Raw genomic sequence first — 72089 nt, 5'->3', positions numbered from 1 at the left:
CCTGAATCTTCTGTGCCTGATCAATGCCATGTGAGATTACATTAAGAGCTCTGGATTGTTTCTGCTCCCATTTATAGATAATATGATTCCTTTTAATAAGGAAGAATTACAGACAGGTAGGCAAATCAAATAAAGACTACAATTTATGTAAATATGTCAAAATGAAGAGGGTTTGTTTGTGGGAAAGTAGGGACATTTATATGAATGGGTATAATCATATTTGCTCCCAAATTGCTCTGTAAAGTTTCTACCCTATTTATATATCTCAATCCCAGTTTTCATAAGGAATTGCAGATACCTCGTCATAGAATTAAGTATTTCTAAAAAAGCTTGCAAATATTCTATTTGATGTTACTATGTTCAACAATTATAGAAAGGGATTTGGCTGGATGACAAGGCTGTCTTCTGAAATCTTGGGTATTTAAACATGAAATCACATGCATATGAAGTTTCTCAACAGAGCCAGTTTGTCTGTAATAGCTCTCTCTTCAAAGTGTAAAAATCCAGGCTCTATTCCCAGCTCTGCCGCCCAGCTGCCATATGATTTAGGCAGCTCTCTAACCACTCTGAGCTTTCTACATAAAATGAAGTTTTCTACTTCAGAGAATTCCAATTTGTATGCCAGTGCACTAAAGGCTTTCTTCTACAAATGTTGTCATAAACTATTTCATCATATCTAGTGCTGTTACTAGAACCTATACCAAATTGTTGTGTTTAATTCTTCAATCAACTAGATACCAGCCTACCTTCAAATATAATTAGAATATTTTTATTCTTAGGTTTCTGATAATTGACTTGCAGCATTTAATACTTAAGGGGTTATCTTATACAACTGGAAAGAGAATATAATGTACATAAAAATATTTATTTCTGAGTCTTAAGAAGTTATTTGAAAGTGTTAAAGGCAATGAGTTATTTGTATCTCTACAATATTACTCAACCAGTTTGATTTTTTTTTTTGAGGGTCACTGAAATGATGGTTTTTAAAAATTGATTGTCAGAATTGACCTGTTGTTTTGGTGTTAAAAAAGTACAATCTGTGTTACTCTGAGGGGGACTGTTTCCTATAAAGAACCATTGATCCACAGACAATAAATCAACTGAAAGCTGCACAAGTATAAAACATAGCTTATAATCAATCTTTCTTCTTCTAAATTAAAAAAAGCAAACAAAATGGTTATTTATAAACAAAACATATATAATTTCTAAAATATGATAGTTAAGAAAATGAAAGGAAAGAAAGAATACTAGAGACAGAAAAAGAAAAGTAAATTGACTTTTGGCAAAGAACCCCACACAGAATGCAGAAGAGAGAATCATGTATCTATACACAGATGTAAATGTGAAAAGAGAATTGGAGATATCAAAAAAGACATGCAGTTTGGGGAGGGTGTGTGTGTGTACCCGCATACTTAGAGCATAGAACAAGGAGAAATAGATTTCTATATAGCAACATTATTTCATAGAATAGTACCTCTTTATTACAGTTCTTATTTAAAGGCATATTTTGTTCTCATACTTATAGGAATAAAAAGAAGACTATCTCTTTACCCATGTATTGTGGACTTTATGAAATTAGGTTCCAGGCTAACATCCTCCAACCACCACCCACACTTGACAAGTAAACCAAATTTCAGTTCTCTTATCAGTGTGAATCTTCAGACCTTTCAAAGCAGTTTCTGGAGCAAACATAATACAAACAAGTAACATTTCCAAGCAGGAACGCTTTCACAGATATTTTCTTTTAGATAATTGGCTTGTCCCAATTACCAAGTTTAAGAAAGTACCAGGGTACATAATCATTAAATATTGACATTCTCTGTGGATAGGTGTCTGAAGTTAGAAGTTTACAAGCCAAATTTACTTAGAGAGACAGGAAAGAAGCTGGAGTTTGGATTTAGGTACATGTAGTTTAAAATTCAAGGTCTGTCACTTACTAAACATCTAAGTTTAAGTAGATTTCTTAAGTATTCTGATTTGTTTTCTTGTCTTTAAAATGGAGATAATATAATTTCAAATGGGTCATTGTGAGGATTAGGGCTTGTATATGCATAATACCTGCAACATAAAGTTGCTCTATAAAAGGTAGTAGTAACACCTGTCATTGTTATATTTTACATATAACTGAGCAAAAGATTTTTTTCATTTTCTTATTTTGAAAATATTAATATAAGATATTTACTGTTTATATCTAGTTTACATTTAATTGTATGTGAATATATGTACAGTCACGTCTTGCTTAACGACAGGGATACATTCTGAGAAATGCATCGTTAGTTGATTTCGTCACTGTGCGAACATCATAGAGTATACTTACACAAACCTAGGTGGTATAGCCTACCACACACTTGGGCTCTATGGTACTAATCTTATGGGACCCACTGTTGTATATGCAGTCCATCATTGATGGAAATGTTATGTAGCATATGACTGTATATTTATATACAGTACATATATATACACACACACATATTCTAACTATATGCAACTAGAATAGGTAATATACTCAGTATATTACTCAGTAACTCCTGAGAAGAGACATTTTTAAGATATTACAATGATTAGTTCACTATTGCTTTCTAAGCATTATGTGAAATTAAATTCTGGGTATTAGATGACACTTTATGAATTTATTATCAGTCTTTGACTGGAAAGTATCATCAGAATCTCTAGCAAGACAAAGCCACATATATTTTCTTTTTAATTCTTTTAAAATTTTCTTAGTGGGGGCCGGCCTGGTGGCGCAAGCGGTTAAGTGCGCGCCCTCTGGTGCGGCGGCCCGGGGTTCGCCGGTTCGGATCCCAGGTGCGCACTGACGCACTGCTTGTCAAGCCATGCTGTGGCGGCGTCCCATATAAAGTGGAGGAAGATGGGCACGGATGTTAGCCCAGGGCCAATCTTCCTGAGCAAAAAAAGAGGAGGATTGGCAGATGTTAGCAAAGGGCTAATCTTCCTCATACACACACAAAAATAAAACAAAATAAAATTTTCTTACTGATTTTTGCTAACTCTTTTTAAATCTCCAAACTATATATTAAATAAGTTTTCCTTTTCGTAAGTTAAACAAAAATATAATTTCATGCTTCATTCAGATGGATTTTATTTCATTTATTTTTATTTCTTATTTTTAGAGAAATTTTATTGTAAAATATGAATATCTAAATATCTTACCAGGTTTTTTATTATCGCTTTTCTTTCACCTGTATTATAAGAGGAGAATTGCTTGCAACTAAATGCTATTTACATTCTTTTTCAGGTTTACCTTTCTCCTGTTTCAAGAGAAGAAACATCACTCTATTAGACCTTGATGTAAGGATAATGTCATTGTGGTGTTTGCACTACCATGACATCCAATTCAACCATGTATGTCTAAAAACCAAGTATGAATATTCAGGCATATTTGCATATATACACAAATTTGCAAATAGTCAACTGTTCAGTCTTGGTACCAAGAGCAGTGGGCAGAAGCAAGGATTTACAAAATCTGAAATACTCTTATTATTATTATTATAATTCAATAATGTTTATTTTTCAGTGGACAAGCTTTTCTGAAATTCCCACTTAAGTTGGTGTTAAAATGTGCTTATTCTCCAAAGACATACCTGCTGATGGAAGAATTAACAATTTTCTATATGTAATTGGGAATGTACTGTGTTTGTATATGGCTAATTCTATACATAAAGAATATCCACAGAGAAAATGCCTCTTCTCCATTTATCTTAAATATTTGGGCAGTTTTGGTACCACGTATTTTATAATAACAGGGATTTACAAATTTCATTACAATAACATTGTGAAACCATTGTAATATCCATTTTCCCAGCCCCCAGCACCAAATTTTTATCCAATCTGTTTGTTCAAATAAAATAAACTATAGATCTTTTGAAACAGATGGTGCAGTTTCTTATTCTCAAACAAGAAAGCAAAATTGCTGCATTTCAGAAATAATGCAATGTTTTACATTAGGAAAAACAAAGATACAAATGTTTCTTAATGGGATGTACTATTCAATAAAAAGCTAATTCAGATACCAAGTATTGTACACTCTTTGTGCTGTACAGGGAAACTTCCCATCAGCTCCAGAAATATCAAAATGTCGGTTCTCAATTTTGAATATTAAATTCATAATTATTGTTGTTTTGGTTCACTAATTAATATAGTATTTATAGTATTTATTATTTCCCTATTATATGTCAGGAACTATGCTACTTGTAATATATCATCTCAGTCTGCTCAGATTCCCATAAGAATATACCACAGACTGAGTGGCTTAAGCAACAGAAATTTACTTTCTCACAGTTCTGGAGGCTGGAAAGTTCAAGATCAAGGTCCAGCAGAGTTTGGTTTCTGGTGAGAGCACTCCTCCTTGTTTGTAGACAGCCACCTACTACTGTGTATTCACATGGGCTTTCCTCAGTGCATGGGCATGGAGAGAGACAGAGAGAGAGAGACAAGAGGTGGGGAGAGGGAGTGCACTAGCTCTCAGGTGTCTCTTATTATAAGGACACTAATCCTATCTGATTAAAGCCCCACTCTTACAACTTCATTTAACCTTACTTACCTCCTGAAGTCCCCGACTCCCCATACAGTAATATTAAAGGCTAGGGCTTCAACACGTGGATTTTAGAGGGCACAAGCATTCAGTCCATAACACAAACCAGGGTGATATAGAACCACATAGTGTGGCTAAGAGCAAAAGCTTTCGAGTCAGAAAGACTGAGTGCAAATCCTGGCTCCACCACCTGTCTATGGCTATGGCAAAGTTACCATCCTTAGCTTCTATGTCATTATGTTACCTGAATCACAAAATTGTTCTGGATGATTAACAGAATCCATGTAAAGAGAACTCCACAGGACTTCCATTTCTGGTTCCACACATAAGGAGCTTGGCCGTCTCCACTCTTTCCTAACAACAAGTAAATGGCTGAACAGACTGAAAAATCCACAACTCTTCTTGGATCTGTAAGAGAGGAGAGGACACAGAGCAAACCACTTCCTTCAAGATTGGAGAGACAGACAGGCAACTACAGAGAGTCATGGCTTACAGGTGCAGAGACTCACAAGCAAAAACCATCCTGAGAACCGGTGACAGGGCACGAAAACCTGATCTTATCTGTAATAGATGAATTGCTAGAGACTTGTGTGGACAAGACTGAGAGTTAAAAACTCCAGGGTACCCAGTTAAGGGGAGTCCCCACAGTTTTGTGAGTTTTACCTCCAGGAGCCTGAACAGGTTCTCATAGTAAATATTGGAGAAAGATCTCCTCCTGCTTTCAATAGGGGGAGGAGAAAAAGAACCACTGTGAAATACACCAGAGGACTCTATTTTTAATAAGGCCTGCCCTCAGGGGAAACTACTGAATCGGAGCTTAACCCACTGGAGTATAATGAGAGCCTAACTGACCCTGGGGAAGGGCAATACCCAGCTCCAGTCAGCTCTAGCCTTTCACATGGGAGAAGGAAAAAACCCAACTCCAGCCCACTGTACTATCCTGTCCCAGAAAAGAACTGAGAAACACCTGTGAAGTTCACAGTCCAGAGGCATAGGCTCCCTAAAATACTGAGATATAACCATAGGACTATAGAATGCTTCCCCACCCTCAACACTTCACCACCATATTACTAAAGGCCTATTTATAGCAGTTCCTTGTATCCAGTACATCATGTCTGGCTATCAACGAAAAAACACAGGGCATGCCAAAAGGCAAAAAGCACAATTTAAAGATACAGAGCAAACATCAGACACAGACATGACAGAGATGTTGGAATTATCAGACTGGGAATTTAAAACAAGTATGATTAATATGCTAAAGACTCTAAGGGATAAAGTAGACAGCATGCAAAAGCAGATGGGCAAAATAAGGAGAGAGATGGAAATCCAAAGATACAACCAAAAAGAAGTGGTAGAGATAAAAAACTCTGTAAAATAAACAAAGAATGCTTTTTATAGGCTTTTTAGTAGACTAGACACAGCCAAGGAAAGAATTTCTGAGCTAGAGGATGTATCAGCAGAAACTATGAAAAGCAAAGAGAACAAAGACTGAAAACAAAACAAAACAAAACAAAAACCCAGAGGAGAATATCCAAGGGCTGTGGGAAAACTACAAAAAGTATAACATATGTATAATGGGAATACCAGAAGTGGGAGAAAGAAAGAAAGCAACAGAAGAAATATTTGAAACAATAGTGATTGAGAATTCCCCCAATTGATGTCAGACACCAAAGCACAGATCTGAGAAGCTCAGAGAACATCAAGTAGGTAAATACCCAAACAAAACAAAACAAAACACAACACACAGGCATATATCATTTTCAAAGTACAAAGAACCAAAGATAAAGCAAAAATCCTGAAAGGAGCCAGAAGAAAAAACACTTTACCTATAGAGGAACAAATATAAGAATTACATCAACTTCCCCTCAGAAACCATGCAAACAAGAAGAGAGTGGAGTGAATTATTTAAAGCATTAACAGAAAAAATGCACAAACTTAGAATTCTGACCAGTACATCTGCCTTGTAAGAAATGTTAAAAGAAGTTCTTTAGAGAGAAGGAAAAAAAATATAGGTCAGAAACTCAGATCAAGAGAGGAAGAACATCAAAGAAGGAATAAGTGAAGGTAAAATAAAAACTTTTACTTGTTTTATTCTTAATTGAACTAACAGATAACAGTTTGTCCAAAATAATAATACCAACAATATATAAGTGAAATGAATGATAACAATGATACAAGGGACAGGAGGGAGGAATTAGGATGGTTTTGTTATTACAAAGTACTCACACTGTCTGTGAAGTGGTACAGTATTATTTGAAGATGAATTTGGATTAGCTGTAAATGTATATTGCAAACTCTAGAGCAACAAATAAAAAAAGTTTTAAAAGAAGTATAACTAATATACTAAGAAAGGAGAGAAAATTGAATCATATGAAATGTTTAATCAAAATCACAAAAGACGGGACCGGCCCCGTGGCTTAGCAGTTAAGTGCGCGTGCTCCGCTACTGGAGGCCCAGGTTCGGATCCCGAGTGCGCACTGATGCACCGCTTCTCTGGCCATGCTGAGGCCGCGTCCCACATACAACAACTAGAAGGATGTGTAACTATGACATACAACTATCTATTGGGGCTCTGGGGAAAAAAAAGGAGGAGGATTGGCAATAGATGTTAGCTCAGAGCCGGTCTTCCTCAGCAAAAAAGAAGAGGATTAGCATGGATGTTATCTCAGGGCTGATCTTCCTCACACACAAAAAAAAAAATCACAAAAGACAAAAAAGAGTGGTAGACAAAAAAACCAAGAAAGAACAAAGATAAGAAATAAAAAATGTTAACAAATGTGGTAGATAGTAATTCAACTATATCAATAATCACTTTGAATGACAATGGTCTAAATGCACCAATTAAAAGACAGATTATCAGAGTGAATCAAAAACACAACCCAACTGCTGTCTACAAGAAACCCACCTTAAGTATAAAGACAGATAGAGATTAAAAGTTAACGGATGGAGGGCCGGCTCCATGGCTTAGCAGTTAAGTGTGCGCGCTCTGATGCTGGCGGCTCGGGTTCGGATCCCGGGAGCGCCCCGAGGCACCACTTCTCCGTCCAACGTGAGGCCGAGTCCCACGTACAGCAACTAGAAGGATGTGAACCTATGACATACAACTATCTACTGGGGCTTTGGGGGGAAAAAACTGAATAAATAAAATCTTTAAAAAAAAAAAAAAAAAGTTAACGGATGGAGAAGAATATACCACACTAACACTAATCAAAAGAAAGTAGGAGTAGCTATATTAATTTTAGACAGAGCAGACTTCAAAGCAATGAAAATTATCAGGGATAAAGAAGACATTACATGATGATAAAGGAGTCAATTCTCCAAGAAGACATACCAGTCCTTAACATAGATACACCTAACAACAGACCATCAAATTACATGAGGCAAAAATTGATAGAACTGTAAGGAGAAATAGCAGAATCCACCATCATACTTGGGGATTTAAAAACCCCTTTATCAAAAATGGACTTATCCAGCAGGTAGAAAATCGGTAAAGACGTAGTTGAACTCAATAACACACTCAATCAACTGAATATAATTGACATCTATACACTACTTCATCCAAGAACAGCAAAATACTCATTCTTCTTAAGCTCACATGGAACAATAACCAAGGTAGGCCACATACTGGACCAAAAACATACCTTAACAAGCTTAAAAGAATAGAAATTATGCAGTGTCTTCTCTCAGACCACAATGGAATTACACTAAATATCAATAATAGAAAGGTAACTAGAAAATTCCAAAATACATGGAGATTAAACAACATACTTCTAAATAACATATGGGCCAAAGAAGAAATCTCAGGAGAAATTTAAAATTATTTTTAATAAAATGAAAATACAACTTATCAAGTTTTGTGGGATGCAGTGAAAGCAGTGCGTAGAGGCAAATTGATAGCATTGAATGCACGTATTAGAAAAGAGGAAAGAGCTAAAATGAATAATTTTTTTCTACCTTCAGAATCTAGAAAAAGAAGAGTAAATTAAATCCAAAGTAAGCAGCAGAAAAGAAATAATAATTAGATATTTTTAATGAATAATTGAATAATTTTCAATGAAATCAAAAAGAGGAAATCAATAGAGAAAATCAATTAAACCAAAATCTGATTCTTTGAGAAGATCAATAAAATCACTAAGTCTTTAGCCAGGCTAAGAAAAAGAAAGAATGGGTACAGATTACTAATATCAGAAATGCAAGAGGGGACATCACTATAGATCCTATGGACATTAAAATAATAATAAAGGAATACTATAAACAACTGCTTGCCCACAAATTTGATAACCTAGATGAAATGGACCAACTCCTTGAAAGGTACAATTTACCAAAACTCACACCAGAAGAAGTAGACAATCTGAATAGTCCTATATCTATTACAGAAATTGAATCAATAATCAATAGCCTTCCAAAACAAAAGCACCAGCCCAGATGGGTTCACTGATGAATTCTACCAAACAATTAATGAAGAAATTATACCAATTTCCTACAATCTCTTTCAGAGGATAGAAGCAGAGTGAATAATTCCTAACTCATTCTATGAGGCCAGCATTACCCTAATAGCAAAAACAGACAAAGGCATCACAAGAAAAGAAAACAGCAGACCAATATCTCTCATGAACATAGGTGCAAAAATCCTCAACATAATAGTAGCTACTGAATCCAACAATGGATAAAAAGAATTATACACCAGGACCTATTGGGATTTATCCCAGGTATGCAAGGCTAGTTCAACATTTGAAAATCAATTAAAGTAATCCATCACATCAACAGGTTAAAAAAGAAAAATCACATGATCATATCAATAGATGCAGATAAAGAATTTGGCAAAATCTAACACTCATTCCTGATAAAAACTCTCAGTAAGCTAGGAATAGAGGAAAACTTCCTCAACTTGACAAAGAATATTTACAAAAAAATCTAAAGCTAACTTCAGAGTTAATGGTGAAAAACTTGAAGCCTTCCCATTAAGATCAGGTATAAGGCAAGGATGTCCCCTCTCACCACTCCTTTTCAACATCATACTGGAAGTTCTAGTTAATGCAATAAGGCAAGAAAAGAAAATAAAAGGAATACATATTGGGAAGGAAGAAATAAAACTGTCTTTGTTCATAGATGACATCATCATCTATATAGGAAAATCAAAAAGAGTTGACGAACAAAAAAACAAAACAAATAACACCCTGGAACTAATAGGCAGTGATAGCAAGGTTGTAGGATATAAGTTTAATCCACAAAAGTTAATTGCTTTCTTATATGCCAGCAATGAACAAGTGGAGTTTGTTACTAAAAGACAATACCATTTACATTAGCACTCAAAAAAATTAAATACCTAGGTATAAATCTAAAAAAATGAATACAATGTCTATATGTGGAAAGCTATAAACTGATAAAATCAAAGAACCAAATAAATGGAGCAATGTCAAGATGTCAGTTCTTCCCAACTTGAACTATAGATTGTGTAAAACCAATCAAAATCCCAGCAAGTTATTTTGTGGATACCAACAAACTGATTCTAAAGTTTGTATGGAGAGGTGAAAGACCCAGAATAGGCAACACAATATTAGAGAAGAACAAAGCTGGAGGACTGACACTAGCTGACATCAAGACTCAGTATAAAGCTTACAGTAATCAAGACAGTACGGTGTTGGCCAAAGAATAGACAAATACATCAATGGAGCAGGATAAAGAATAGACCCACATCAATATAGTCAACTGATCTTTGACCAGCAGGCAAAGGCACTGCAATCAATCAAAGAAAGTCTTGTCAACGAATGGTGCTGAAACAACTGGACGTCCACGTAAAAAAAAAATGTTTGGACATAGAACCTAAACCCTTTGTAAAAATTAACTCAAAATGGATCACAGACCTAAATGTAAAGCACAACTATAAAACTCCTAGAAGATAGCATAGGAAAAAACCTAGATGACTTTGAGTATGACGTTGAATTTTTTAGATACAACACCAAAGGCATGATCTGTGAAAGAAATAATTGATAAGCTGGACTTGATTAAAATTAAAAACTTCTCTCTGTCAAATACAATGTCAAGATACTTAGAAGACAAACAACGGACTGGGAGAAAATATTTGTAAACACATCTGATAAAGGCTGTTTTCTAAAATATAGAAAGAACTGTTAAAACTCAACAATAAGAAAACAAACAACCCGATTAAAAAATAGGTCAAAAGCCTTAACAGACACCTCACCAAAGAAGATATATAGATGGCAATAAGCATATGAAAAGATGCTTCACATAATAGTCATAGGGAATGCAAATTAAAACAACACTGAGATACTAGTATACACCTGTTAGAATGACCAAAATCCAGAACATGGACAACACCAAATGCTGGGGAGGATGTGGGGCAATAGGAAATCTCATTCATTGCTGATGGGAATGCAAAATGGTACAACAAATTTGGAAGCACTTGGTGGAGTTTTACAAAACTGAACATACTCTTCCCCTGTGATCTAGTAATCACACTCCTTGATATTCACCCAAAGGAGCTGAAAACTTCTATCCACACAAAATGTTGCACTTGGATGTTTATGGCAGCTTCACTCATAACTGCCAAAACTTTGAGTCAATGAAGATGGACTTCAGTAGGTGAATGGATAAATAAACTGTGGTACATCCAGACAACAGAATCTCATCCAGTACTAAAAAGAAATGAGCTATCAAACCATGAAAAGACATGGAATAAACATAAATGTGTATTACTAAATGAAAGAATAAAATCTGAAAAGGCTATATACTCGATTATTCCAAACCTTATGTCATTCTCGAAAAGGCAAAAATATGGAGATAATAAAAAGATCAGTGGTTCCCAGGGGTTGAGGAAGGTGAGTAAGGGATAAATAGGCAGAGCACAGAGGATTTTTAGGGCAGTCTAAATACTCTATATGATACCTTAATAATGCGTACATCTAATTACACATTTGTCAAACCTATAGAATGTATAACACCAAGAGTGAACCATAATGAAAACTATGGACTTTGAGTGATTATGCTGTGTCAGTGCAGGTTCATCAGTTGTAACAAATATTCCACTCTGGTGGGGGTCATTGATAATCGGGGAGGCTATGCATGGGTGGGAGCAAGGGATATATGGGAAATCTCTGTACCTTCCCCTCAATTTTGCTGTGAACCTCAAACTGCTCTAAAAAAGTAATGTCTTAATAAAAAAAAGTAAAACCTGTCCAATGCCTGGAACATAGTGATGCTCAATAAATAAAGATGATGAGGGTTTCATTAATATAATCATTACTAGTTTTGCAGATGTCTTAAAAGACAAGTCAGTAGACTCTCTCATGTCTTTGGGTAGAAGTTAAAGGATGATCTTCTATAATAAACAGAAAAAAAGAATATAGAAAAAGGGAACTAAAAGACATTAAGAGACAAGTATGTGATCAGAGTAGTACTTTATATTTTAAGTATTATCCTTATAGTAAATGTAAATGCATGTTCCCACCTGTAAGGAACAGACTTTGTTACATTCCCTTAATACTTGAAATCAAATCGCTCTGCCTCAATTCCCGACTCATTGTGTTGGTAAGAAATAAAATCCTAATAGTGTTTAAGTACACCTTATGCCCCATATGCTCAAATAAGATCTCAAGCTTACATGGGTAAGCTTGCAGATGCCTCTGGTGCTCCATGTCACTTTTCCCCAGCTCACCTCTGATTTTAGCCACAGGTGTGGTGGAAAGTTACGTGCAATTTCAGACTCATGTCATGCTGACGGCATCTCACATGATGCGCATGCTGTGTCTCTGTCCTGTTCCCCACCCAGGACCCCACACTTTCTCTCAGATCTCAGGAGTCCATTTATAATGAGATATCAAATAGCGGAAGCAACAAGTTACTGACTGAATATTTCACCATTCATACACACACATACACACACACACACACACACGCTCACATGCTCACACACATATATACATATACACACAGTCTATTCTTGTTTTTTGGGTTAGTTATTGTTATAGATTGAATGTTTGTGTCCCCCTAAAATTTATATGTTGAAATCCTAACCCCTAATGTATTAGGAGGTGGGGTGTTTGGGAGGTGATTAGATCATGAGAGTAGAGGCCTTGTGAATGGGATTAGTGCCATTAAAAGAGATCCAGAGATCTCTTATAAAAGAGACTTAAGATCTCTCTCTACACTTCCACCATGTGAGGACACAGAGAGAACGCCACTGTCTGCAACCCAAAGATGGCCCTCACCAGAACCAGATCATGCCGGTACCCTGATGTTGGACTTCCAGCCTCCAGAACTATGAGAAATAAATTTCTGTTGTTTATAAGCTGCCCAATACATGGTATTTGGTTATAGCAGCCCAAATTGACTAAGACAGTTATCTTCTATAAAGTTGACACTAACACTGAAGTGGGAATGCTGAACCCACTGCTCCTAGAAAAAATACAGGGTTAGGTAGCTGTGAGCCTTTGGTCACATTTTCGTTAACTGATCAGTACATAACCTTGCTTTTTGTGTGTATCTGTTTAAAAACACTTTATTTAATATATAGTGTTAATTCATTAACATTGAACTTATAGCCAATAGCACTATAACTCATGCCTGAACAAAGCTTATCTAACAGAAAAACTTGCTCCACAAGGCACATCACAGCTTCGTGTGCTGAGGAACACTAGACAACACTTCAGCACTACATACTAAACACTCTCTTTATATTATAGGGATAAATTGACAATACTTTTCTTTGTTCCTTGGGAAATAAAGGATTACACTATACGGGGAAATTGTTTTTCAACTGCCAGGTACTATATATCCAGCTAACCAGAGTCACATTAAAAACCCTAGACAGAGTTTTATAATGGTTCACAGTAAAATGTCTTGCCTTTTATAAAAAGTAAGAATGAATAGATTTTGTTGCTATCCTAGTCTCTCTTTTAATAGAATATGATTTTAAGATACATGAACCTTTTTTATTTTAACTTAATTTAGCCACTATTTGACATCAAAGTTTGTGTGGCAAGATCCTACTGTCTTGCTGAGACATCTTTAAAGACTTTTTAAATGGATGTATCTCCTTCTTCTTATTCACCCCCACTGTTAAATTCATTCCTTTGACATTTTACTGGCCACTGAGATTAAAGTCTCTAGACTAGTTTACTTAGAAGAACAAAGCTTGGATAGAAACAGTAACTTCATATAGAGATGGTTGCAGGCTCACTAACTCCATTTCTTCTGCTATTTTCTCATGCAGGAAATGTATTTGGATTGTTAGAATGCAAAGGGCCTGATTTTTTTTTTTTAAACCTTAATATGGAAATGAATTTCTGATTCAGGGAAATGCTGTCAACTTTTTAATTTATTTGGCTTCTTCCATATACATTCCTGTGAATCCTTCATATTCCTGCTTAGTCTCTTGTGGAAATGTATTATTTATATTGTACGAGGAGCTGACACTTCTTGTACACTGCAACTCTTCCTCCAAATCACTTAATTTAAAAAGATAGGGTAGGGGAAAAAGACATGTTTACGTGAAAGATCAGCTTTTTGAGCTAAGCATTTACTTTTCTCTGGTGTATTTTTTCTTTGCTCCTGTCCCTGAAGTAAAATGAGAAAAAAAAAATACTACTGAAAAGATTTATTGATCTATCTGGTATCTTTTCTGCTACTTAGACATATCAGGAAACCCCAGATTAAAATTAGAAAGATCAAAATATCTAAGTCCCTGTCTGAAGAGGCCTCATGAACCATTTAGTGTAATGGGCTTGGAAAAAAGGAAGAATTGCTTAATATTCCATCATGTGTTAAAGCATGCCATGGTCCTGTAGAGAAAATTGCTCTATAGACTGAGATTTTCTTTCAATATTTATTATCAATATTTTCCTGGAAAAAAAATTCTAATCAACTATAAAAATAAAGGTAGATGATTGGTGAAGTTGGATAATTTAAGGTTATAGAACAGCCAAGAAATTTTGCACAAATCTCCAAAATGAAAAATCTCCCTGCCAAAAAGTCACCATATGTATAATTTACAAAGGAAATTCATCAAAACTGGTGCCATGACTTTTGGACCATAAGACAAATCAAAGCTATAAAAATGGTTCAAAGCTGAAGATATCCTTCTGGAAAGAGTGATTGGTCAGCTGTACATCCTCATCTCACTTCCGTGGGGAGGAATGGAGAAGGCTGACTCTTTTGCTTCTGTCCTAGTAATGGAAGTTTTCATGTACTTCCTGTTTCCTCTGGCTGAGAATAATAGAGGACTGCTACCTGACCCATTCTGACAAAACACGGTAGTCTACAGAAAAGAGGGAGTTGTGATGGGATGAGCTTGCACTTCTAGAGTTTGTTGAAGAAAAGAATGTATTAGTGTATAACCATACTGAAAAAAAGGCAGCTTAGAGATGTTTTTCTCCCTCTAAACACAAAGCTGCCTAGAGAGGAAACCCAGAATCAAGAAGCTGGAAATGAATGTTGAATTCTTTGGGGCTAAAAGAATAGCAATTGACCTTGTAGAGTAGATATTATTCTGCACTGGAAAGAGGACCCAGTAATCATACCCAGTGAGAGAGAATCATAGTTAAATATTAGCCATTTCCAGAGTACAACCAAAACTTGGGATGAAAATGTTTAAGGAAACCTTTCCTATGCTCTTATGACTCTTCCCTCCTTAGCTACTATATTTGATCCAGAATTGGTTCAGAATTGGCTAGTAAGCCAGAACAGAGGAGAGGAGGAGGAAAAAAGTCAGAAGGATAAAGAAGAATCCAACTTTCCAACTACATGTCATTTTCCCACTGTGAGTTTTCATTTGGTATCAGATTTAAGCCGTGGGAAGGAAGAGTTACTGTCAAATAAACTTACATGTTATGATTCATATCTTTTATAGCACATTATATATACTGAATAGAGACTGTGTCTGTGACAAAGTGACTATTAGACTGCCATTTTCTTGCACAAGTTTTCCTCCGATTTCAGGGGAAAACCTGCCCCCACTGAATGAAGTTTAACGGGCACAGCGGAAGCCATGTGAGTGAAGCTGCATTTGACCGTGCCATGAGCCCTGCTTGCGCAACATTTCTGTTATAATGACGTAGAAAGTGACAAAAGCAAGTGCGTCCTTTATTCCCTCTCTTAAGTGGGATTCAATTTGGAAGCTCCACAATATTCTCAATCTCTTTTCTCTTTTCCCAGTCACTTTCATCTTTTTCCATTCTTCTCACTATCCGTATTTTCTAGAACCTCTTAATCACTAATCTCCTACCCTTCAAAACTCATCTCTCTGCTCCAGCACACAGTGTTTTATTTGTCTTTTCGTGTCATTTTTCTTTTATTTCTTTATTGTTTATGTTAGCCTAAATTCCCTCACAGACGCGTCTTTGAGCAGTGTCTGAGTAGGGACAGGTGGAGATGTATGCTTGCAGTTACAACATTATCTTTGATTCTGGGGTGAGATCGTTCATGTCCCAACATATTTCATAGTAATTTTATTGATTGTATCTTATCATTTTTCCAACAGTCAGTCTTTATCATGCTCCGTGTACACACACACCCTCCAACCACTGTTATCGGGATAATATCCAGTGAGAATCGTTCTCTCTTCTCCTCTTTCTCCTCCTTCTTTATTGTCTTTTTCTTCATCTTTTTTTCTTCTTCTTCCTCCTCCTCCTCCTTCTCCTGTCTGCTGACGCTATCAGGTGAAACTGGCTGATTCCATTATAGTCCCCTCTATTAAATCCTGCAACAGAAGAATAAACAACTTTCCTTTGAGTAAAAGCATTAGTCTGAGGATTTAATATTCACCAATATCTTTCTTATGGAAAGGAAATGAGGAATAAGCAGATCCTAAATTTTATCTTCACCCTAGTCAAAGCAGGTCTGGTACTGGCTTTCAAAATTTCAAGGTTTTTACCTACCCATAGGTCAGAAAAGCATCAGAAGATAAGTAGCTGAATGACTACAGAGGACATTATGACCCAATGTTCTGATGATATTAACTCAATCTTCTGATGGTTAAAGTTTGAACTTTTTTTTTTTTTTTGGTGAGGAAGATTGGCCTTGAGTTAACATCTGTTGCCAATCTTCCTCTTTTTGCTTGAGGAAGATTATCCCTGAGCCAACATCTGTGACAATCTTCCTCCATTTTGTATGTGGGACACCACCACAACATGGCTTGATGAGCAGTGTGTAGGTTTGCAGCCAGGATCTGAACCCGCGCATCCCAGGCTGCTGAAGCAGAGCGAGTGAACTTAAGCACATGCCAGACCCTCAGTTTGAACTTTAAAAGTTGCCTCTGGAAGGTTCTTGTGATTACACATTTGAGTTTAGAGAATCTGTATACTGGCTTCTGTTGTCATTTTTTCCCCTCTCTTGAGGAAATAGGCATATCTTACATATGGAACTGTGTCTAGAAACTTCCAATCTCTTTTTTTCCCAGATTTATTGGGGTGTAATTGACAAATTGAAACTTCCAGCTTCTTAGCAGATATCTATGGTTTGCATTATATTATTTGGTTCTGCTCCTTTGTTGACCGACGCATTTGCCTACTATTTTCCCCTCCCCAAGGTCAGATTTACTGCCAGCGAGAATTTGGTCGCCCTTCAGAGCAGAAATTTTTATTTATTACAATACTATTTGTTATTTCTAACTGTATATCATCCCCATGTAATTTTAGCTTAAGTGCTTCCAAGCTTTGAAGCTTCACTCCGTGGCTTGCTGACAGACAGCCCTCTAGTGGAGCTCTTCCGTTTGCGGTCACTGTCCACCCAGTCAAATACTTGTTCTGTTCCTATACATAACTGTCAGACTTGATGGATGTTCGTCAAAACTGACACTTATGGCAGTCGTCATAAACTCTCACAAGCTGGCAGTGTCTTTCGTCTCTCCTCCTGTGATTTCTGAGGCATAGTATAACCATAATTCAAAATCACTTTATTTGGATCCTAGATCATTAGGTACATCCAACTGCTTGAGTGTTTCTATTGCTGGTTCCTATGCTGGCAGTTCCAAAGCTTGCTTTCTCATAGGTCTATTAATACTGCATTTGTCCCCCAGATGACTGTATTTGCAATAACAGAACCCAGCATTGGCCTTGAATTAGCTTTAGTAAATCTGACATCACACTTCTAGAATTATACAAAGAGATTTTAATTTGTTAATAAACTGGGAGTCAAAATTATTTTCCAGTGTACCTCTTCTCAATTTTCTCCCTAAATTTAGTGAGCTTATGCATCACTGAATAAATTATCTGCTTGGAACGTTAAGTTTCAAATAACACATATCTCATGGTTTGCAATTTTGAATTTTTAATTCTTTCAAAATACTGCTAAGATGTTGAATTATTCTGATAATCACAATGCCTCCTACTTCAAGACCCACTTCCATGTCCCATAGTTCAATAATTTGGTTCAGGGTTAGTGTAGTAGGTGAGGGTATTAACCTGGGGTGTACCTGACCATTATTTATCTCAGAGAAGCCTCCTGGCCTCCTCAATTAGGAATTTGTTGAAGCTGGTCCAATATGGCTTAATCTTAAATATTATCATATTCACAAAACACTTTTCAAAAGCAAAAAGCTAATTCTAAAAATACTTCTATTATTTATGTATATCCCTTAAACAACACTTCATGGAGAATCCTAGAGATAATCCCAACAATACTTTCCTTTTTCTCAGCTTTCTCAAACAAACCTTTAATTTTCTAGAGATGCTCATTTACTAGCCCTACCACCTTCCTTACCCTAGCCTCCTCTACATTCCATGTGAAATGTAGCTCCTTCTTAGGGTTCCTATTTTTCCAATTATCCCATCCCTTTATTATATAGATTAATTTAGTATCTCTTGCTAACATGTTCTAGTTCTCTGCCTCCTCTCAGATTCTGCAATTTTCTGATTTTTTCTTTGATTCTGCATCACAAAAAGCAGGAACGAAAATAATTACCTATTACAGTCCCTTCTTTGTGGAGCACTGTGAATATTTCTGCCTTTGTTTTTTTCTGGTTACAAAAACTATATCCCTCAAGGGATATAGATTATGTGAGGGTATGACAAGGCATTTTAATAGCATCAATTAAAATCTATATGAAAATGGTCATATTATCTGCATATTGGAAAGTCTAAATATCATGGAATTAAAATGATTTCACATCAAGTTAAATTTGAATGGCAGTGTCATGGTGAAAGCCAGTGACTTTCCAATACCTTTCCATTCTGATAACATTTCCACAATGAAATATTTATCTTTATTTCCTGGGTTACTCTATGAGTATACAAATTAAATTCCATTAACATTTAGGAAAATATTATGTCTACAAGCTCTCTTTTGGTCCACTGAAGGACATTCAATGTTTTCTCAAGTGTCCCTTCTGCATGTATGTCTGGAATTACCCAGGGGGGCTTATATATTTTCATATTTTCTGTCTTAGTTAAACTATTTTCCCCCTGTAGGTGTAGTGAGGACACAGATGTGCCCCTTGAGCCTCAACTTTCCAACTTCTGGTCTCAAAGATAGCTGGGCGATAGATGTGAAACTGCCATATCCTTCTCAGTCTATCTTACAATCGCCACTGCTGTATTTTTAGAAGTGAGAGATGTAAATTGTTGTTGTTGTGTTATTTGAGAACACTTGAATCTGCTATGGAGAACAAGAAAATCAAATAAATAGAACAATAGGAAAAACTCATAAATGTGTTCAGTAAGGATAGTAATTAAGTATTTTCTGAGAAAAACAAAATTCATAAGATGTGTTACATACAGACAGTAAGTTGGTAATGCTGGTGAAATATGATTAAAAACAAAATCATCTCCTAACCCAGGAATCATCTCCAAAAGGTAGTAGAGAAAGAAAACAATTATATTATTGAATAAGCATTAAGTCAGAATGTGATACACATCACAGGCAGTCCATTAAGAGATTACAGATAGAAAGAAATCTCATCCTTTTATATAGCCAAGCAGATACAACTCATTACATACATGTTTTCAAGACAAATAATAACTAGTCCTCAAGAAAGAAGATTTGACAGCACCATCTTAAATTTACCAGGTAATAGGAGTGACTATCTGTGTTAGCTAATTGACTTTATCCGGAGGAGAAATAAACTTCTCATATCTTTATGATAGTAAGTAGTTTTGCAACTGGGAGCAAGATATCCACTGAATTTAGGCTCCTGCCCTCCCACAGACAGTGGGACACCTGGGGTACTATCTCCCTTGATGTTTACATTTCAAAGAGATGGTTCCCAGGTTCTTGAGAAAGACATTCTTGGGTCATCAGGTGACAAAGACCTATCTAGTTTTCCAAAGGATTTATATACATTTCAAAGAGAGGAGAAAGTACTTAGAAATTTTCTAAGGTGCATGCTCTAAGAAAAAAAGAGGGAAGGGGAATCTTTTCCCTTATGTTCAACAGGGAGAATTAAACCTCTTATTTTTAATTTTTATTTGTCCTTTCACTAACCTGTGAAATGTGTTGGATGCACATGGAATAAATGATCACAAGTATATTGAACATATTCCAAAGGATGGAACAAATATTATTGATAAAAGAACCAAAGAAGCACAAAGCATTCCTGAGTCACGAATATTCCTGAAAGTCACAGCAATTTAAGTCACCTACACTTTTGTGACACACTTGTGGTCCCATGTGTCAGCCAAAGTCACGCAGATAATAGCCGTATTTCTCAGCAGCTTATCCCTACTATCTTGAGTCAGCCATGCTTCTTTGTCTGTCTTGAGATCTGAGTTTTGAAAACACACTGTTAGGGAGGAAGCCTGATAGAGCAGCAAAAAAGAGATTAAACACAGAATACTGCATCACCCAAGATTTAGGTAGTGTGCTACTTCTGTCTTACCAGTAAATGTTCCTAAATGTACCAACCTACTCCATTTCTCCTCCTTTGATTTTAGCTGTACATTTTAGCTGAGGACGAACTCAAGATCTGAACATCTTGGTTTGATGAACCTTTCTAGTCCATGACCTCTAAGATTGTCTGCCTCAGTGGTGTGCTAGTAAATATTTGATAACTGGTTCTCTCTCTTGGACCCCTTCATTCTACTGTTGAGCTAATTATTGAGTTGTTTTATTTTGGTTTGTTTTATTGTGGTTATTTTATTTTTCTGTTCTTAAACGTCATTTGCTTCTTTTCTATATCTTCTATTTCTTTCTGAGAATTTCCATTTATTTACTGAGGCTTTATTTTTTTAATTTGTTTCAAGCATGTTTGTTATTGCTTTTTGAAGCACTTTCATGATGGCTCCTTTAAAATTCTTGGCAGATAATTCTAAAATTATTTTTTTAATTAGTATATATTTTTGTGAGGAAGATCAGCATTGAGCTAACATTCGATGCCAATCCTCTTTTTGCTGAGGAAGATTGGCCCTGGGCTAACATCCGTGCCCATCTTCCTCTACTTTATATGGGACGCTGTCACAGCATGGCTTGGCAAGTGGTGCGTTGGTGTGCGTCCAGGCTCCGAACCTGTGAACCCTGGGACACTAAAGAGGAGCGTGTGCACTTAACCGCTATGCCTCTGGGCAAGCCCCAATTCGAAAATTATCAGTTCAGTGTTGGTAACTATTGAATTGTTTTTTTTTTTTTTTCAGTTTGAGATCTTCCTGGTTCTTGGTATGATGAGTGATTTTCGTTTGAAATATGGACATTGAGGTATTATGTTATGAAACTCTGGATCTTATTTATGTATTTATTTTTTTAATTTTTTGTTTATTGCAGTAACATTGGTTTATAACATTGTAAAATTTTCAGGTGTACATCATTGTACTTCTATTTCTGCATAGATTACATCATGTTCACCACCAAAATACTAATTACAACCCATCACCACACATATGTACCGAATTATCCCTTTCACCCTCCTCCCTCCCCCCTTCCCCTCTGGTAACCACCAATCCAATCTCTGTCCCTATGTGTTTGTTTATTGTTGTTATTATCTACTACTTAATGAAGGAAATCATACGGTATTTGACCTTCTTCCTCTGACTTATTTCACTTTGCATTATACCCTCAATGTCCATCCATGTTGTCACAAATGGCTGGATTTCATCGTTTCTTATGGCTGAGTAGTATTCCATTGTGTATATATACCACATCTTCTTTATCCATTCATCCCCTGATGGGCACTTAGGTTGCTTCCAAGTCTTGGCTATCGTGAATAAGGCTGCAATGAACACAGGGGTGCACGTACCTTTGCAAATTGGTGTTTTCAAGTTCTTTGGATAAATACCCAACAGTGGAATAGCTGGATCATATGGTAGTTCTATCCTTGCTTTTTTGAGGAATCTCCATACTGTTTTCCATAGTGGCTGCACCAGTTTGCACTCCCACCAGCAGTGTATGAGAGTTCACTTCTCTCCACATCCTCTCCAACACATGTTGTTTCCTGTCTTGTTAATTATAGCCATTCTGACAGGCGTGAGGTGATATCTCATTGTAGTTTTGATTTGCATTTCCCTGATAGTTAGTGATTTTGAACATCTTTTCATGTGTCTGTTGGCCATCTGTATATCTTCTTTAGAGAAATGTCTGTTCAGGTCTTTTGCCCATTTTTTAATTGGGTTGGTAGTTTCTTTGTTGTTGAGATGCATGAGTTCTTTATATATTTTGGAGATTAAGCCCTTATCAGATGTATGGTTTGCAAATATCTTCTCCCAATTGTTAGGTTGTCTTTTCGTTTTGTTGATGGTTTCCTTTGCTGTGCAGAAGCTTTTTAGTTTGATGTAGTCCCATTTGTTTATTTTTTCTATTGTTTCTCTTGCCCGGTCAGATGTGATGTTTGAAAAGCTGTTGCTAAGACCGATGTCGAAGAGCGTACTGCCTATGTTTTCTTCTAGAAGTTTCATAGTTTCAGGTCTTACCTTCAAGTCTTTAATCCATTTGGAGTTAATTTTTGTGTATGGTGTAAGGTAAGGGTCTACTTTCATGTTTTTGCATGTGGCTGTCCAGTTTTCCCAACACCATTTGTTGAAGAGACTTTCTTTTCTCCATTGTATGTTCTTGGCTCCTTTGTCAAAGATTAGCTGTCCATAGATGTGTGGGTTTATTTCTGGGCTTTCGATTCTATTCCATTGATCTGTGTGTCTGTTTTTGTGCCAGTACCATGCTGTTTTGGTTACTATAGCTTTGTAGTATATTTTGAAATCAGGGAGTGTGATACCTCCAGCTTTGTTCTTTTTTCTCAGGATTCCTTTAGCTATTTGGGGTCTTTTGTTGTTCCATATAAATTTTAGGATTCTTTGTTCTATTTCTGTGAAAAATGTTGTTGGAACTTTGATAGGGATTGCATTGAATCTATAGATGGCTTTAGGAAGTATGGACATCTTAACTATGTTAATTCTTCCAATCCAAGATCACAGAATATCTTTCCATTTCTTTGTGTCTTCCTTAATTTCTTTCAGAAATGTTTTATAGTTTTTGCTGTACAGATCTTTCACCTCTTTGGTTAAGTTTATTCCTAGGTATTTTATTCTTTTTGTCGCAATTGTAAATGGGATTGTATTCTTAATTTCTCTTTCTGCTACTTCGTTGTTAGTGTACAGAAATGCAACTGATTTTTGTATGTTGATTTTGTATCCTGCAACTTTACCATATTCGTTTATTACTTCTAAAAGTTTTCTGGTGGATTCTTTAGGGTTTTCTATACATAAAATCATGTCATCTGCAAATAGTGACAGTTTCACTTCTTCCTTTCCAATTTGGATCCCTTTTATTTCTTTCTCATGCCTGATTGCTCTGGCTAGGACTTCCAATACTATGTTAAATAGGAGTGGTGACAGTGGGCATCCTTGCCTGGTTCCTGTTCTTAGAGGGATAGCTTTCAGTTTTTCACCATTGAGGATGATATTAGCTGTGGGTTTCTCATATACGGTCTTTATTATGTTGAGGTACTTTCCTTCTATCCCCATTTCATTCAGAGTTTTTATCATAAATGGATGCTGTATCTTGTCAAATGCTTTCTCTGCATCTATTGAGATGATCATGTGATTTTTATTCTTCACTTTATTAATGTGGTGTGTTACGTTGATTGATTTGCGAATGTTGAACCATCCCTGCATACCTGGAATAAATCCCACTTGATCATGGTGTATAATCTTTTTAACGTATTGTTGTATGCGATTTGCTAGTATTTTGTTGAGGATTTTCGCATCGATGTTCATCAGTGATATTGGCCTGTAATTTTCTTTTTTTGTGTTGTCCTTGTCTGGTTTTGGTATCAGGGTAATGTCAGCTTCGTAGAATGAGTTAGGGAGCTTCCCCCCCTCCTCAATTTTTTGGAAGAGTTTGAGAAGGGTAGGTATTAAGTCTTCTTTGAATGTTTGGTAGAATTCACCAGGGAAGATGTCTGGTCCTGGACTTTTATTTTTGGGGAGGTTTTTGATTACTGTTTCGATCTCCTTACTGGTGATTGGTCTATTCAAATTCTCTACTTCTTCTTGATCCAGTTTTGGAAAGTTGTATGATTCTAAGAATTTATCCATTCCTTCCAGATTGTCAAATTTGTTGGCATATAGCTTTTCATAGTATTGTCTTATAATCTTTTGTATTTCTGAGGTGTCTGTTGTAACCTCTCCTCTTTCGTTTCTGATTTTACTTATTTGTGCCTTCTCTCTTTTTTTCTTGGTGAGTCTAGCTAAAGGTTTGTCAATTTTGTTGATCTTTTCAAAGAACCAGCTCTTGGTTTTATTAATTTTTTCTATTTTTTTTTGGTCTCTATTTCATTAATTTCTGCTCTGATTTTTATTATTTCCCTTTTTCTACTGATTTTGGGCTTTGTTTGTTCTTCTTTTTCCAGTTCCTTCAGGTGCATTGTTAGACTGTTTATTTGAGATTTTTCTTTTTTGTTGAGATAGGCCTGTATTGCTATAAACTTCCCTCTTAGAACCGCTTTTGCTGTATCCCATAAATTCTGACATGTCGTATTTTCATTTTCATTTGTCTCCAGGTATTTTTTTATTTCTTCTTTGATTTCTTCATTAACCCAGTCGTTGTTCAGTAGCATTTTGTTTAATCTCCATGTATTTGTGGCTTTTCTGATTTTCTTCCTATAGTTGATTTCTAGTTTCATACCGTTGTGGTCAGAAAAGATGCTTGGTATTATTTCAATCTTCTTAAATTTATGTGGACTTGTTTTGTGGCCTAATATGTGATCAATCCTGGAGAATGTTCCATGTGCATTTGAAAAGAACGTGTATTCTTCGGTTTTTGGATGGAATGCTCTGTATATATCTACTAGGTCCATCTGTTCTAGTGTGTCGTTTAAGGCCAATATTTCCTTATTGATCTTCTGTTTGGATGATCTATCTGTTGGTGTAATTGGAGTGTTAAAGTCCCCTACTATTATTGTGTTACTGTCTATTTCTCTCTTTATGTCTGTTAATAATTGCTTTATATATTTAGTTGCTCCTACATTGGGTGCATAGATACTTACAAGTGTTATATCCTCTTGTTGGATCGTTCCCTTGATCATTATGTAATGCCCTTCTTTGTCTCTTTTTACAGTTTTTGTTCTCAAGTCTATTTTGTCTGATATGAGTACTGCTACCCCAGCTTTCTTTTCATTGCCATTTGTGTGGAGTATCTTTTCCATCCCTTCACTTTCAGTTTGTGAGTGTCCTTAGGTCTGAAGTGTGTCTCTTGTACGCAGCATATATATGGGTCTTGTGTTTTTATCCAATCAGCCACCCTATGCCTTTTAATTGGAGCATTTAGTCCATTGATGTTTAAAGTAGCTATTGATAAGTATGTACTTACTGCCATTTTTTAACTTTTTTTTTTCTCAGTGTTGTAGTAGTCCTTCTCTGTTCCTTTCTGCTTCTATACAGAATTGATGGTCACTTTAGTTTGACCTCTGTCTGAAAGCTCTACTCTTTAACTCCCCTCCTCCCTCCGTTTATGTTTTTGATATCATATCTAACCTCTTTTTTGTGCATTTGTATCCATTACCCTCTTATCATGGAAATAGATAATTTTTCCTATTTGTGGGCTTCTCTTTTCCCCTTAAATCAGTCACTTTAACATTTCTTGTAGAACTGGTTTCTTGGTGACAAGCTCCTTTAATTTTTGCTTGTCTGGGAAATTTTTGATCTCTCCTTCCATTTTGACTGATAACTTGCTGGGTAGAGTATTCTTGGCTGTAAGTTTTTTCCTTTTAGCACTTTAAATATATCGTGCCATTCTCTTCTAGCCTGTAAGGTTTCTGCTGAGAAGTCAGCTGATAGACTTATGGGGTTTCCTTTGTATGTAACTTGACATTCTCTTGCGGCTTTTAGGATTCTCTCTTTATCTTTAATTCTGGACATTTTGATTATGATGTGTCTTGGTGTGGGCCTCTTTGTGTTTATCTTGTTTGGGGCTCTCTGTGCATCCTGTACCTGGATGTCTGTTTCCTTCCTTAGGTTAGGGAAGTTTTCATCTATTATTTCTTGAAATAGATTCTCTGCCCCCTTGTCTCGCTCTTCTCCTTCCGGGACACCTATAACACGGATGTTAGTGCGCTTGATGTTGTCCCAGAGGTCCCTTAGACTGTCCTCAGTCTTTTTAATTCTTTTCTCTTTTACCTGTTCACCTTGGGTAATTTCTTCTAGTCTGTCTTCCAGCTCACTGATCCGTTCTTCTGTATCCTCTACTCTGCTTTTGAGTCCCTCTAATGAGTTTTTCATTTCCAGTATTGTATTCTTCATTTCTGATTGGTTCTTTTTTATATCTTCCATTTCTTTGTTGACATTCTCACTGAGTTCATCTATTCTTCTCCCCAGATCAGTGAGCATCCTTAACACTCTTAGTTTGAACTCTCTGTCAGGTAGGTTGCTCATTTCTGTTTCACTTAGTTCCTTTTCTGGGGTTTTGTCCTGTTCCCTTACTTGGAATGTATTCTTTTGCCTCCTCATTTTGCCTCTTTCCCTGCGCTTGTGTCTACGTATTAGGTAGGTCAGCTACGTCTGCTGCTCTTGGATAGGTGACCTTATGTAAGTGATGCCTTAGGAGGCTTCCAGTGCGCTTCCCTCAGTTCTCAATGTTCCAGGGGTGGCCCCTATGTGGGCTACGTGTGTCCTTCTATTGTGGCCTGTTAGCTCTCCCTATAGGCGCCCAGGGAGGCTGAGTTATGCTCCTGGCCAGCTGTTGTAATGCTCAGCTGCTTGTAGTTGTTGTGGGCCCTTCAGTCTCTTTATCAGGTGTGGGGAGCCCCAGCACAGTTGGCTGTAAGTTCTAATACCACATTTGTGTTTCAGTATTTCTTTTAAGTGAGTAGGCCCCCAGTGTGGCATGTTGTTAGGCTCAGGGCCTTAGAATTGCTGTAAACCTCTAGCCTATTAGGTCTCTTGTCAGCTCTCTGAGGATTGCAGCTGGGTGGGACTGCCCTCAGGCACAGGAGCACCCAATTGTTTCAGGCTTTGGAAGGTGGGGCAAACCTCCTATGTGGGTCTTTGAGAAGCACAAGTCTTCTGCAGCTGACAAGCCCTGTTGCCCACAGGTCCACACACACAGTCAACACAGTCCTGCCCCGTGTGAGCGCCTCGACCTCCCCAAGCAGACCCAGTCTCTCCATGGCGGGAGCCGCACACACTCCACCACCACCCCACACTCTCCACCCACTCCTTGTGCACACCCTGCCCCGCTAAAGGCGGCTCAGTTGCCAGGCTGCAGAGAATCCAGTCACCAATCTATGCAGGCCCACACATTGCCTGAGGGCTTGTTGTTGGGTGGGGCCAGTCTCTAGGGTGGGCTGCCTGCCCTGGCTGAGCTGGATTAAATCGGTGCTCTACATCAAACTAAAAAGTTTCTGCACAGCAAAGGAAACCATCAACAAAACGAAAAGACAACCTAACAATTGGGAGAAGATATTTGCAAACCATACATCTGATAAGGGCTTAGTCTCCAAAATATATAAAGAACTCATGCATCTCAACAACAAAAAAACTACCAACCCAATTAAAAAATGGGCAAAAGACCTGAACAGACATTTCTCTAAAGAAGATATACAGATGGCCAATAGACACATGAAAAGTTGTTCAAAATCACTATCAGGGAAATGCAAATCAAAACTACAATGAGATATCACCTCACGCCTGTCAGAATGGCTATAATTAACAAGACAGGAAACAACATGTGTTGGAGAGGATGTGGAGAGAAGGGAACTCTCATACACTGCTGGTGGGAGTGCAAACTGGTGCAGCCACTATGGAAAACAGTATGGAGATTCCTCAAAAAAGCAAGGATAGAACTACCATATGATCCAGCTATTCCACTGTTGGGTATTTATCCAAAGAACTTGAAAACACCAATTTGCAAAGGTACATGCACCCCTGTGTTCATTGCAGCGTTATTCACAATAGCCAAGACTTGGAAGCAACCTAAGTGCCCATCAAGGGACGAATGGATAAAGAAGGTGTGGTATATATACACAATGGAATACTACTCAGCCATAAGAAACGACAAAATCCAGCCATTTGTGACAACATGGATCGACATTGAGGGCATGATGCAAAGTGAAATAAGTCAGAGGGAGAAGGTCAAATACCGTATGATTTCCTTCATTAAGTAGTAGATAATAACAACAATAAACAAACACATAGGGACAGAGATTGGATTGGTGGTTACCAGAGGGGAAGGGGGGAGGGAGGAGGGTGAAAGGGATAATTCGGTACATATGTGTGGTGATGGGTTGTAATTAGTATTTTGGTGGTGAACATGATATAGTCCACGCAGAAATAGAAGTACAATGATGTACACCTGAAATTTTTACAATGTTATAAACCAATGTTACTGCAATAAACAAAAAATTAAAAAAAATAAATAAATAAATAAATAAATCGGTGCTCTAGCGGGTGGAGCAGACCCTGGGCTAGCAGGCCTCAGGGAGAACTCCAATTGCCTCTGTGTCAGCACGCTCACACCAGGCCGCAACATTGGCCGCCGCCAATGTCCCAGTCCCTGGAGTGGTCTCACCCCTCACCGAGATGCACTAAGGGCCTATTAGGTGAGTCTCTTTTCACCCCAGCACTGTGCACCTTTCTTTCTGGTGATTTTAGGATGCTTTCTGGAACGGGTGAGTTTGTGCATGGGCCCTTTAAGAGCCAGTTTTAGTTTCTTTGTGAACCGGGTTTTCTGGGGGTGCTACCCAATGCTTTAGTAGCAGCAAAGTCAGATATTGTGCCACTGGTGTCGATTGTGCTGGGTCCACAAAATGCCCACAGCGGGGGCTCCCCGGCTCAGGGCCCCGCGCCTCCAGGGAGGCTGCGGACCTGTGAGCTGCTCCCGGCGGCCGTGACGCTGGCGGCTTGTGAAGGCGGCGTTTTTCCTCTCCGGAAGGGAGTCTCTGCCTCTTCTACCCCAGTTAGGATTGTCCGTTGTTGCAGGAGTTCCTCTCATCCAGTTTTCAGTTCTGTCTCAGGGGTAATTTTTCCACGAGTAGTTGTAAATTGGCTGTGTCCAGGGAGGAGGTGAGTTCAGAGTCTGCCTACGCCGCCATCTTGACTCCAATCCTCTGGATCTTATTTAAATCTACTGTTTTAGCTAATTTTATCTGATATGACTATGGCAGGGAATCAGAGGTGCTGCCTCATTATTGCCCGGTATAGGTAGAAGTCCCAGTTCCACACTTGGCCACAGTTGATTGACACTTGGAGGGGAGGTGCTTCCCATTACTTCTGGGTGGTGGTGAGATTTCTGGCTTCCCACTAGGCCTCTCCCACCTGGATGGGAAAAGTAGGAGTTCCTGGTTGTTGCCCTCTGTGTGGCCTCCACTGACACCAGGTGGGTGGCATCATTAGTGCTGGGTGATGCTGAAAGTCTTGACTCTACCAGGCACCTTTAACATTACTTCCACAGGAAGGATGGAAGGAGGCCTAATTATTGCTTAGTGGAGTGGAAGTTAAGGCTCCCTATGTGGTCCCCACAGACACGTGGGTGGAAGGGAACTTGTAACTGCCCAGTGGGCATGAAAGTTCTGACTCTCTCCTTGGCCTTCTATGCACGGCTCTGGCATGATGTTGGGGTGCGTCTTGATATTTACAGCCTGGCAAGAGGGAAGTTCAGGATCTCCACTCAGCCTTTGCTAGTGTGGGTGGGGTGGAGCTACAGTTTTTTTTCCATGGTGTTTGGATGGAATTGAACAATTACTGTCTAAAGTTTTCTGTTTTGCTAAAGTGTCCCTCTCCTGGTCGTTTTACTTGAGAGAGCAGGCTTTTGTTGGGGCTTTTTTTCATCTGCACCCATTGATCTTTCTGGGTTGTCAGTTTCTTCCAAGTCTGGCATATATGAGGCAAAAAGAAAACCCAGAGAATTCACCAGTATGTCCTTTCTAGGTGCTTAGGTCGCTATGCAGTCTGCCTTCCTCTCTCTTCCTTTCAGAGACTTCTTACGTTAGTTTTATACATAAACCTAGGGCACTTACTTGTGCTCAGTGGAAGGAAGATGGAAAAATATTGTACTCCATTTTCCTGAATGTAGAAGTCTATTATTATATTTTTTAAAAAAACTTCTCGGTTCTCACTTTATTAGATAGTTATACAGAATTTCTCTATAAAAATCTGATAAAGAAATGTGAATTACTATTTTAACTGGTCAAAACTCACACCTGCAGGCTATGCAGTCATTTAACATTTTGAGAGAAAAGCACTCTGTTTCAATCATAATATTTTTTTACGAGCCATATTCCATTTTAGTTTAATTTCTTCCATGTGGATTATAAATTCGTCTCATTGCCCCTTTTATTAAGCGTAGGTAAAATGTTTCAGATGAAATATCAGTAATAATAAAAACAACAAAAATACATAGCCATCCACTTCACCATAGAGGATGGATGAAGAAAGTCTTTCATTTATATCTACAGAACAGCCTACACAAGGACAGGGAGACAGAGATCACTCCAGGTAATGGCCATCATTGTTTTACTATAGTTTTTTTATATAGTATACAATTTTAGTTATGTATATGTCTCTGTAAATGAATCTACCAGATTCTTTTAAAAAAAGAATATAAGAAAAAGAAAACAAAGAAGAAAAAACCCAATCCTGTAAGTTTGGCTGGGGAGAGAATCCCTCAATGGGGAGTTTGGTCAAACTTTAGAACTATGTTCATTTTTCTGAGAATCCCATAAGTATTTTTACCAAATTCTAACAGCCACTACCACACTGGCCTCAGTGGATGCTGCTTTTCATACTTAGCTTAAGTATGAACTTACCTATATTCCCTTAATATCCTAAAGTCTGGATAACATCAGGCTGAAATGTTTAAACAAGACTTTACTAAAATATTGATGAATGAATTGCATAACAAAAATCAGTTGAAAATGTGCTTTATTTTTCTCTAGATAAACTTCTCTCTTTTTTTTAAAATAAGCATTGATATTATTCCACTAAGTGGAAGATCATTTTGAAAGTGAATTAAAAATTAATAGTCCTGTGGAACCCTCTTTACCACTGAATAGCATTCTGTGCTGAGGATGGTAAACTCTAATGAATACATAAAGGCAGAAGACTAACATGTAGCTTGGTGCCTATAGTGATGTAATGAGGAGAACTACAAACACAGCTACAAAGCTGTGTTACGTGCATACTCATACAAAATTCTGCTAGACAACTCTCTCTCATATCTGAGGTAAGAAAAGAATCAATATATTTTATTTATATATTTATTTTTTGTTTCATTTTACCAAGAATCTTTTATTTCATAATAAAATTGTCCTTCCTTATCAACATCATATCTTATTAAAATGCGTTTTCATTTTATACTCAAATTATCATTTACAATTGATTTAATTTCCTGTTAAGGAATAAGTTTTTAATTACTTATTAACATTAATATAAAATAATAACATTTTTAATAAAATAAGAACTATAATCAAAATTACTACTTACATCCACTTACTTCAATGGGTGCATCATCCAGACAGATGATCAATAAGGAAACATTGGCCTTAAATGATGTATTAGACCAGATGGACTTAATAGATATACACAGAACATTCCATCCAAAAACTACAGAATATATGTTCTTTTTCAATGCACATGGAACATTCTCCAAGATAGATCACACATTAGACTAAAACAAAGGTCTCAATAAATTTAAGAAGATTGAAATAATATCAAGCATCTTTTCTGACCACAACAGTATGAAACTAGAAATCAAGTATAAGAAGAAAATTGGAAAAGCAACAAATATGTGGAGATTAAACAAAATGCTACTGAACAACTACTGGGTCAATGAAGAAATCAAAGGAGGAAACAAAAAATACCTGCAGGCAAATGAAAATGAAAATATAACATGCCAAAATTTGTGGGATACAACAAAAGCGGTACTAAGAGAGAAGTTTATAGCAATACAGGCTTACATTAAGAAACAAGGAACATCTCAATTAAGCAATATAACATTACATCTAAAAGAAGCAGAAAAAGAAGAATGAACAAAGCCCAAGTCAGTAGAAGGAAGGAACTAATAAAAACCAGAGCAGAAATAAATAAAATAGACTAAAACGATAATATAAAAGCTCAATGAAACTAAGAGCTTGTTCTTCGAAATGATAAACAAAATTGACAAACCTTTAGAATTACCAAGAAAAAAAGAGAGAAAGCTCAAATAAATAAAGTAAGAAACAAAAGAGGAGAAATTACAATGGATATCACAGAAATACAAAGGATTATAAGAGAATACTATGAAAAGCTATATGCCAACAAATTAGATAATCTAGAAGAAATGGAAAAATTCTTAGAATTATACAACCTTTCAAAACTGAATCAAGAAGAAATAGAGAATCTTAATAGACTGATCAGTAGTAAGGAGATTGAAACAGTAATGAAAAACCTCCAAAAAACAAAAGTGAAGGACCAGATAGCTTTCCTGAGGAATTCTACCAAACATTCCAAGAAGATTTAATACCTGTCCTTCTCAAACTCTTTGAAAAGGGCAAAAAAAGAAAATTACAGGGCAATATCACTGATGAACAAAGATGCAAAAATCCTCGGCTAAATATTAGCAAATTGAATACAATACATTAAAAAGATCATACACCACAATCAAGTGGGATCTATTCCAGGGATGCAGGGATGGTTCAACAAATCAATCAACGTGATACACCACATAAACAAAATGAAGAATAAGAATCACATGATCATCTCAATAGATGCAGAGAAGGATTTGACAAGATAACATCAATTTCTGATTAAAAATACTCTGAATAAAATGGGTATGGAAGGAGAGTACCTCAACATAATAAAGGCCAAATATGAGAAACCCACAGCTAACATGATAAATCAATGGTGGAAAACTGAAAGCTATCCCTCTAAGAACAGCAACAAGACAAGGATGCCCACTTTTGCCACTCTTGTTTAACATAGTATTGGAAGTCCTAATCAGGGTAGCTAGGCAAGAAAAAGAAACAGAAGGGATCCAAATTGGAAAGGAAGAAGTAAAACTGTCACTATATGCAGATGACATGATTTTATATGTAGGAAACCCTAAATCCACCAAAAAACTATCAGAAATAATTAACAAACACAGTAATGCTGCAGGGTACAAAATCAACATATAAAAATCCGTTGAATTTCTATACACTAACAATAAAGTAGTAGAAAGATAAATCAAAAATACAATCCCATTTACAATCACAGAAAAATGAATAAAATACCTAGGAATAAATTTAACCAAGGATCTGAAAGACCTATACACTGAAATGTATAAAAACACTGTTGAAAGAAATCAAAGAATAAATCAAAGAAATCACAAAGCAATAGAAAGATATTTCGTGCTCATAGATTGGAAGAATTAACACAGTTAAAATGTCCACACTTCCTAAAGCAACCTAAAAATTCAATGCAATCCCTGTCAAAGTCCCAATGACATTTTTCATGGAAACAGAATAAAGAATCCTAAAATTTACATGGAACAACAAAAGACCCCAAATAGCCAAAGCAATCCTGAGATAAAAGAACAAAACTGGAGGCATCACACTTCTTATTTCAAAGTATACTGCAAAGCTATAGTTATCAAAACAGCATGGTACTGGAAGAAAAACAGACACACCATTCAACAGAACAGAATTGAAAGGCCAGAAATAAACCCACACATCTATGGACAGCTAATTTTCGACAATGGAGCAAGAACATACAATGGAGAAAGGAAAGTCTCTTCAATAAATTATGTTGGGAAAACTGGACAGCCACATGCAAAAGAATGGAAGTAGGCCATTATCTTACAACCTTACGACAAAAAATTAGCTCAAAATGGATTAAAGACTTGAATGTAAGACCTGAAACCATGAAACTTCCAGAAGAAAACATAGGCAGTGCACTCTTTGATGTTGGTCTTAGCAGTATCCTTTTGAAAACCATGTCAACTCAGGCAAAGGAAACAAAAGAAAAAATGAACAAATGGAGTTACATCAGACTGAAAAGCTTCTGCACAGCAAAGGAAACAATTAACAAAACAAAAAAGATAACCTAACAATTGGGAGGATATTTGCAAATCACATATCCGATAAGGGGTTAATATCCAAAATATATAAAGAACGTATACAATTCAACAACAAAAAAACAAACAACCCAATTAAAAAATGCGCAGACGATCTGAACATTTTTCCAAAGAAGATATATAGATGGCCAACAAGCACATGAAAAGATGTGCAAAATCACTAATTATCAGGGAAATGCAAATCAAACCCACAATGAGATATCACCTTATGCACATCAGAAGGGCTATTATTAAAAAGACAAAAAATAAGTGTTGGAGAGGATGGAGAGAAAAGGGATTCCTCATACACTGTTGGGAATATAAACTGGTGCAGCCATTGTGGAAAACAGTATGGAGATTGCTAAAAAAATTAAAAGTAGAACTACTACATGATCCAGCTATTCTACTTCTGGGCATTTATCCAAAGGATACAAAAACAGTAATTTGAAAAGATATATGCACCCTTATGTTCATTGCAGCATTATTCACAATAGCCAAGACTTGGAAACAATCTAAATGCCCATCAATGGATGAATGGACTACTGCTCAGCCACAAAAAAGGTGAAATCTTGCCACTTGGGACAACATGGATGGACCTTGAGGGTATTACGCTAAGTGAAATAAGTCAGGCAAAGAAAGCCAAATACTGTGTGATGTCACTCATATGTGTAAGATAAAAAAACGACAAGGACAAACAAACACATAGACACAGATAATAGATTGGTGGTCACCAGAGGGGAAAGTGGAGGGGGAAGGGCAAAAGGGCGCATGTGTACCGTGACAGACAGCAAGTAGACCTGGGGTGGTGAACATGATGTAGTCTTCACAGAAGTCGAAGTATAATGATGCACACCTGAAAATTATATAATGTTGTATACCAATGTTGTATACCAGGTAACCAATGTTACCTCAATAAAGTTGAATTAAATAAAAAAATTTACTACTTACAGATGGCACATCTGTATATCCCAAATATCTCAAAACTTTTTAGCCTGGGAATAAAAGATAACTGCACATTTAATTTTAATTGATAATAAAATAGGGTGATCTTGATAAACCAGTTTCTCAAAGTGTTTTGAACCTTTGATTGGGAGAGATTAAAGACACTTACGTTATCTCAATGCAATCTAATTCTGAAATGGGTCATTAATATTTTGTGTAGTGATTTTTAAGATTGAATGTTACAGACACTGTGAATGTACTGGAGTTAAACTACTGGTTGATCACCTTGTGATGCACTACGGCCAACTTACGATACTATGAATTGGGATGGAATTTCTTTAGAATAGATTGAAAGATGTCTATTGTCAATTATTATGGGACAAAGTCAATTCTAGAGCAGGAAAAGAAGTTTCGAAAAAGTGCAGCAGGGGCAGGACTGGTGGTATAGTGATTAAGTTCACGTGCTCCGCTTTGGTGGCCAGGGGTTCGCAGGTTTGGATCCTGGGCACAGACCTATGCACTGCTTATTGAGCCATGCTGTGGCAGGCATCCTACACATAAAGTAGAGGAAGATGGGCACAGGTGTTAGCCCAGGGTCAATCTTCCTCAGCAAAAAGAGGAGAATTGGCATCGGATGTTAGCTCAGAGCTAATCTTCCTCACCAAAAAAAAAAAAAGTGCAACAGTTTGTCCTCATTGGAATAGTTAATTTTTCCACATTTGAATTTGTTTCCCCTGGTCATTATGCTTTAACCAACTACACTATGTAATTACCCGTTGACTTTGATAATTCTGACCGATAAACTTCCTTTTCTTGTACATTGAGTTTAAGAACGAATTCAAATATATAGGCAGAAATTGGAAAGATTCAAACCAAAATATTGAATCTAGACTTTCTGGTGACTACATTTACATGAATAAGTTCAGCATAACCTGAAAATTATACTCTTTTCATTTTGATTGGACTATCTCAATATCCATTTCCATAAGTACTCTTCAGATTTTTGCCATTATGAAGTGACAAACTTGCTCTTCTTGGTGTTTAGGGTCTCCCAATGATGTGATATAAAATACCCCAATTCCTACTTGTGAACATCAAGGGCTTTAATTTTTATATTAGAGATCTGGTGATAGTAAATTCAGCTGATGTAATTTGGCAATTTTCAGAATTAAATGGCAATTTTCCCTCTGTGTCCTTCAACCCTGTGTCTACAAGTGATACAAGTGTTTTGACATGTTCCTGGACTCTCCCAGGGCTTCTGTGTGTGATCTGATCTGAACATTTGGGATTTGAGATTGCAGTACTCTTTTCTTAAGCTGTTGAGTGCTGTTAGAAGTAGTTATTACATATAATAATTGTTGAATTTCTCATGTCCTTCATGCTATTTTCTGTCATAAGTAGCTCAGTTTCTCAAACATTGCCTTTCTTCTAGGTGACATGGTGATAATTTAACTAGCAGTTTCATCTCTGCATGTCATTGGCTTCCAGGTTGCTATCGCTAAATGTGTATGGGCATGTATAGGCTTTTCACTGTCTTCCAAATTCTTCCTAATTCTTGTGGACTCTGTTGCTAAAACTTACTCCCAAACCTAATTCATAGTGTGATAAGGATGTTTTGGTGGCAGACAACAGAAATTAACTCTGATTAACTCAAGCAGAAAAGGTATTGGTTAGGATAATAGCAAGTCCTCAAAAAACTGACTGGACATCTGATAAATGAGGGTTAAAAAAAAACAGGGATGAAAAAGACTGGGCAGTCATGAACAAAACCACATTGTACCATAGAATCAGTCTGGTTACAATATGTCCTCTGAAATAACTGCTACAAAGGAGTATTTACTACCATGTCAACAGAATGACTCCTCTTCTGCTACCAACTTCATTCAGAACTGATACCACCACTGTTAAGTTGAATTTTAAACTTCCCTGCTTCTCTGAGTCACTTGTTCAAGATATAAAATTTCTTGCAGTCATACCTCTTTGCCTGAGATTAGATAAAGTGTATTAAGTAGATAGATATATATAGATATAGACATATATCCAAGTATGTGAGTATATAGAGAGAGATCCAGGTAGAGATGTTAGATAGACAGATATGAGAGTATGTGTGTGTGTATGTATATACGTAATCTTTTTGTAAATAGTATAAAGTATAGTGTAGTATAGGACAGTATAAAGTGCTTCAGAAACTGCATGGCACAAAAACTGTGCTCAAAAATATTAACTATTGTTTATTCGAAGGGATAAATACAAGCAAGCACTTATTGTTCTCTCCCCTTAGATATATTCATATTTTCTCATATTCATAATTTATAGTCATAATTTACTCTTTAGCTATGATTCATAGATCCCACTCTACTCTGTCCAGTTAAGAGAACGAGATATAAAGAAAGGAAAAAAAAGAATTCTTACCATAAATATAGTCTACTTAGTTCACGTCATTGTTATACGTTGTACATACAAAAGTTATTAAATAAAATAATAAAAGATTAGGCAGAAAAAAAGTATTTGAATTAAATAGGCATGTATTATCTGATATTTTCATTGACATATAATACTATATTTAGATGACCTTGAAAGAAAAGTCACTTCAAATAATATGCAGTTTTGAGTAAACCACATAAAATGTGTTACAGGGCATATAATACAAAAAAATATATAAGCAATCTTAGAATCTTAGAGGTAAAATCATGCTGCTTTCTAGCATTTAAATTTTTCCTTACTCTGTTCCTTTTATTGATATCATTTTGTCATAAATACAATGAAAAGTTAGAAGAGTAACTTTCAAGAAATATGTTCATTATCTTATATTTTAAACTTCCAATCAATCATTCAAAATAATGACACAATCTTGAAAATTAAAACATCTACATTTTAATGAATTTAGTAATCATAATATAGGATACAGTTTTCAAGGAAAGTTCAAGAAAACTAGAAGCTGTACCACTTTGAGTGCTCTTGGTTAAAGGTAATATCCAGAATTAATGGCACTAACACCAGATAAATACCACATCCCCTCTCTGACTCAGTATTGTTACAATACTATCTCAGCCTACTCGTTAGACAGTATTATCATGTGAGACGACCAATGTAGATGTTTATTAGCAACTGTCAGCTGAATAATCCAGAAATGCCTATTTCAGCTAAGGCAATTTGTTATTCTTGTCGTGAGAAGATGTCTTTCCTGTCATGTCTATAGAGTTTAACTTTTAAATTCAGTAGGCTGTTATTACAGGTGTCAAAGTCTTAGAATTATTTCATGCGTTTATATTTTTAGACATTAGACTGGTTGGATGATTTTGATAGAACTAACCACATAAATCAGTCAATATGGTAATTCAGTCCAAGGAGGTAGACCTTTTTGTCTGACATAATTCCACTGTCAACACAGATAAAGTGGCCCCAATCTGTTGACAAGGAAGCAGAGAATAAGTAACTATGCTTTAGGATTTGATGTGTCCTCAGGCAAGTTAGGTAATTCCACTGGAAAAAAAAGAATCCTTGCTTCCAAGGAAAGTTAAAAAAAAAAAAACTAAACTAAATTGAAGGAAAAAATAAAATTAAATTGAAAAATTCAGCTGCCTGGGCGTCTGAAAGTTTAAAAAAAGAAAAAATAAAACTAAATTGAAAAGTTCAGCTGCCTGGGTCTCTTTGCTCTGAGCAGTGCCATAAATTCATTTCTGGTAGAAGCCACAGAAAGCAATACTTGATTTCTCCCTCAAGGCCCAGAAAATCAATAACAACGAGACAGATGTTTGAGAAACTCTCTTGAAAGGTAGGTGGCATAGAAAGCACAGTTCCAGGTGATAAACACAGATGCTAAAACGGGGAGGCTGCTGAAGGATTATTTGTTACATTTAGAGATATGGAGCCTGGAAAATGTACCAATATGGCCTCAGACTCATAAAAGAGCCAAAGCCTTTCCACAAATTGCAATAATAAATACAATGAAATAAGCTATTCTGGAGGCAAAAATAGATTATTTATTGAATTTTGGAAAAATGTTAAAAACTAACACCAAATGAGGAAGAGAAACCTCCCAAATGAACAAGGTCTATTTTCTATTTTCCGTAAATTAGTGGGAAGTACCACATCTGATATTGAGTTAGGGTACTCTCCATTTTCTTAGTGAAACTGCCCCATCCTGTGGAATTTCAGTGTATTGATGGGAAAGATCAATAAAGCAGTGTTGTAATTTCACAGCTGTAAGAGCAAAGTAAACAAGTCCATAGGAGAATGAACCAGGTAGGTAGAACATCATCACAGATTTGATAAGTGTTAATGAGCTTCCTTTTAGGGAAGTATCAAAAACCAGAAGATAGCAGAAGATATTGTCTGTGAATCGTGCACTCTGCAAAGGGCTGTGCCCCTGCTTACAAACCTGGGAGGCTACAGAGCATAGTATTTTCAAGGAAATTTGAATTGATTGAATGAAAGATGTATGAAAATTTTCAATTTAGCACGTTAATAATGATTGTCACTATACAGTGTCTTCTTTCACAAAATCCCTCTTTGCTTTTCCTATCAGAGAAACTTTGTGAAGGATCTTCTCCTTAATCACAGTGTTCTTGACGAAAGAACTTTCTTTTTCCTATTTGGCTGCTACCATCAAATGCCACAATGTTTGGAATGAAGATGAAAGCCTCTGACAACCAGAAAATAAATGTCTATCAGATGACACGAAGCTGAACATTCCACAGTATCTATGTACTATTGTGTGTCCAGGTGTTTGATTGTTACATATTGGGAATGTGGAAATGTATTGTGGTTACGGAAATCACTTTTCGATGCTAAAGGAGGCTGTGGGTAGAAATATATCTGGATTCCATGCAGCACAAGGAAAAATGTTGATAACTCAAGAAATTATTTCTGTGGCAACAAAGGCAATAATACAAAGATATCTTTGAAAATCCTGAGAATGAATATTACCACACATGTCCTGCCATGTAATTATAGAGTATGAAGGTGGCAACAGCTTTCCAGACATAAGAAGATACATCCACAAGTTACTATCTTTGAATGCAAGTTAGCAGCTTTCTCCCTCCCAAAAAATAATAAAAAAAAATTAGGAAGAGACCTACTTATGATAAGAAGACCAACAAAATAGACCTTACGCTGTGAATCAACAAAATGTCTCAATTTTCTGTTTAGCAAACTCACATTATTAAAAATTCTACATCCCCCATTATATTTGTGCAAATGATGGTTCGGGTCCAAGTTCTTTGCTATAGTGGCTGTGTGACTTAGGCAAATATTTTAACTGCCCTGAGCCTTTAAAAAAATCTTTCAAGCAAAAAATATATACTTAGTATGCTTATTTTAAGGACAGTTATATCCAAAGTGTTGGTACATAGTGGACTCTCAATAAACGTTAGTTTCTCCATTTTTCTTTTATCACACAGCCTGACATTTCATCAACTACAGATTCATTGCTATGAATAAACCACCTCATTTAAAATTGAAATGTCTCTGGGAAGGTTAAGAGTTTTATATCTTATTTTCAATTAGTTTAATTAGATGACTTTAGGCCTTTATCTAAACTCACCCTCCGAAATTGACTACATTATGGAAAGCAGAGTTTTTATAGGGATGGTGGGAAGGTGATAAGATGTGATTTCAATGTACAGAGCTAGAAAGAAATTTCATTTGGCTTAAAAGAATTGAACTCAGAATTTTCAAGGTTAACCCTGAAAAAGAATGTTCACATGGAGAGTAGTAGCTGGTCTATTCACTCCCAGTTCTGTTCTGCTTGGGTTTTCACTTCCTGGGGTTCTTGTATCACAACATGCTTAATATAAAAGAAGTAAAAGGGAAGAAGTGTGGAGGGCATTTCCTCTTTTAACACTTGAAAAAATCTCCTTTTCATTTCTGAGAGTGGAATTGAGAGAGGAGAGTCTTCAAAAAGATTGCCTTCATAAAGTACAACGGGAGAATTTAAGGGCAATATCTGCAAAGAGTAGAGAAATACATATTTTAAACACCTGGCTTATAATCTACCGGCTACTGAGACAACCCTGTCTTCCTTGCTCTCTAGAGTACCCAGGATTTAATCCACTTCATGTAGAATCTCATTTCCTAATCCTTGATCTGTGCACCCTAGAAAATATCTAGCAATTATTCCAAATCTGGTCTAGTGGTTGATACATTGTCAACTTCCTGGATGGATTTACACCTCACTATAACCCCATGTAAAAGAAACTATTTTTTTCATCATTACTAGTTTACAAAAAAGGAAGCTGAGGCCAGGCCTACTGCTTTCAAATAGCAGAGCTAGGATTAGAATTTAGGTAGTTTATTTTCAGTGCTAGTGCTCAAAACCATTATGCTTCAATGAACAGAGCCTGAGAAATGATTTTTTTCATACAAATCATATTTTGAGCTTTTATTTTATGCTGGAACCCTTGACAAGAACTTTATCTGCATTCTTTCACATGAAATATTTAAAGAGCACCTTCTCTGTGCCAAGATATCTTATAGTTATGTATGTGAATAAAATAAAATTCTTCTCTACTTGTTCAAATAATTTTGTAGTGACACATACATACAGATGCTTACCTAACTACCTACATAAAATATAAAATTTACAATAAACCTATGATTTTAGATACTAAAATTACCCCCATATTATGAAGAGATTACTGAAGTCTAGAGGTGAAAGCATCCAGCACAATCTATAGCATTGTGAATAAACTAGCCTTCAGATGATTTCAGTGGCCTCGGGTCTTGTGACCCTCAACTTTCAGGTTTTCTCAGCTGAGGCTGCCGACGTCATGAAGAGAGGCAGCATCCCTGCCATACCCTCTCTGAAGTCTGGATCCACAGAATCTCTGAGCATAACAAAATGGTTTAGGATACTCTGTTATCCAACCATAGTAATGGGTATAACCAACAACCTGAAGAATTATGTAATGCAATGCAACCAAATAAAGATCGTATTTCAAGACTGACCCCCATGGAGTTTCAGGAACACATTTTCCTCCAAGGGACATTTTGAGAGACATGTAAGCCTGGAGAAGGGAACTGGGCATATGAATACTGCTAAAACTTAGTGGTTCTGAAACTTGAGAAGATTTAGACTCACTTGAGTGAGACAAATGACTTCTCATCACTACTGTTTCCACTTGTAGGGAAAAAGGAAGTGTGAGATAACAGAGGGATAAAGAGGAACAAAATAACAACAAAAATGGAAGCACACAAGTTACAAAACAGCAAATGACAGAGAAACCTGAGTATTTTTTTAATATATCAATTAAAAGAAGCGGACCATAGCTAAAACAGATGACCATGAAACATTATTGAGAATATCCTAGTAAGAAAGCCTCCCTCTTGAACATCATGTGGTTTCCAAGCATGTGCAGTTGTCCCGTGCCATTCAAGCTTTCCAATGTTTCTTTGGCTTTGAGGGGCAGTTAGAATTTGTGGTAGAACCTAAATAGTAGGCTTTAGTAAATTTTTAGCAATAGAGTAAGTAACTTTGTCTTACCAGTTACATATATCAGAATAACAAGTCACGAGTGATATGGCTGAGTAATGCATAAAAATGGAAATGTGTGGAGTGTGCAGGGTTTATACACACACACACACACACACACACACACACACACACACAAAGACAGATTTTTGGATCAGTTCTCAGCCCATCAGGAAGACAGCAGCATCCTGCTAGTTGACTATGGACCATATATGGGAGCACTATCCACCAGTCCAGAGCAGAGGAGGGCACAGGGGGTAACGTTTTGAATTCTTGCAACTTAGTTCTTCCATCTCCATCAAAGTTCTTACTGCCAATTAGGCAGGATTTCAGTTCAGAAACTGCCCAGGGCAAGAAGATCCCTTGTGCAGATCCCTTGGCAGCAGATTACAAGAACGCTGCTGGCACTGCCCTTAAGCCTCCACACCGTTACCACCCCCTCATTGTGTTGGCACTACATTAATTTGCAGAATTTATTCTGTGGAGCAGAAGAGCCTGGGGCCTTTCTAAAGCTTCCGCATTTTCCTTTTTGAGAACTATTGGAGAAGAAGTTGCCCATTTTCATGCTTTATTTCTCTCCTTATAATAGTTTTGGAAATAACTGGGGCACTCAACAACAATCCTTGGAAAATCTGCAGTTTCTTTCATAGAGTTCAGATGCTGCCTTGGCTATGCAGCAAGCAACATCTGAACCAGACCAGAGTCAATGGGCTGACAAAGTCAAAGGGAGGCACCTTAGCTCCTTTAAATTATGTATTCTTTTTTTATTCCTTTCTTCTGAATATAGACTAGAATGAATGGTATTCTTTCTGAATGCTAAATTCAAAGTTGACCAGGTTCACAGAATGTCAGCTCTAAAAAGAACTTGCAAGTCCTAACTGCTTCATGTTATAGAAGAGGAAACTGACTCTTGGTCACAAAAGTAATAGGACATTCTCGAGGTCACAAAGATACTAGCAAATCTGGAAATAGAACACTGTATCTGTGAATCCTAACACTGTATTCATGCTTCTAAATTATTACCTCCCTCAAATTAAAGAATCAGGCTTTATTATAGAACTAATGCAAGTGCATCCACTGTTTGTATTAATTTTTTGGCAGCATTGCCTACACACACACCATTAGTAAATTGAATACTAATCCTATTTACCAGTTAATTACAGAGACATTATTCATCATCACTACCATGATTATTCTTCAAAAACTAATAATTATCAGTGTACTACTTTGTTAAGCATTCATGTGTATCATTTCATTTATTCTTCACAAGAACTTTATGCTGAAATAATATTAATATTTGAATTTTAAGATGAGAAAACTGAGGCTTAGTGGAAAAGAAAAACATATAGTCCCTGAAGCCCCACGTCTAGAATGGGGGCAGAGATTCTGACACAGCTTCTTTTGAAAGATGTTTGTCCCTTTGCCTTTGTATCTACTTTGTTTCAGATTTCACACTCCTCCAGATTCTCTGCCAAGTAGTTAATGCTACGAATTCAAATTCCTAAATAAACCTTAGAAAATTTATGCTACTTGATGTCAGTGTTGCAAAAATGCAATGCTGTGCAAATTTTTCTCGAGAAAATTTTAAAGGCAATATAACAAAATCCATCATATGAGGTCGTGTCTACATAAATGATACCTCTTGAGAAATATACTAAGAAGTCAAAAGAGGTATTTTGTTTGAAAGTTAGAGAAAGTGGCCCTTTCAAATCATCATCCTAATCTGTGTTTTTTCCATACTTGGTGTAAAGTAGGTTGGTAACCTCATAAATTTTATTTTTTTTTAAGAATTAAAGAAGGAGAAATGAATATAAAATACATAGTACAGAGCCTGGAGTACAGTCAATGCTAAGTAAATGTTAGCTGTGATCATTATTAGCATCTTGCTTTTATTTCTTTTCCTTCTATTTATTCTTCAACCCTGTAAACAGTTTGCTTTTGTTTTTCTTGTTTACTCTTACTATTTCATTGATATAATTCTGAAAGAACTAGAGACCACCAGATTGACAGTAGTATTTTTCGAGTGTTGTTTTGCTTGTCAACTAAGCAGTATTTATTACAACTACCTACCTACCTATTTTTTTGAACACGGATGATTTCTCAATTGGTACTAAAATATATATATGTAATTGTCTTCTCTTTTCCTCTCAACAACCTATAAAGGAAGAAAATGCAACTATTCCTGTTTTTTAGACTGTATCAGTTAATATCAGTTATCACCATGATAGTCCTGTGTAATACACTGCCACAAAACTTGAGTGGCACAGAATGATAAGCATTCATTGCTCAAGTGTCTGGGGTGAGCTGAGGCACAGCTGCACTAATCTTGGTGGGATTTTTTTATGTTTAAGAGATCATATGGCTATTCAAGCATCTAGAATCATCTTGGCTGGGGCAACTGAGAAGACTCGGCTCTTCCCACATGTCTTTTGTCCTCCAGAAGGTTAGTCAAGGCATACTCTCGTGGTGATGGCCATGGTTCAAGAATAGAAGTGGAACCATGTTATGACTCTTATGGCTCAAACTTTGAATTTCTTCTTTTTCAGCCAAAGCAAGTCACATGGTCAAGCCCAGATTCGAGATGTGGGGAATTCAACTCCGCCCCTTTAGTAGGCAGAATGGCAAAATCAAATGTCAAAGAGCATGGTAACAGGGCGAGTAAAGAATTGAAAAATTGAAAGAAATTAATTCATCCCCTCACAAGAAGAAACTGAGGCTTAAAAGGTTTGAACAAATTGTCCAAGTTCACAGATCTAGTGCATTGTAGAACCAGAATTCAAACCAAGGATTGTCAGATTCCAGAGTTGTGATCCAATATATATTGACCTTTCTTTCCAATAAAAAGTATTTCTTCCCTGGTCTTCTATAGCACAGCTCCGCTGGCTCTACTCTTAACTCACCAGTGATCATTTATGTCTCCTTTGTTGGTTCTTTCACATCTACCTAGTCCTTAATCATTAGACTAGGTAGAGATAATCTCAGAACTCTGCTGCAGACCTCCTTCTTAACACACTCTATCCTGAAGTCCATAGACCCCAAAAGATATGTGGATAGAAGCCCCATGGCCTTAGATAGGGAAAAAAGACTTCTTTATTTTCACTAGTGTCTGAATGAAATGCATCTTTTCTTTTAATTCTAAATGTAGGCTATAAAATACATTAGTATTAGCAATACCTGAGACTTTATCATGAGTAGAAATAACCAATAATTTCATATCACGTTACAGTTGTTTCAAGAATCTCAAAATATTATTTATGTTCATCCAACTTTGAAATCACAAGAGTTATTAGACTTCAAATAAATCATGTATTTAACATTTTAATGAGGAAGTTCATATATTTACTACATTGCAAATTTATTTTTGAAAGTACATATTTCAATACCATTGGCTTGCTTTGTAATCAAATGCATTTTATTTATTATATTTGAAAACATTTATATGATAAGAGTGTTTAGGCATTATGAGAACTGGCAAAATCTACAGAGTTAAAAAACTTAATTAAAAAAGGTTAACAACTGCTTTTGTATGTATACTTGCTAATGATATTATTAATTTTCACCATCATAATTATATTTCATTTACTAATGATGTTGTTAATTTCCACTGCCATAGTTATATTCCAATTGGTGAAAATCTTTCTATAGCCCTGATATCTGACCTGTGTTCAACACTCACATGTCCAGTTGCCTAATGGCACTATGCTATTTTGGAGGTGCGTCAAAGTCAATATACTCAAAACGGAACCCTTCTCCTCCATACATATACAAGTCTCTTTACCATCCTGTGATCCCTATCATGTAATCATTACCAACACCTGGATATCGTAGTCAGTTCTTCTGCCTCACACCTCCATTGTCAATCAGTCTTGCTCAGAGTAAGGGGAGGAAGACTATCCTCTACCCACTCTGGATCCTTTCTGGCTGGGCTATAAATTAAATTGACATGAGACAGAATAACAGGAGAAAATCAAACAAAGCTTTATAACATGTGTACATGGGAGAGACCCAGGAAAGACTGGGTAACTTGACAAATGGTGGAGGCTCTCATCTCAAATACCATCTTCAGCTAAAGACAAATGAGGATATTGGGGGTAGGGAGAGTCAGCTATAGGAGGTTACCAGAAAAACAGTAAACTAGAGTAAGGTTATTAGCATATTTAAGTCCTTGTCTTCTACATTGATAAGAGTTTCTAGAGATAAGGTCATCCCACCTTCTTCCAGGTACAGAGAGGGAGACACCTTTACAAATGGAGATTTCCCTTAAGAATGTAATGTTTCTTACAAAGGGTAACTTCTACTTTTACTTGGTTTTCAGAGCTTTGATAAGAATGGGCTTAGCAAGAACCCTCCCAGTTCATCCATACCCCGAGTTATTTATGGGGAGGTCCTGTCCTGGGGACAGGCCTTCTATCTTAAATTCTTTTAGGCAGTTAGTGGGGGGGAGAGGTCAAAGTTTCTTTCAGAGAAAATAGTCAAGGTAAAAAGACATATTTTGAGGTGGCCAATTCTGATCCCCCACATCAGACTATCACAGAGGCCTTCTAATCATCACTTTATATCTGCTTTTATGTTCCTCTAGTTTATATTCAGCACTAAATCAGAATGTTCTTTTTAAATCACCAAACTCATCCATAGTTTCTCATTGCACCAAGGATAACACCCAAATGTTTAGCGTGTCCTTTTAAGACCTCCACCATCTGGACCCTCTCTGCCTTCACCTTCCATCTTTATCCCCCTTACACTCTGTAATTGAAAATCCTGCTATATTCAACTTCTATAAGGTTTCTCTCTTACCCTAGGGAGTTGTTATTAGTTAATTTTTGCTGCATGATACACTTCTCCAAAATTTGAGGCTTAAAGAAACAACTACTTACTTAGCTCATGATTTGGTAGATTAGCAGTTTGGGGTGGACTTGGTTGAGCAGTTTTTTTTTGTCATCTGAATTGAGTTCACTCATGGATCTGGAAGTCACTTGTCAGTCTGAAAGGAATAGAGTTTCCAGGGCTTGGCTGGCTGTCAGGTGGAGCACTTCTGCTCTTTTCCATGTGGTCTCTGGTCCTTTAGCTGGCTACCCCATGCAGGTTTGGTCACATGGCATGTTCCAAGTGAAGCAAGAATTGAAGCTGCAAGGCCTCATGGTGTTTGGCTCAGAGCTTGCGTAACATCAATTTCTCCACATTCATTTGTCAGAACAAGACATAAAGCCAGCTGCAGTTCAAGAGGTAGAAAAATTCCATCTTTTCATGGGAGGAATATAGTGAACAATTTTTGCAGTCTACTATAGAACTTAAACATGATTTTCTGTTTTTCAGAGGACTGAAAATCACACTCATCCTTTGGGTCTTAGGAATAATGTCTCTGTTTTTCTGGACCAAATTAGGCCTCCTACCTCTATTCTCTCCTATCACCTTGCTTTCCTCCCCTGTCTTATCACTCAGTAAAATCATTTGTTTTCCTTTCAGCCTATACCACATATTCTATAAAGGCAGGGACTGTGTCTGTCTGCATTAATCCTTGCATATACTGGCTGTGCTCTATAACGTCTTCCCCCTGTACGTGTCTTTGTACAAATTTCCTTTAGTTATGAAGACACCAGTCATATTGGAGTAGGGTACCCCTTAGTGACTTCATTTTAATTTAATTTGTTCTGTAATGGCCTGTTTCCAAACATGACCACATTCTGAAGTACCAGGATTAGGATTTCAACACATGAAATTTGAGGGGGACACATTCCAACTCCCCCTCTAGTCTCCCCAAAATCATGTCCTTCTCATATGCAAAATACATTCATTCTATCCCAATAGCCCTCAAATTTTTAACCCATTCCAGCATTAGCTCTAAGTCTAAAACCTCATCTAAATATCATCTAAATCAGGTATGGGTGAGACTTGAGGTATAATTCTTCCTGAGGCAAAATTCCTCTTCAGCTGTGAACCTGTAGAACCAGACAAGTTATCTATTTCAATATATTCGAGTTTGTGTTGTGTATGAATAGAAGGAAATGACATTAGTCTGGATATTTAGACCTTCCACCAGTTTTGATTCTCTCTCTCAATATCTCTGCCTCTGTCTCTCCTTGAAATGAAAAACAAAGAACATAATACTTTCAACTATTTATGTACACATGTACACTTAATTATGTTAAATAATTAAGAAAGACAGCATTTGCTAAAAACCTGATCTCAGGTCTTTATACATCTGAGTAGATTGAAACATGTAGCTAATGAGGACGTTAAATAATTGCTCTTTTAAATAATCATTTTTTCTTAACACACAAAAAAATTGCCTATAAGACTCTTTAAAGCTTTTAAAAATTTAGATAGACGATTTTGAACTTTCAGACATATATTTAGACTGGTATGGCTCCTGTGGGCTTTGGGTCCAACTGCTGGAATTAGGTCATTATTAAAAGTCCACCAAGATACAGGAGGTCACAGGATAACTCTAATACAGAAGACAGTTTAGTAAGGATCTATATAGTTGCTGTTGAGACCTAATTTAAAATAAGTTAAGGAAAAAAACGAAGTGAATCAGCTGGCTTATCTGGATGAAAAGCCAGAGGTGAACCTGACTGAATCCAGAAGCTCAGGCAGTGTTGCTGGAAATCATTCTTTCTGTGTTGTCAGGAATCTTTTTCTTTCTCCATTTCCCACATCTGATAGTCTCTCTTATTTTTGTGCTTGGATTCACTATCCCCTACTGCAGGCAAGGTGATCATGCAGTAAGACACCACGGTGTCAAGAATCTCTGAGTTGATATCTTTTCAGCACTGGTTTGGGTGGGGATGGGGGGGCAGGATAAGAGATAGTCGTTCCCAGTAAGTGTGGCAAACAAACAAAAACATTCCTGGGGATAAATCTTATCAGTCTAAAGTAATCATTTTGGCAAAAAGACAGGGACTTCTGAGGGAGCCACCTCCACCTAGCACTGGGACAAAATCCCAATTACTGTGTTCAAAATCTCTCCTGAAATTCATGCCAAGGGAAGACGTCCTCAGAGCTTAAGTTTCAACTTAAAAAAGGGTAGATGACATGCTTGAGAAGTAGCAATAAATACAGAAAATCCAGGCAGGACTCAAGGGTACTGAAAGACGCCAAAGCCACTGGTTGGAAAGAACCTTTTTCTGGAGGGCTGCATGGAATAGCACCCTCTTGATTGGATGTGATTGGACACTTATGTGAGCAAGAAGGGAAAGGTCACTGTGTTAAACACTGAGCTATTGAGATTGCTTATAATGACAGGTAGTCTACCCTGACTGATGCAGTATGTTACAATATTTTCTGTCTGATTATCTTTTAACTTTGTTTATGATACTCTAATAAAAATGTTCCTTTTATTATGTTAAATCTGTGAGTTTATTCCTTTATGTCTTATAGCTTTGTTTTACTAAGAAAGGTTTTCTCAACTCTCATCTCCAGGGATCAGGATGGACTTGACACTTTGAAGGTCCTGAGTGATTTACCTCTTGGGCAACACTAGGGAAATAAGCAGTCTTCAAAGTTTTCAGTGCAATGCTGATTTAACCAGGCTGAGAAATGGCCCAGGGCCCACTTTGACTTTCTAGGTCTCAGATCCCAATGCTTGAAGTTTCATGTTTGCATTTCCTTAAATGTGGATTCCTACTATTAAAATTCTGGTATTCCCTGGATTTTAATTTTGAGCTATACCACATAGTTTCTGGCTTGGTAACTGAAAAAAAAGACGGCATTTGACATTTGCTAAGTGTTCTTCCCTTCTGAGCTCTAGTTTCTTTATGTGCAAAATGAATGACCCAACGTTTCCCAAGTCCCCTCTTGCTCTGTGTTGTGTGATTTTACATGTGAATGCACCATGACTGCTATAATCACTTTCAAAGATACATTTACTTCTAGACTTTATTAAATATAGTTTTTCTAGTTTCTTCAGATTCATGGTGCCATTTCTGTTGTTATGAAAACAGATGCTTCATACATTTAGGTTTTTTTAAATAATTTTAATTGTTCCAAGGTTTCTTAGAGTCATTTGCCCGTATGTTTTAGGATGAAAATTTATTTTTGGTGTCTGAGGATTACCGTTGTTTCATTAGCTACTTTGAAAATCTTTAAAATTATACCTCTGGAAAATCTAGATCTAATTTGAAACAAATAATATATTTATATTACTCATTTGTCTTATCAAATCTGAAAAATATTTTGTAAAAACTCTAGAATTTAAAAAGAATTTTAAAAATATCTCACTAGAGGGAAATAAACCAGAGACACCCGTGGCAGAAGGTTAAGACATTCACAGTATAGTGGAAGCTCAGTATTGCCTAGTGGTTAAGTGCATTAACCCAGGAACCAGGATATCAGGATCTGAAGTCTGGCCAAATCCACTTACCAGCTGTGTAACTTTGGTCAAGTTACTTGTTTAATCTATCTATGCTTCAATTCCTCATCTGCACAATGGAGACACTAATAGTTTTTCCCAAATGATCCTAATAAGGATTGCCTTGTAATATCATATCATATCATATCATATATAATATCATGTATAATATAATATAATATAATATAATATATGATGTAATGTAATATGTTATATTGCAACATATTATATTATATAATATATATTAAAATATAATATATGTTCCATTATATAATACTGCATGTGTAATTAATATACTTTTCTAAAGCATTCAGTGCTTGACTTATGGTGAGATAATCACTGTGTATTGTAATTCATTTAATTTGAAACATCATTATTTGTAAGTCACACCACTCTTTAATGTGCAATTAAGAAATAAGAAAATACTTGCAAATCAATCAATGTGATACACCACATTAACAAAACAAGGAATAAAAAGCATATGATCATCTCAATAGATGCAGAGAAGGCTTTTGACAAGATCTAACATCCATTTATGATAAAAACTCTCAACAAAATGGGTATAAAAGGAAAATACCTTAACATAATAAAGGCCATATATGACAAACCCACAGCAAATATCATACTCAATGGGGAAAAACTGAAAGCCATCCGTCTGAAAACAGGGACAAGACAAGGGTGTCTACTCTCGCCAATCTTATTCTAAACAGTACTGGAGGTTCTGGCCAGAGCAATTAGGCAAGAAAAAGGAATAAAAGGAATCCAAATAGGCAACGAAGTAGTGAAACTCTCGCTGTTTGCAGATGACATGATACTCTATATAGAAAACCCTAAAGAATCCATTGGAAAACTATTAGAAATAATCAATAACTACAGCCAAGTGGCAGGGTACAAAATCAACTTACAGAAATCAGTTGCATTTCTATATACCAACAACGAACTAACAGAAAGAGAACTCAAGAAGACAATCCCATTTACAATTGCAACAAAAAGAATAAAATATCTAGGAGTAAATTTAACCAAGGAAGTGAAAGACCTATACAATGAAAACTATAAGACATTACTGAGTGAAATCAATGATGACATAAAGAAATGGAAAAAGATTCCATGCACTTGGATTGGAAGAATAAACATTGTTAAAGTGTCCATACTACCTAAAGCAATCTACAGATTCAATGTAATCTCAATCAGAATTCCAAGGACATTCTTCACAGAAATAGAACAAAGAATACCAGCATTCATATGGGGCAACAAAAGACCCAGTATAGCTAAAGGAATCCTGAAAAAGAAGAACAAGGTTGGAGGAGTCACAATCCCTGACTTCAAAACATACTACAAAGCAATAGTAATCAAAACGGCATGGTACTGGTACGAAAACAGACACACAGATCAATGGAACAGAATTGAAAGTCCAGAAATAAAACCTCATATCTATGGGCAGCTAATCTTTGACAAAGGAGCTAAGGACATACAGTGGAGAAAGGAAAGTCTCTTCAATAAATGGTGCTGGGAAAACTGGATAGCCACATGCAAAAGAATGAAAGTGGACCATCTTCTTCACCATACACAAAAATTAACTCAAAATGGATCAAAGACCTGAAGGTGAGACCTGAAACTATAAAACTCCTGGAGGAAAATATAGGTAGTACACTACTCGTCATCAGCCATAAAGGGATCATTTTGAATTCCATGTCTACTCAGGCAAGGGAAACAAAAGAAAAAATAAACAGTGGGACTTCATCAGATTAAAGAGCTTCTACAAGGCAAATGAAACCAGGATCAAAATGAATAGGGAACCCACCAGCTGGGAAAAAATATTTGCAAACCGTATATCTGACAAGGGATTAATCTCCATAATATATAAAGAACTCACACAACTGAATAACAAAAAAACAAACAACCCAATCAAAAAATGGGCAGACGAAATGAACAGACACTTCTCCAAAGAAGATATACAGATAGCCAATAGGAATGTGAAAAGATGCTCAACATCACTAATCGTCAGGGAAATGCAAATCAAAACCACACTAAGATATCATCTTATACCCGTTAGAATGGCTATAATCACCAAGAAAAAAAGCAACAAATGGTGGAGAGGCTGTGGAGAAAGAGGAACCCTAATCCACTGCTGGTGGGAATGCAAACTCGTGCAGGCTCTATGGAAAACAGTATGGAGATTCCTCGAAAAATTAAAAATAGAAATACCTTATGATCCAGCTATCTCACTACTGGATATCTACCCCACAAACCTGAAATCAACAATCCAAAGAGGCTTAGGCACCCCTATGTTCATTGCAGCATTATTCGCTATAGCCAAGATGTGGAAACAACCCAAGCGTCCCGTCCCTTGACTGATGATTGGATAAAGAAGATGTGGTATATATATACCATGGAATACTACTCAGCCATAAAAAAAGACAAAATCATCCCATTTGCAACAACACGGGTGGACCTGGAGGGTATTATGTCAAGTGAAATAAGCCAGAAAGAGAAAGACAAACAGTGCATGATTTCACTCATATGTGGAAGATAAACCAACACACGGACAGATAGATCTGTGTGGTGGTTACCAGGGACTAGGGGGATGGGGGGGTGGGCCCAAGTAGTGGAGGGATGCACTTATATGGTGACTGATAAACAATAATGTACAACAGAAAAAAAAAAAAGTAAAAAAAAAGAAAAAAAAGAAATAAGAAAATACTGCAAATTAACTATGACATGCCATTGAGTACAAGAAATATCGTAAATTTACCATGAAAAATGTGTATTTCAGACTCAAAGAAATTTGTTAGTATTTATTACATAAATATATAAACTTTGTTTTCTCTTGGGGAAATAAGTATAATCACATTTATAATTCATAAAACTATTTGTCAAAAGTATTTCAATTAGAATATATTCATTCATTTATTCATTTGTTCATTCATTCAGTAAGCCAATAAATAATTACTGGATAACTGATAGTAATATTTTTTAAATAATTAGATGAATGAGCTTGACAATTGGCTGACATCTCATATGCTCTATTCATATTTAGGCAGAATGTCTAATTTATAGGACTGTCTTGATCTAAAGAGATCTTCCTATTTCATATGTATTCTGTGGCATGGAAATAATCAAAGCCAATTTTCTGGATAAAGGTGAATAAATACGTTTTCTCCACACAATGTTTTATTGCTAATTCCATTTTACTGCCAATCTTGAAGCTTCTGTAGAGATTTGAACATTTGTAATTTTCACCATATGGATTTTGTCCATCTCCACATATGGTGCACCTTATATATCTTTTTAATTTTCACAATGATTTCTTCTTGACTCTGAATTTAAAATTTTTATTTATGAGCAACTGTGGTTTCTAAATATTTCTAAGAATATTTGTAGTGACATAGGATAAATTTTCATGGTTTTATAATTCCCCAAACTTTCCCAATTCAACTGTTTTCCTTTTCTTTGAAGTTTAAAAAAAAAATCAGTATCTGGGGCCAGCCTGGTGGCAAGTGGTTAAGTTCGCAAGCTCCACTTTGGTGGCCTAGGGTTGCAAGGTTCGGATCCTGGGTGCGGACATATGCTCCACTCATCAAACCATGCTGTGGAGCGTCCCATATACAAAATAGAGGAAGATGGGCACAGATGTTAGTTCCTCTTTTTGATGAGGAAGATTGGCAATGGAGTTAGCTCATGGCCAATTTTCCTCACCAAAAATAAAATCACTATCTTTTCCATAATTTTGAGTAGTGGATTGCTTGTCACCAATGATGATCTCACCACTATTCTGGCTGTTGCACAGAAAACAGAAATACAAACATTGCCCTTAAGGTGCTTAAATCTAGTTGGCGAGACAAGATTTACATGTACACAGAATAGCAAATAATATAGGATGGTAATGCTAAGACTATCAGCGAGAGGAAGAGACAAGGAGAGGGAAAGGGATAGGGAGAGAGAACTACATGTGTTAAAGAAGTAAAAAAGGAAAGTGCTACATGGGGGAGGTGGGATTCAAATCGTGTTTTAAGAAATGGGCAGGCTGTTATGCAAGATGAATAAGTTCTAGAAATCTGCTGTACTACATTGTGCTTTAGTTAACAATACTGTATTGGACACTTAAAAATCTGTTAAAAAGGTAGATCTCATGTCAAGAATTCTTACCACAATAAAATAAAATTTTTTAACAATTAAAAAAAAAAGAAATGGGCAGGCATGTTATAGCCGGAAAGGATCAGGAGGCTGACCTTGGTGAGAAGAAAATATATAAAAGCCAAAACCAAAACCAAACTGTGGCATATTGATGGCAAACCAAGACGATTGTTCTGATTACCACCAATGCAAATGTAAGAGAAGGGGGTGGCAAATGCATACATATGAATAGGCAACATGGTTTCAGGGAGATTTCACTGTAGTGGTTTTCAAGCTGAACTGAAGAAATAAAACATGTAGAAAAGCAATAGAAAATTCATGATACTCATGCTGCCATTTAAACTCTGAGTCCATCTGTATTAATCTGTATTAATCACAGCACTGTTTCCCACTGAGTATGTACGGGGTCTCAAAATCCTTTGCACACGGTATCCCGAGCATTACTGCCAATCAGTCAGAGTTGGCAGTTGAAACAAAACCTAAAAGTGCACTGGACACGGATCAGAAAATCTAAATTCAAATCTTAACTCTGCCACTACTTGTGTCACCTTTGGCAAGTTATAACCTCCAGAAGCTACATTTTTCTCATTGGTAACATGGGAATAGTGATTTGTTAGGCTACTTCAAAACTTGTTCTTAGCATCAAATAAACTAATGCATGTGGGATTATTTTGTAAATATACAGAATTGTCAAGCAACTTTAAGGAAACATTCTTTTCTTTTATATCCTCTTTAAGGTATAGTAATATTACATCTTACTTCTTAATTTTCATGTCTAGTTAAGTTTGGAAATCACATATTCATTCTTCTTTGAACTACATATGTACATTTGTCAAGTAAAGCAGCACTCAGACACCAATTTTAAAATACTTATTATTAATATTTTCCAGTCCTTAAGAAGGAGTTGTTATTTTTGTACTGGTGACTTGTCTTAGTACACTTAGACTCACCTGCATAGTTTTCTTTTTTTTTTTCCCTCCTATACAAACCTACCTGTATGTTGTCTTTTCTGTTAATTTACCTGAATAAAAATACTTTACCAGGATAAAAATTGCTTATTTTTTGCCCCTAAGTAATGATCTGATATTTGTTAAAATATGAAGGTGCTAATAATTATGGAAGTATGAGATATTTTACTTCTTCTGTTCAGCAGAATAATTTACACAATGATTTAGAAACAAAAATGGGAAAAATTGGAGGTCACTTAACACATAGAAATTCTAGATTCAGATAGACTAAAAATTATTCAGCTGTTTCCTTCCTGTATATGGTTTTGAAACAAAGTACACTATTATTTTCTGGCCAGTCTTTGGATGTGCAATATAATTTTCAGTCATCTTCTTTATTCCATTCACCCAATCAAGTATTTTATTTCAGAGATAATGCTGTATAACTAAACATTATTGCATAAGACATAAAATTTCCGTATGTATGCATGGTCCTTTATAGACCAAACAAAGTCCCTGATAAGAAATATGCGATGTTAATGCAGACAAAAATAACACGGGTGAAAAGAGACCTGTAACTACAATCTACTCATCATTCATGAATAGTACTTAAAATTACAGATCAGGATGATTGTACATCTCGTCATAGAAACTCCTGATAAGCAGGAGACCCCAGCTCCAACTTTTATTCTCTGTAAAGTTGCAAGACATTATGGAGAGAAGCCATGAAATACCCAGAATGCCAAAGGAGCCACGGTCAGTATAAGGAAGATTAAAACATTAAAAAAAAAGTATACTTCATGTGAAGAGGGGGTACATGCTGGGTGGAACAGATAAACAGAACCAAACTTTAGCCAAACATTACTAATGAGTATTTCTTGAATCTTAAGGTATTTTGAAGATTGGAAAATTTTCTTTTGCTTTTTGTAAAATTCCTTTTAACTACCGCCCTACATCAGTTCAGACATGTCAGCCTACCCATTCAAGCACGTAATCACTTTTTCCTCTCTGCAGTGAGTCTGATTGAAAGTTAGCCCAGGTGGATTGTCGCATGTCCACCCAATGTCAGCTTTGGTCTTAATCTTTGCTGAAGATGAGGGAAGATACACCAAAATGATAAGTTTGTCAAATTTGTTGAGCAAAATGAGTTGTAATTTCAGTGGAATAAAGTCAATTAATTCCACTCTATCTTTGTTTAGTCACCCAACACTATTAATTTGAAACCCTGGTCTATTCTCTAGTGAGCTATGCCTAGGTTTACAAAATTTACACCCACAAGAAATGAGACACAGAGAGAACACTCTTACATGTGTTTGTAGAGTCTCTATGGAGAAGTATCTTTGACAGCTTCTTTGAACCAAAGGTTGGTTTCATATGTTCTTAGTCTTATTCCAGGGTTAAAATCTGTCTTCACAGGCTTGAACACCCTAGAGGTATGCATTTTAAGCTTGAACAAATCATGGTTGCAAATTAAGATTTTTATCTAGAGATTTTAAGATAGCCAAACATAATATTTTCTAATTTATGAAAAGGAGTATTTGATTCACATTTAGAGAGTTAGATATTTAGTTGGGACATCTTTCTTTCTTAAATATCAACACCTATTTGTTGACCCAGTAGAGTGGAGTGAGTAGGAACATAGACTCTGGAATTAGCCTGTATGTGTTTTATTTGTAGCTCTACACATTTAGGATAAGTGACTTTGGAGAAATGACTTAATTTCTCTATGCCTTAGTTTTGGTGATATAGATAGTAATTATTTTTTGGTTGTAGTTTGGATTCAGTGCACTTAAGTTGCTGGGCACAATGCCTGATACATATAGAAAGAGCTTGTTTATAGCAAAAGCAGTAGCAATAATGCTAGTGAATGCAGCAATGTTACCATGTAAGGCTCTGTATTATAAATACAAAGATTACTTGCTTTTTCCTCAAGGAATGTTATTCCTGTGATAATAGCCATATTATTATCTGTAATTTCCCCTGTGCATCCATAATCCTGTATGAGTGTGTGCACGTGAAAGAGAGAGAGACAGAGAAAGCCACCAGGGTTAAATGAGGACAGGGACACGCTGTCTGTTGCTCATCTTTATATCTCTCAGCACCAAGAAAAGTGCCTGGAACAGATTAAGTATTCAGTAAATAATTGTCCATTGAATAAATACTATTATCTCCTTTGCTCTGTGTGTGTGAGTGTTTAATTCCACATGCCACGTACTTTGTGTTCCTGTGAAGAGGAGAAGTATAAAATTAAATTTCCCAGGGCTGGCCCCATGGAGCAGTGGTTGAGTTCAGTGTGCTCTTCTTTGGTGGCCTGGGTTCTTGGGTTCAGATCCCAGGCATGGACCTACACTACTTGCCAGTCATGCTGTGGCAGCGACCTGCATACAAAATAGAGGAAAACTGGCGGCAGATGTTAGCTCAGAGTGAATCTTCCTCAACAACAACAACAAAAAATTTAAATTTTCCTATCTCATCACCAATTATGTCATCACTTTTTAAGTAGAAAGATAGGTTCTCATAGGTGGTGGTAAAGACCTGGCTAAATGAAAGATTCTGGGAAATATAAATTCTACTCTTGAATATGATTCTTAATATGTTTAATTCATGAGATTTTGAGGCAATTCTAAGAATGAATTTTATTTTCTAATTCCAATATATTATAGTAGTTAGAGCAACACTTCTGTGTTTAAGATCAAGATTTTAAACTCACAAACCAATAACAAACTTGTGCTCTAGTTTAATTAAACGTCTTACTTCATTTGCACCATGTTATTTTATTTTATTTTATTTTTTGTGAGGAAGATCAGCCCTGAGCTAACATCCATGCTAATCCTCCTCTTTTTGCTGAGGAAGACCTGCTCTGCGCTAACATCTATTGCCAATCCTCCTCCTTTTTTTCCCCCAAAGCCCCAGTAGATAGTTGTATGTCATAGTTGCACATCCTTTTAGTTGCTGTATGTGGGACGTGGCCTCAGCATGGCTGGAGAAGCAGTGCGTCCGTGCACGCCCGGGATCCGAACCCAGGCTGCCAGTAGCGGAGTGCACTGTGCCATGTTATTTAACCAGGACATCACACTCTGCAATTCAGCCTAATGCTTTTTTTTGTCCGAAACTAGTGTAAGGTGATAATTATCGCCCATTCTTTATCTGTCAAACTATAGGCAATTAGTGACCACATAAGAGAAAAGAAAAGCAAATGTCACCAAGAAAACTCCTGTGTTTCTCTCAAGTCTCCAAATCATTAACATGCTTTCTTCTTGTGGTCTTCAGACAAAGACCACTTTCTTCTTGCGGTCTTCAGACAAAGACCATTTTTCAGTCGATGGAGGATTTCCGACTTGAATGGGTTGGCTCTCTATTACAGTGGGGACAGGATTAAAGACTGGTTTGCTGATGGCTGTTTCATGTGTACAAGGGTAAACAACACTTCCATTTGCCAGCAGAAGATGAGCCTAATTATGCTCACAGCTTTGTCACTCCTGGGGTCACTACTGCAAGAATCTGGCTTTCCACTTCCTTTCCTAGAGTTCTGTACTGTGGAGATGAAAGTTTCTAGTCTCTAGTGCTTGAGCTCACACTGACTTGACTCATTAACTGATTCCAGCTGTTCTTCCATAGCAACAGGCAATTTCACATCTGCAGGGACATTTGGATCTCAGATGTGAGTGGCAAAGATCACTGCTTGACTATTTTTTGAAATTTCAGGTTGTAGTTAGAACTGGAGTCAATTTGAAATGAAAAGTTTTGATTACCTTATATTCTGACTACATGTTGACTTTCAACAAATATATCTTTATGTGGGTTGAAAGCTAAACTCTACGATTTGAAATCCACATTAAAATAAGTAGAGATGGCACACATACATAAACCACAAAAATCAGGGCTTAAAACTAAAAGTAAACTAAAATCTATGATTCACTATGAATGAAAAGAAAAACGTTTAAATTCCATTAATCAACTGCATGACCCTAACAAGTCAACCGACATCTTGGGATTTTTTTTTTCCATTTATAAACGAGGTAGAATTAGATGATTTCTCATATTTTGGTTCCTAATTTCACGATATTATAATTTACGTTAAATAGGGAATAGAAGTACCAAAAGATCACAATTATATGAGAAATGAGGTATTCCTTAGAAAACACAGAGTATATCGTAAATAGAAAAGAAAGTTCTGCAGATTCGAGAAAAACATATGCTTTGTACAAAAAATGACAAACAACAGTGATCAATCAATAAATGGGAAGTGAAGTCTGAGAGTAATGGCAACAAAATGTGATGTTTGAAATCTATTATTTTAGAAAATAAAAGTGAACTGCAAAACTTAGTGAGGTAAGGAAGAAGGAGATGGATGAGTTTGACAGACCAAAATTCTGCTCAGTTCTTTTGGTCGCTGAATGAATGGTACAATTGTTATTTTTTTAAGAGGAAACCAGAAGAACAACATGCATGTACTTTTATCACTGGGAATATTTTCTCTCAAGCTAACAGCCTTCTCTTTGGACCATTTCCTTCATCAACATGTTATTTATTTGAAAGAAAATGTTCAAGATCTGTTGAAAAGGATAGTTTCAAAGATAATGGATATTCCTGAGGAAAAAAAATGCCGTGCTCTATTTGATTCCTGGTGGCCTAGTGGATAAGATTTGGCACTCTCACCATCACTGTCTAGGTTCATTTCCCAGTCAGGGAACCATACCACCCATCTGTCTGTCTGTTGTCATACTGTGGTGGCTGTGTGTTGCTGTGATGCTGAAAGCTATGCTACCAGTATTTCAAATACCAGCAGTGTCACCTATGGTGGACAGGTTTCAACTGGAGCTCCCAGACTAAGGTAGACTAGGACGACAGACCTGGACATCCACTTCTGAAAAAAATGACCATGAAAACCCTATGAATAGTGGCAGAGCATTGTGTGATAGAGCACCACTGGAAGGTGAGAGGATGAAGCAAAAAGACTGGGAAGGGTTCCACTCTGCTGTGCACAGAGTGGCTAGGAGTTGGAATTCACTCACCAGCAATAACAATAAAAATTTGATTTCTATTTCTTACTGCCCAAGAGGGGTCTTTTGCCCACTGCAAGACATGCCAATATTCCAGACGCAAGGTGGTAGGAGAGAAAGGATTTTATTATAGCTTGCTAGCAAGAGGGAAGATGGCTGACTAATGTTGGAAAGAAGCATCTAACAGAACAAAGACTACAGGCCAGTTATATATGGGGCTGGTCTCCAGGTGGGAGAGATATCTGGTCTCTGGGTGGGGCAGACATCTGGTCTTCAAGTGGGGCATACATCTGGTCTTAGTTCCCAATAATCTTTTGTTTTACTGGATATGCAGAGACTAGAGCAATGTCCTATAACCTGATTTAGTTTAAAGATAATAAGAATCAGAGGTTATTCAAAGTTACAATATGATTTCTTTTCTACAATATGGCTCCCCTTATGTCAACCTTGTGCTGAGTTGGTATCAATTACCCCCTTTTGTTGTTCATTTGTCAATCTTGAGGGATATCCTGCTGATGAGGGGCATAGGTTGTTCCATTTTTTTGAATTAGCCTCTTAGTAAGACGGTGATCCAGGTGGGTTCCCAAAGTTAGGCTTATATTGTGTAAGCAAGTAACCAGGTATTTAATAAGAAGTATTTATAGAGAGACACAAAGAAAAACAAGGTTAATGGTAGGAGCAAATTATAAACCAGTTTCTGAGCCCAGGGTGCAACCAGTCAAAAAGATTTCTAGATGTCTGTGTTGAAGCATCTTTTGCAGTTTGAAATGTCTCTGATGACATTATTGGGTATTCAGGTATCTTTCTGAGTGGCTTACATGGCAACAGACATGAATCTCTTTAAGTTTATATCAAGTGCTCCAGCTTCAGTTTGTAAGGCTTCAGGAAAAAGGGCAGGTTCAGTTCTCAATGATTCCAAATGAAAATGATGGAAAAAATCAAAAATGTTATTTGGAGATTTGTAGTCAGATATTTCAGGAGACTAATGGAATTCAGGATCCAGTCCAGTTAGCAGATATAAAACAAAACCTTCAAAGAAAATTAACAGAACTAGAATCCATTATCTATGTATGAAACATAATTTTTCTCTCTAAAATAACCCTCATTTTTACCAAAGATTGCCAAATTAAGACTCATTGGTTTGCAAAATAAGTGTAGTTTCAATAAACTTGGTCCAATTATTTACATAAGTACAACAAAAATAGCAATTGATTATATAGGTCTTTTAAATCTGCTTTGCTGGAACTTTTTTTTTTTTTTGTGAGGAAGACCAGCCCTGACCTGAACTCCATGCCAATCCTCCTCTTTTTGCTGAGGAAGACCAGCCCTGAGCTAACATCTATTGCCAATCCTCCTTCTTTTTTTCCCTTTTTCTCCCCAAAAACCCAGTAAATAGCTGTATATCATAGTTGCATGTCCTTCTAGTTGCTGTATGTGGGACACCACCTCAGCATGGCCGGACAAGTGGTGTGTTGGTGCATGCCCAGGATCTGAACCTAGGCCGCCAATAGTGGAGCACATGCACTCAACTGCTAGGCCACGGGGCTGGCCCCTGCTGGAACTTTTTATAAGGAATCTCAGACTGAACTTTAAAGGCCTCTTGACGTGAGGCCAAGCAAAGCCAAGGACTTGTCCTCAGACTCCACCTTCAATACCTACAGATCCTTGAGGTTCCTTGCACATGCCAGAGGAGTGATCCTCTTTACTCACTTGGTAAAGTTGCTGGGAACCCTGTGAACAAGGCACCAGGCCAATATTTCCAAGTGGCTTTATTTCATAAAGTCAACCTTTATTCCTCAAAAGCTGTCTGGTCATATCTGAGTCTATGCTTGTTTCTCTCAAATATGACATTCCAGCTAAAACTTTGGTAATACAACCAATGTTTCCAATTATGTCCTGTTATAAGGAAAACAGATTCTTATTGAACTTATGCAAATAACTATATTGCCATAAACACAACAATACTCACTCACTCACTAGGAGTTTCCAAATTGTGGAGGGATCAGGTAGGGAGAAAAAGATAAATGTGTCAATTCTGCTTTCAAAGGTATGATTTACCAAATTACTATAGTCATAGTTAGTTTGAAAGAAAAGAGAAAAAGGTTTTCTTAAATCTGGAAAAGCAAAGCATTAAAAATCAGCAATATCTCAAGCAAAAAGTCATAAAAATTATAATCATCCTCATCAGTTCATTCAGTCCTGTAATCAAGCAATCAATTCTTGATCTTAACATTCTGTTAGCACTTTCATGAAGTCAGTTTTTCTGTTAGAGTTCTGTAATTGTTTTTACCCAGTTCAGTTTTATGATCAGAAAGTTTATCAGAAAACTGTATTCTAGAGTAAGTGTCAGAGTCCTTTCCATGAATTTCTCTGAAGATAAAATATATTTTGCAAAAGCATCAGAGTAAAACAATAACTCCCTGTAAAAGACAAAAGACTTCAAAATGGCAATTGACAAAGAAATTTGGTTAATTTTGTGCCATAAAACACTTTAAAAAAATAGCTAGAATTATGACATGACCAGGACAGATCAGAATCTTAGGAATGTTATATAATTTTAAAACATTTATGTCAATAACATTTACCGACATAATACCACCTAAGAAGGTTTATCATCACTTGTTTGACAATGCTTCCCACGTAATTTAACATACCAAATAAGTCTAATTACTTTGGTATCTTCTTCTTTTGTGTGTGTGTGTGAGGGAGATCAGCCCTGCACTGACATCCATGCCAATCCTCCTCTTTTTGCTGAGGAAGACTGGCCCTGGGCTAACATGTGTGCCCATCTTCCTCCACTTTATATGGGATGCCGCCACAGTGTGACCCGACAAGTGGTGCCTCGGTATGCGCCTGGGATCCGAACTCGGCCCACCAGCAGCGGAGCTCGTGCACCCAACTGCTATGCCACAGGGCCGGCCCCCAGTATCTTCTTCTTTATAGGAAGAGAGAGAACAAATTTCTTTGAGTAGTCCTAGAGCTAATTTTAATTTTAGTTAATTTTAGTAGTTTTTATTAATTTTTTTAATTTTAGTTAATTTTAATTTTGTGAGAAGTTCATCAAAAACATCAAAAAATTTAAAACACTTGGTCAAATAGGAAACAATGCTTAGTTCTCCATTTAATCAAAGTGACAAGAGGAAGAGTAAAAAAAAAAAAAAACCTTAATAGACCTCAGTCTTTTTCAACACAGGAAAAAATTATTTTAACAAAACATAGTTTTTCTGTCTTTTAGGTTGACTTGTTCAAAGGTAAAGAAAAACACTTTATAACCTCCTTATCAAGAGCAGACCAAAAGTTCAGGAAAATCATCCTTTAAAGAGAGAGAAGACCAAATTCTAATTTTGCACCAGCTTACTTTTGACATTAACACTCATTTACTTAATTGGATTTACTTTAATCCTAACCAACTTGACCATACATAAAACGCCTCAGGGTTTTACTTTTACAAACTTGCTGTCACCTTTTTAATTCAGAATTTGTCCTAAGTTTTTTCCTTTTTTCTTTCCTTGTACTTTAAGACAGATTTATCTTTCTCAGCAAAACAAACAAAAATATCTCTATTATTTATACCTTCTTTACTGAAAACATATATTTTACTTTCCTTGTATACAAACTTTAGCAATATATACTTTCTCATAGGAAATTTCTCAGCATGTACAAAACACGTCTATCAACAAACCTAAGCATTTTTTAGTTTCTCTGAGATAATAATCTAAAGGCAAGATAAATCTGTGCTTAATAATCAATTTCTAATATTTTATCTTATGTAGAAATGACCTAGATGTTCAACAAATTTTTATCATTTAACTTAATTTTGCAAAACTTTAAAGTTTTGTTACCAAAAAGAATTTGGAAGCTATGTTTTTCAAGTATGCAGGTCATAAAACATAATAATTGTATTCAAAAACTCTCACCCTTTTCCATCTATCTAAATCATTTATTTCCAACAATTGTGTTTCCATTACCCATGAAAACTTCATAAGACATTAGACAAAATTAACTATCATTTAAACCTATTTTTGCTGACAAATTTGTAACAGATAACATGAGCTTATTTGACTAGTAAACCTAGACTGCATGTCTGCATCATACCCAAATACTAACAACTCTGAAGACATGCCTATTTCAATCAAACCAACAAACTTAAACAAGGTTTCATTTACCAAAGATTAATTTATACTATATTAAGTCGAAAGACATTTGGGTTAATTTCTATTACATTTAGATATAATTTATGTAAGCACTTACTTTAAACCAATTAAACAGAGATCTTAATTTTGGCCATGCCATCTGGAGGTAAAATATCACACATATATAACATACATACATGAGCACACAGGTAGACACAGACAGATACCTTACAGGTTCTGTCAAATTTTTATGAATCAGGTGCAATACAAAACTCATTAGTTTATGAGAAACATTTGCATTTCAAAGAATGGCTCTCAGGTCCTAGAGAAGATGGGAGCAGAAAATTTACATCACAAAGGCACAGAGAAATCAGTCAGAAACTCCAAGATGGAGTTTCTGGGGCATATTTGACTTATCAGTTTCTAATTTCCCAATATCTAGGAACAGGGGAGTCTTTGAGATTGGCACAAGTACAAGTGAAATTTGAAATGCTTTCTAGAGCCATACCTCCAGCCTTGCAGAGATTTGTAAGACAAAGATGGTTGCTTCCAGTTCTCTAAAGAACTGGATTACAGTCTGAATGACAAAAGATGTTGACCCACCCTTCCAGCTACATGTTTCCGATTGCTTCTTTATATCAGGGAAAATTTTAACTTAAGAGGTGAATCAAAATATTTTTGTGTTCTAAAACTTCAGGACAATGTATCACATTGTGAAAGGTCTGCAAAAACTATTTACAAAGGTCCTCTTTCTATGTGTACAATTTAACCCTAGACCAATTTACTTTTTGGGGGCAGCTTTTATCATCTTTTTATTAGCACCTGATATTAGCCTCTAGTTTTTATCTCATACTGTGGGGGGGGGGGGTGCTCAGGCAACCCTACAGGCTTCTCTTTAGTATATTTAATTAACATTGTCTGAAGGGAAGATTTATATGCTGTCTTAAAATCAGACAGGGGAAATGTTCCCCAGCGAGACACAATGTCTGTCCCCACAATACGATCTATAATACAATCGGGCAAAAGAGATGAAATCATTTCACTTAAAGCCCAAAAAAGTATCAATTTTCCTACAAATTTCATCTGAATTCCATCAACTCTTATACCTCTAATCTTAGCTTTCATTAGGACTTTATCAATAGGTCTCCATCTTATAATATTGAAAAGGGGAAACATTTCTAGCCAGACATAACATCCATTAATAGCAACTCAAACCAATAAGCCTTTATGGCTTAACCATGGATGTGAGAGGCATCCCCAAAAAAGAGTGTAAAATAAACAGCCTTCAGCAAGATCCAGAAAATTCAATCCCAAAAATAGTCTAAGAAAGCGAAGGCCTTCATTGCACAGGCAGTTAGTGCAATGATAATGCAGTTAGCATTATCAAGCAACTAAGGTTGAGATGACAAAGGCTCCTAATTAAAGCAACTGGGACCCCTCATGAGAAACTCCCTGAGAGCTAACACAGCTGGACAGAGAGAACCTCAGTCACGAAACCTCAGTCTATTTGGCTGCCAAGATGCATGCTGGTACATGCATCCTCCAGATGGTGGAGACCAAAGAGGTCACAGAGCCAAGTTCTCAAGACATAGAACAAGACAAAAGAAAAAAAGACCTCATCTTATATGCACATTGAAAGCTTTAGCTAAGCCATGGGTCCCTTGAAGCCAGATTAATACCTAGGTGGAAAGTGCCATGGGGTTGGAGACCATATGTGCTTTTACAGAACACCTTGGTGCACAGACATTTTCTTGACATTGGCAGGAGACCTGTGTCATCTACGCTGTTCCATGACCAACTTATCCTGTTGTAGGAGTCTTCTTGAGGTGGTGAGTACCCTAATGGCTCTTAACCACTCGACCCACGCCCATCAAATTTTCAGCCTTTTTGGCTTCCAAGATGCCCTTAGCAACAGGTTTCACCTCATGTGCGTATTCCCAGACAACAGGCTTATAGAGATGCCTGCTTCTTGCTCTACAGTTTTTCCTTTTTATGACAAATGACACAGAAGGCAGAAACAGGAAAAATAGTGAACATCTCTGGGAGGAAAAGGATCAATAAACCAATGAATACTCAGTAGTTCATACTACATACTCATAGCTAAAATTTGCCCAATTTGGGAAAATGCAGCCTAAGAGGAAACAGGTCAGAATCAAATTAACACATCCCATTGTTTCAGAACTTAGACACGGCCAGTCAAAAGTATATTTATGCTGCACCTAGAACCCAGATTGCAAAAATTTGGGGGCATCCCTGAAACCAAGATCCTCACAACAAAGGCCAAGCCAAGGCTTCCTTCCAATGGCCCATGTAATTTCCCTGAGGCTGACAGCAGTATGGTAGGACCTTTAACCACAAAAGAGAGTGCAACCTGCATTTCTGTCTGACCATCTCTGATCACAAAATGGAGTGCAACCATATTTTTTTCTCACCATAATTTTGGGACCCCTCAACCTGACAATTACCAAGGCGAGCTCTCAGGACACAAAAAAAGCTTGGTAAGATTCTGCAGTTCCCTGTAAACATTTACAGCTCCTGGAAGCTTTAGGTTGAAAGGTGGAGACTTTGAATTTTTAAAGATTTCTTTTTTTCTTGGTTCCAAAACTCAAAAGGAGTCCAAAGTGGCCACTGTAATTTTAAATTATTCCAAGTTATCTTGCCAGCTGTTTACAGCTATCTCCATTTGAGGGTGCTTCTACCAAGGTGGCTGCAACAAACAAGGTAATTTCTTTCTTTTTCTGAGGAAGAGTGACCCTGAGCTAACATCCTTTGCCAATCTTCCTCTTTTTGTTGTTTTGTTTTTTTTTGTTGCTTGAGGAGGATTAGCCCTGAGCTAACATCTGTGCCAATCTTCCTCTACTTTATATGTGGGACACCACCACAGCATGGCTGGTGAGTGGAGCAGGTCCATGCCCAGGATCCAAACCCACAAACCTGGGCTGCCAAAGTGGAGCATGTGGAACTTTAACCACTCAGCCACAGGGCCAGGCCCAGTAATTTCTAATGAGAGTTTGTTGTGATCACCAAGAAACTCAGTCCTCAAACAGCCAGTTTTAAGCTGTTTACTAACACAGACACAGACACAGAAAAACCAGACACTAGTGAACTAGTTTGCAGACTTAGGGTAAGAAGTCCTACAACTGTTCCCACTCTGAGTGCCCACCCAGATGGTCCTATTGGACCCCAGATGGCCCTGCCATAAATGGAAGGACCCCAGATGGCCTTGCTATAAACGGAAGGACTGCAGATAGAGGGGAAGGGTGTTCACGGGCATCCCCAAGGTGACTTACCCTACTCCAGAATGAGCCCACGGACTTGTCAGAAGTAGCCATTTCTCTTCCTATCACAGTCACTGTTAGGAGGCAGTGGCATTGGTATGGGAAAGCAGGAAGGGCAGATCCTTGAGACAAAGAAAGCCTTGGCAGCTGCAAGGGACTCACTGTTATGAGAGGTTCGGGGATTCGATCAGAGACGTAAAAGAAACTTTCCACTCCAAACAAATGGACTGAAGGTATATTTTATTATATAGAGGATAGTAAAGGCGATAGTCCGCAAACACATCCGAATAGGTCAAATAATAAGAGGGAAAAAACACCAGCTCAACTGGAAAGGGAAAACATCCACTTTGGCTGAGATAACAGCAGATTCGAATAGATCATATAATAAGAGGGAAAATCATCAGATCGATTGGAAAGGGAAACACCAGATTGACTGAAGGGAAATGACTCAAATCAACCGGAAAGAGAAACACCAGGTTGACGGAAAAGAGAACACATCAGATCAATTACTTCACAATAAATCAATTACTCACAACATCCACGCCCCACTGCTGGGAGAGTCCTGTCATTCGACATGGCTGGGCGGGAATCACACATCCTGGGCAAGGCGTCCCTTCCACAGGTGGAACTCTCACTAGGGCTCAGTTTCCAGCAGTTTTTATACCGTCAGTAATTTTCAGAGTAAGCAATTACAGAGTTTTTTTCAGAGCAAGCATCTAGTGTTCCCATGCACAAATGGTTACCAGTGGCATACGTGCACTGAGCCCACCCCCCCCGGCTGTTGTCCCAGCACAGTAGTTGTGTACTTGCATTGTTTATCGTCCCAGCCTGGCACAGATGCCCAGTCTGTCCCAGGCTGCGGCGCCCGCAAGGCCTTGAAATTTTTACACATTGCAACTATCTCCATGGGAGAAGGGCCAGTTCCCACCACGCAGAAAGCAGCTTTTATATTTCTTTTTGTGCTGGTGGCTGTAGGTCAATGGAGCAGCCAAACATGGCTGTACTCATGTCAAGACACTCACTCGACAGGTTGCCTGTCCAAGGTCAACTGGCCATGAGCAAGACATAATGTCCCACCAGAGTTGCCAAATTTGTTACCATCCGAAGGGGGTCATTTGCCTGCCACAAGACATGCCAATAGTCCAGAGGCAAGGTGGTATGACAGGAAGGGTTTTATTACAGCTCACTATCAAGGGAGAAGATGGGAGAAGATGGCTGACTAATGTCATAAAGAGCCATCTTACAAAACAAAGACTACAGGCCAGTTATATGGGGCTGGTCTCTGGGTGGGGGAGGCATCTGGTCTCTGGGTGGGGCAGACATCTGCTCTTAGTTCCTAATAATCTTTTGTTTTACTGGATATGCAGACACCAGAGCAACACCCTATACTCTGATTTAGTTTAAAGATAATAAGAATCAAAGGTTATTCAAAGTTACAATATGGTTTCTTTTCTACAATATGGTTTCCCTTATGTCAACCTTGTGCTGAGCTGGTATCATATTGATGTAACTAATTCAAGTTTGAGTCTTCCTTTTTCCTTCCTTCCTTCCTTCCTTCCTTCCTTCCTTCCTTCCTTCCTTCCTTCCTTCCTTCCTTCCTTCCTTCCTTTCCTTCCTTCCTTCCTTCCTCCCTCCCTTCCTTCCTCCCTCCCTCCCTTTCTTCCTTTCTTCCTTCCTCCCTTCCTCTTTCCTTCCCTTCTTCATGTATTTTTAAACTGTCTGAACTTACAAAGGATTGATGTGGCTTCAAAACTGAATTATTGCAATAATCTCCCAATTGGTATCAGCTTGCAATATTGCATCTGCTGAAATTAATTTCCTCATAGTTGCACAGATGAGACTATTTAATTTTTCTTCTAAAATTTTTTGGTGGTTTTACATGTTCTCATACCTTCCATAAATTTACCTAAATATCTCAGCCTGGAATTCAAGGCTTCACCCATACTGGCCCTGATTTACATCACACACACACACACACACACACACACACACACACACACACAAACACACTCACACACACACACACACACAGTTTTTACTGTAAATAGGGTGAACATTAATTGAACCCTCTACTAGAGCCAAATATTCTAATCATTCTCATTCAAAAGTGTCTGAAAATTTCTGGCCTATGCACCTTACATCACATTATTCATAATACCTGAATTCTTCAGCTTACTTCACTTCAATTATATCAATTCTTTCCTAGGAAACAAGCTTTATTCAAATTACATAAACTCCCAAGGAAGGCCTGATCACCAGGTACACAGTGAAACCTCTTTTCTCTCATTTGACACTCGTAATTTACTTCTTTCTATCATTTGTTATATATGCAAAGGTGTGTTGGTAAATTTTAACAAGCAGCTCTTGGGAGGCGGGATAGGGGAGAGATCAATTTTCAAAGCTTACAGATTGTTGTGGTGTAAATATTTTGACTATGGCTGACTTCAAGCTACCAATGCAACTTCACCGAATGGGGAGGTCCAAAAACTATTCACAACGGGCTCTTGCCCACCATTACCACCTGACTGCAGCAAGTAGGTCTTTCTTCTTCCAACTGATCATTATAAGAACTTTGAGTGTAGGTGATGTTTTAAAACTTTGAATTTTCCATATCTTCCGAATAATACTCTGACTGTATTTGGCATATATAGCATATACACGTTGTTAGAAATTTCTGTAATGTCTTTTTCTAATTACCTGGGATATATGAGGATAAATGTGACCAAGTGCCCCTCTCTTGAAGATCTGATAATTTGATTCTCTACAAATAATGGTCCTTTTCAGAGAAGCTTACAGTTCAAATTCATTATCTCTTATAATTATTTATCCTCTCAGTATGTGTGTAAATAAATTATTCTGCTTTTACAGATGAGGAAACTGTGGGTCAGTTGACGTAAACAGTAGCTTCTAATATGATACAGTAAGTTGCCTCTAATAAAAGAGATAGTCAGTGACAGAGCCAGAACTTGATTCCAGGTGTTTTGACTTCAAGGTGAGGGGAAACAACAAAATACTTTCCAACATCTTAGGAAAAAATTCTTGACAAGTAAGATGTTACCTGAGACATTTAAATAATGTGATAACGTGAATACATTTCTGTTCTTCACTATCAACATTTTATATTGACATCTTAAACCAAAATTTCCCTATTTCTTCTCAATCTAAAACCTACCACACAAGAAAAAAATCAATGAATATTTTCTTGTGTGGTGGCATCTCATAACCATGGCTACTATATTTAGATAGGATATGTTTCTTTACCTTAGATTTTGTTTTTGTTTTTGTGTTAGAGCTGATGGCTTTTTTTCCAAACTAAGATTCAACAACCTAAAATACATGGAGCAAGGCCATGCTACATAAGTTCAGTTGGTAAACCCAATGCTAGTACTGAGTGAACATTTGAAAGTAAGTAGAGTCTGTCTCTGACTCAGTTTCTGAAATCTCCCTCTTCAACTATTCCAAAACACTTTCTCCCTGGATCTCTCCACCCATCTTTGCTTACCCCTCTGCATCTCATTCTAGTTATGAATTGACTAACTTAGTCCAACTCTTCTCTTCCACATTCTTACCTGCATCACAGATGCAAATTCATCCAAGCTGCAATCTCTACCAAAGGCACTTGCATTTTAATTAAGGGCTAATGAAGATGGGGGAGACATAAAAGAAAAGACTAGAAAGCCAGTCATTATACTTCTAGTGGACTAGGATGGCTTAATTTATTTGTTGATAAGATCCGTCTAATTGTTACCAATAAACGTGTAGGGGGGAAACAAACATGTCCATCTCATCCCATTATTGTCCTACTTTTCTTAGTATCTGTATTGCCCAAGAACTAAAAATTTAGGG

The sequence above is a fragment of the Ceratotherium simum genome, chromosome 34 (assembly GCF_057802395.1).
Source record: "Ceratotherium simum simum isolate JZ-2026a chromosome 34, ASM5780239v1, whole genome shotgun sequence".
NCBI classification, from domain to species: domain Eukaryota; kingdom Metazoa; phylum Chordata; class Mammalia; order Perissodactyla; family Rhinocerotidae; genus Ceratotherium; species Ceratotherium simum.
This window is presented reverse-complemented; position numbering follows the sequence as displayed.